Source organism: Ranitomeya imitator, chromosome 8 (assembly GCF_032444005.1).
Source record: "Ranitomeya imitator isolate aRanImi1 chromosome 8, aRanImi1.pri, whole genome shotgun sequence".
Classification (NCBI taxonomy): domain Eukaryota; kingdom Metazoa; phylum Chordata; class Amphibia; order Anura; family Dendrobatidae; genus Ranitomeya; species Ranitomeya imitator.
Window position 1 is genome coordinate 137,071,414 of NC_091289.1, and position 58,032 is coordinate 137,129,445.

Genomic DNA, 58,032 nt, shown 5'->3' on the forward strand with positions numbered 1-58,032 from the left:
GGTTGGCACCCTATAAACCTGCGCAGTGGAGCCCCCGCTCAACGTAGGCTTGCCCTAACTGACCCTAATAGACCCTATTGTGCGAAAATAAACAACAATTAGCAGACCATACACTTCAGACAAACAATATATGTCACAGGAACATTATTTCAAGGTTTGTGCAAAAAGTGTGCTTATAGATATTACAACGATATTGCACACTAATGTTATATATTGCACATATCCCTTATTGGCCTATACTAAGATAAAACACAAACATAAGTTAGGGCCTGTGCAGAAGTGTGTTTATAGATATTATAGCAATATTGCACACTTATATTATATATTGCACATTCCCTTAAACCTATATTAAGGCAGTAAAGCCAATACCCCTGCACTGTACCTGGATGCGTACTACCTGCCTGCGGGGGTTGGCACCCTAAATTCCTGTGCAAATGGCGCCCCCGTTCCCGTCGTCTGACCGTGATGCACCCTAATATTAGACTAAGGTATAGACAAAAAAAGCTATTGGCAGAAAAAATAAAAAAAATGGATAAGGTATATGGTATATCATAAACGCATGTACAATACAGTGCAGAAAAAGCTCTCCAGTGACATTAAATACAATGATACCAAGTATGCTAGACTCGACGCGTTTCCCCTATGTCGGTTCATCAGGAGACATACTCATGTAAACATTCGATATTATAGTAAGAAAACTTATCTGAATATAAACAGGGGATGATTCACACTGAAGCGATGTGCCCTCTATCGCAGTGGGGAACAATGTCCATCCCAAAGGCTGATAATGATCGTCGAGTCTAGCATACTTGGTATCATTGTATTTAATGTCACTGGAGAGCTTTTTCTGCACTGCATTGTACATGCGTTTATGATATACCATATACCTTATCCATTTTTTTATTTTTTCTGCCAATAGCTTTTTTTTCGTCTGTACCTTAGTCTAATATTAGGGTGCATCAGGGTCAGACGACGGGAGCGGGGGCGCCATTTGCGCAGGAATTTAGGGTGCCAGCCCCCGCAGGCAGGTAGTACGCATCCAGGTACAGTGCAGGGGTATTGGCTTTACTGCCTTAATATAGGTTTAAGGGAATGTGCAATATATAAGTGTGCAATATCGCTATAATATCTATAAACACACTTCTGCACAGGCCCTAACTTATGTTTGTGTTCTATCTAAGTATAGGCCAATAAGGGAAATGTGCAATATATAACATTAGTGTGCAATATCGTTGTAATATCTATAAGCACACTTTTTGCACAAACCTTGAAATAATGTTCCTGCGACATATATTGTTTGTCTGAAGTGTATGGTCTGCTGATTGTTCTTTATTTTCGCACGATAGGGTCTATTAGGGTCAGTTACGGCAAGCCTACGTTGAGCGGGGGCGCCACTGCGCAGGTTTATAGGGTGCCAACCTCCGCGGCAAGGTAGAATACAGATAGTTGGCCCTTTAGGGATTGTGTGCACCCTGTATCTTTTTGCAGCCATACATGTTTTTAGGTCATGTATGTTTTATTGTTCTGTTTTATTAAGAATTCGTAAATGTTAAGTTTTATTGTGGTCATTTACTTTGTGTAATAGTGTCATTTGTCGGTGATTTACTTTATTTAAGGCACTTGTATTTGAAATTCTGTGAACTATTGATGCTGCATAGGCAGCATCAATAGTAAAAAGTTCATCACATAGGGTTAATAGCAGCGTTACCAGACTGTGTTACACCGCGGTGTAATGCAGTCGGTTTAACGGACTGCTACAACGCTATGTGGGCGGCGGGCGCTGACTGGGGGGTAGTATAGAGGGGGCACTGACTGCAGGGGAGTAGGGAGAGGGCAGACTGTGCCCGTCGCTCACAAGAGTGCATAGGCAGCATCAATAGTAAAAAGTTGGTCACACAGGGTTAATAGCAGCGTTAATGGAGTGCGTTAATGCTGCCATTAACCCTGTGTGCGTGCTGACTGGAGGGGAGTAAGGAGCGGCCATTTTGCCGCCAGACTGTGCCCGTCGCTGATTGGTTGTGGCTGTTTTGTCGCGATCAATCAGCGACTTGGGATTTCTGTTACAGACAGAAAGACAGACAGAAAGACGGAAGTGACCCTTAGACAATTATATAGTAGATATATCTATGTGCACATATATATAATTTATACTGCTCAAAAAAAATAAAAGGAACACTTAAACAACACAATGTAAATCCAAGTCAATCACACTTCTGTGCAATAAACCTGCCAGTTATGAAGCAACACTGATTGTAAATCAATGTCTCCGGTTGTTGTTCAAATGGAACAGAGAACAGCTAATGATAGGCAATTAGCAAGACAAGCCCTATAAAAGGAGTGGTTCTGCAGGGGGTGACCACAGACCATTTCTCTGTTCTCATCCTTTTTGACTGTTTTGTTCACTTTTGCATTTTGTCATTGCTCTCACCTCTAGAGGTACAGTTGCATTAGGCAGTGTCTACAGTACACCAGGGTTGTGGAGTCAGAGTCATGGAGTCGGAGCCCATTTTGGTGGAGTCAGAGTTAGAGTCGGAATAAAATGGACCGATTCAGACTCCTAAAACACACAAAAAAAAAAAATTGGGCACAGTAGTTCAATGCAGTTTGTGGGGAATATTTTTTTTCATAAAAATTTGGGAAAATTTTGAAATGTCCTATAAATGTCTGTCCTATTCCTGATCTAAGATCTAGACTTTTAGATAAGATTAATCTGTGCTACAGTTTATGTTCATGATAAGTAGTGAAGCTCCTCCTCTACAGATAAGGGGAAAAAATAAACACAGGGAAGGAAAGCCTATATTCATCTCAGAATTTCAGGAATAAACAGGAAAGCAGGATTAAAGAAGGTAAATACTTCCTAAAGCATATCTAAACTTTCAATAAACTGTGCATAAATTAATAGTCCAGTATATGTTGTCTCTGTATGCTTGATGTTTTAGTTTGTTTTTCCTCTTAGCTCATGTTTGGAGAAATTAGCTGCTCTGATGACGTATATACACTATACATAGAATATAAGGGGAAAAAAAATGTTTTTAACATGTCAAATTCAGAAATACAGTAACAGGATCAATGAGGACATATATTTGTGTGTGTATTCTTGAATGTGATTCAGCACAATCATGCTCCCTCCCTCCCCTTCATAGACTGTGAAGAAATATGATGTGAAGCATTTAGTGAGCTGTACCCTGCTGAGACAAGCCTTGACATTAAAAGTTCAGAGTAAGGCTATTTAACAACACAATTTACAAACTTTATACTTATCTGTCCTATTGATTTATGGAAAGATTGTTTTATTTCTATCCCAAATTATACAGTGTATGATTCCCTATTCTTGCAAGAATTACAATATACTTTATTTTTTTTGCAGCACAAAATTATTTTGAGAGCAAATTTACATAATTACAAAATGTCTAAGAAGCATCTTAGGAAGTCAGCTGTACTTGAGCATTTCACAGTGATGTAAGATAATAAACATTTTGTGTGTCAGTGTATAAGTGACCCAGATGAAAACAAATGCTGTGATGCCAAAATCAGTGCATACTCAGTCAGTGGTAAAAATGCTCCTTCAAGATCTTCCAATCTAAAAAGACATTTACACCCAGAAGTTTACAAAGCTGTGACTGAAAAAGATCACAGCAGCACAAAGAAACCAGAGACCAGCACTTCCTGTCAGGCAAAGGAGGTGTAAAGAGTTTCTCAAACATCAATTACAAGATATTTTGTAAGTGACAAAGTTACTGTAACAATGACAGCAGATAAAAGACAGCTCATCGAGCTTGTTGTGAAGGACTGTGTAACATTATTATTATTTGCCCAACCAGCTTTTACAGCTCTTAATGGAGAAATGGCTCGCAAACTTGGTATTTCTCTAGAAAGAGAAAGTATTAGAAAATTAGTGATTGAAGGAGCCCTTAACCAAAAGGAAGATTTTAAAAAGATTCTCAAGAGACACTTTGTATTTCTTAAAATGGATGCCTGCACATGTCACAGAATTAACTATTTTGCTATCAATGTTCGATATGTTTGTGACAACAAAAAAATTGTCACTAAGACACTGGCAGTGAAAGATACTAAAGCTCATCACAGCAGCCAGTTTCTCCAGACCTTAGTGGAAAAAGTTCTGCAAGATTATGAACTTAAAGAACAGGTTCTTGCTATTGTAACTGATAATGCTTCAAACATGATAAGTACAATTAAACTAATGAATGAGAATAATGAAAGTAAACAGCAGCTAGAAGAACATTTCACATTCAGTATGTTGGAGATGAAAGTCCACAGTCCTGTTCCCATAACGGAGGAACAAACAGATATTAATACAAAAGAACAGCAAATTGATTCTTTACAATTAGATGATCTTGTTGAAGCTGCTTCTCACCTCTTTCCTATTCATCACATATGCTGTGTTGTGCACATGCTGCAGCTTGCAATATGAGATAGTCTGCAAGAGGGACATGCTGGAACTCTGATTAGCAAAGTGAGGAAATTGGCTATTGCTGTCAGAACCCCTAAAATTGATTCCAAGCCACTTGGTGGGGCAGCACCTATTTAATGATTGAGTGATTACTTGAGCTGAAACCCTTCCTTAAAGATATGGCCAACCCTCAGTAACACTACATGAAGATCAATGCACACAGGTGGCTGAATTGAAGGAATTTCATCATCATCCATTCACAGTGACTAAAAAGTTAAAAGCTGAGGATTTAACTCCTGGCATTTTTATAAAGGAGTGGAAGAACTTGCTGTTTTGCCTGTCCCAAAGAGGAGTGTTAATCACAGATGGCATTGCTGCTTCAATGAAAAGGAGAGAGACACTGCTATTAGAAAATATAATTCTTCTGGCAGCTGTTTATGTGTACCTGAGTCATCGTATATTGCTGGATAATCAACAGCTTACTAAAGGAAAAGAAGATTTGATTGAGGTAGCAGTTAGGATGAGTGGGCTACAGGAGATCCAACAGCAAGAGGACTTGGGTCCTGTCAGTGCTGCTGCTGCCATTCCTTCATCCTCATCAGATGAGGAGTTTGATTTCAACAAGAATTTGGACGACATGGAGCAGGCAAAGTGTTGCTGCAGGGAAAAAAAGATTCCACTCCCATAGAAAACAGATTGACCATATTTCAGCAAACTTTTTCACTTACTCTCAAAGAAGTAGAAGAGTTCAATCATCCATCAAAACTGACTGTGCATAACGCAATTCCTTTATACCCTGAAATTGTTAGAGTTGTTGCCCATGTGGTTACTGCTTTGCCACCAACCCGTGTTAGTGTAGAGAGGTTGTTCTCTAGCCTTAAAATAATTAGGTCAGATTTGAGGTCACCTATAAAGGAGGATCTGATGGAGGCGATACTATTTCTCAGAACAAATTCATTGATTGCACAAATGCTATTCAGTACATTTTAGAACACCAAGATTGGCAGTTTTGACATTGGCCCCCTGTGCTCTTCACAGATGAAAGCAGGTCCACACTGAGCACATGTGAGAGTCTGGAGACACCGTGGAGAATGTTCTGCTGCCTGCAACATCCCTCAGCATGACCGGTTTGGCAGTGGGTTAGTAAAGGTGCTGGGAGGTATTTCTTTGGAGGGCCGCACAGCCCTCCATGTGCTCGCCAGAGGTAGCCTGACTGCCATTTGGATGAGATCCTCAGGCCCATTGTGAGACAATATGCAGGTGCAGTGGGCCCTGGGTTCCTTCTGATGCATGAGAATGCCAGACCTCATGTGGCTGAAGTGTGTCAGCAGTTTCTGCATAATGAAAGCATTAATGCTATGGACTGGCCCGCCCGTTCCCCAGACCTGGATATAATCGAGCCCATTTAGGACCTCATTTCTTATTCCATCCACCAACACTACGTTTTACCACAGACTGTCCAGGAGTAGAATAATGCTTTAGTCCAGGTCTGGGAGGAGATCCCTCAGGAGACCATCTGCTGCCTCATCAGGAGCATGCCCAGGCGCTGTAGGGAGTTCATACAGGCACATGGCAGCCACACACACTACTGAGCATCATTTCCTTGACTTGAGGCATTTCCACTGAAGTTAGATCAGCCTGAAATTTGATTTTCCACTTTGATTTTGAGTATCGTTCCAAATCCAGACCACCATGGGAGATTCAATTTTGATTTACATTGATAATTTTTTATGTTTTATTGTTCTCAACGCATTCCGCTATATAATGAATAGAAATTTGCAACTGGAATATTTCACTCAGTGATATCTAGGATGTGGTATTTTAGTGTTCCCTTTTTGAGCATTGTATACAATATGTGTGTGTGTGTGTGTGTGTGTGTGTGTGTGTGTGTACTTTCTATTACAACTTTATTATACACATTTTTATTGCAAATTAGGTTTCTTGTCATACTTGCAAATGTTCTGCTTGTTTTTAAATCAATCATAAAGGAACCATTTTTGTGACAAGTGGTTTCTTCAAATTTAAAGGGACACTGTCACCTGAATTTGGAGGGAACAATCTTCAGCCATGGAGGCGGGGTTTTTGGGTGTTTGATTCACCCTTTCCTTACCCGCTGGCTGCAATATTGGATTGAAGTTCATGCTCTGTCCTCCATAGTACACGCCAGCGCAAGGCAAGATGGCTATTGCAGATTCAGTCTTCCCAGCCTGGTGCAGGGCTACAATTTTGTTTCTGGTGTCCTTTGACAGCTCTTTGGTCTTCACCATAGTGGAGTTTGGAGTCAGACTGTTTGAGGGTGTGCACATGTGTCTTTTTATACTGATAACAAGTTTAAACAGGTGCCATTACTACAGGTAATGAGTGGACGAAAGAGGAGACTCTTAAAGAAGAAGTTACAGGTCTGTGAGAGCCAGAAATCGTGATTGTTTGTTTCTGACCAAATACTTATTTTCCACCATAATATGCAAATAAAATGATTAAAAAAAACAGACAGTGATTTTCTGGATTTTTTTTTTCTCAGTTTGTCTCCCATAGTTGAGGTCTACCTATGATGTAAATTACAGACGCCTCTCATCTTTTTAAGTGGTGGAACTTGCACTATTGCTGACTGACTAAATACTTTTTTGCCCCACTGTGTGTGTGTGTATATATTATATATATACATATATATATATATACACATACACACACACACACACACACATACACACCGTGGATTTAAAAAAAAATGGATTCAGTTATATATATGGACATATTGCATGCTTTACATTTACTATGTATCTCAAAACATACAGGAAAGAAATATATCTTGGTACCGTGTTAGCCAGTGGATAGAAAAATATTTAGAATTGAGAGTCCTCAGTGGTTGATACCTTTTGATTCTTCAGAATTTGTTTTAGTCCTTGCCTGATGAAGAGACCTGTGTAGTCTCGAAAGCTTGCAATTTGTTACCATCTTTTCAGTTAGCCATTAAAAGGTATCAACCACTGGGGACTCTCAATTCTAAATATTTCTCAAAACATAGGCAGACTTAAATGAGTTGTCCAGTGAAAACAAATTATCACCTATGCACTGGATAGGTCCCAATAACTTACTGATTGAGGGGAGTCCGACTGCTGGCACACACCTATCAGAAGAATGAAGAAATTTTATCTTTATTAAAATGGAGCAACAGTGCACACATTTGACCGCTGAAAAGCCTCAAATACCATGCTCCTGGCATGGCGTGGCATGGTCAATACAGGGTACTGTAGCTGGCAGACCTGGAGGTCATCATAACGATCATCATCTGGGGTACCGATCGTATGGGAGAGGCAGCCGACCTTTCCTAGCCCTCTAAATGCTGGAGGTTTATGGGGTTAAATGGCCTGAGGCAGTGCAGGTACCACTCCTGGCTGTGACAGATGGAGCTCGGCTATTACTTAAGCCTAGCTCCCAGCAGAGATCATGCAGGCACTGCTTCTGTTCCCGCATGATCGCCACGACAAATTGACGTTATTTTGCGGGAACCACTTTACGACCATGACATAATCTTACATCAAATGACGTGAAGGGATTAATCAGCGTTTGAAGATTTCTACTGAGATTTCAGGGCGGGACTGTGGATAGGGTCTTCTCCAACTGTGGCCCATCCAGCTGACTCCAGTGTTTCAATGACACGTCACTGAATTTTGAGTCACCTGCCTCGTGTCTGAAATTTCACAACACCGCAGTCATGGGCGTGCCAGCAAGTTTTCGATTCAGGTCCATTCACCTGTGGGTTTATCTTCCCCATATTTGGGTTGTGTTAGTTCCTGTCTTCATATATAATTTTTGGGGGAGGTTTCTCTCCCACTGCTTTTGGCACTTATTCAAGCTGCGGAGTGTCTGAAAAGCACATATAGCACACTAGGCAAGGTTGTTTTTTTTCTACCTTGTATCGAGCTTCCTAGTGGCAATGCGTATACCCATGGTCTTGTGTTCCCAGTTTTCACCCTAGACCATCCATAATCTATTACAATAGAGATCTGAAGCTTTAGGTTCTCCACTGATCAACCCACCATAAGAAAATGATTCAAGTATGGAATAATTATAATTTCTTCCTTGCGTAATCACATTTGTTAAAATTCTTTTAATTTAACCTATGCCAAATGGAAAAGATTTATAGTAAATTTCTGGAACAATCGGTGCAGATTGACTATTTGAAATTTTTAAGTCAGGTGTCATTATATTTTATTTTATTTAAGCTTAAGTCTGTTACTATAAATATTCTTGGAGGGGAAGGAAGGATGGTGCTTTTAACTCAAGAGCTTGCTGTAATCTTATCACAAGTTTTGAAAACAACCCTAAACCTAAACTCTGGAGTCACTCCCCCCCCCCCCCTTCCCCAAAAAAAACATACAAACCAAAACTCGAACCAATAGGGGAAACGGTTGTACATCGATCTAGCTATAGAAGTAATAGCGATAGAGGGTTTGAAGAACAGTGTAGATGCCTCCCAATTTTTTTTAAAATAAGTGCTCATGCAAGTCTGTCCGTGATTAAACCGCAATGCATGGACTGGCACTGGTCTCCTGAACTGAGGAGGACAACCTCATAAAAAATACATGAAGATGTCAATGTCGGTTTGTGAGGACCATGGCCAGTCAGTGCATAGTGGTCCATTCTCAAAATGATTAGCATGGAGATCTGAATGAGTCCTTAATATCAGCACTCCGATTCATAGGCTAATTAAAGAACCCAAATCATCAAACAGCTGATCTCTTGGAGGTTTTAGCTACAGCAGAATCAATTTTAGGGATTCTTTCCCAATATTCTTCCTTTGTTCTGATATTTTCCATTAATTTGTAATGAAACCTTATTTTCATTTACATGGAAAAACCTTTAGTTTTCTAGGCTGAAGGCCCTCAAACATGTAGTTCTGGAGAGACTTAGATCTTTTTCCTTTTACATTTGTATTTTTTATTAAAGGATCAATATTTTCAGCAATTTAAATCTCCCTAATCTTCCACTGAATACGACCCCCAACACTATTCCACCATATGCATTATTTCATTATTACAGAAGCACTATCCCTAAAGAATCAGATAACCCTAAATACTAGATAGACCACTTTCCTGAGAAGCACTGGGAAGGGCACTTTTAAATTTCTCAAAAGAAACACAAACTTCAGCCTTAAACTCCTTAATATTGTGAAACAGAGATAGAAATTCTTCTGCAGACACAGCCGACACAAAGGTTTTGTGTAGGAGATCAGTAGCTTATTATACATCCTAAGTTTAGGCTTGTGATGGGTTTTTCTAGAGATGTGAGGAGCTGCCACGGACTAAAAACTATTGGAGCAATGAACGTAGAGCGGAGTCTACCGCTCTAAGGGATACTGACTTTTTTGCTGTGTTTTATTAGAGATATGCTTGCTTGTCAGTTTAAGGTGCACAAATCTCTCCAGGAAAGTGTTCAGCCTCACGAATCAATGTTCCCATTCAGTGACAGTAAGTAAAGACATGCAGACTGGATCTCATGTATACATGAGGCCTACATTAGTATTTCTGTCCTGAATCTGGTGGGGCCATGTGTGTCTTTATTCCTCTGTGGAGGGGGCATCCCTAATACACAACCCTGCAACACAGGCTGGAGCCTGAGACGGATTACAGGAGAGGGAGAATAATAAGCCACATGTTTAGTTAGGAAGTTGGTGCAGTGTCTTCAAAGTGCAAGGATTTGTTGCCAAGGTCCTGGTACCCATGTATGGATGGCCTATGAATATTAGAGATCAGTTGCTGGCTGGAGCTATGGTTGTGGCATCTGTTGTCTGGATTTGAGGAACTATGCTAAGGACTGTTGTTGTCGGCTGGAGCTGGATACACATGCTACGGTCATGGAATCCATCATCTGGAGGAGCATGGACTGTGACTACAGACTATACGAGCAGGAGATACAAAAGATGTGAACCTCAGGTTGGGATCTTGTGAAGTGGGAAGCATTGCATTTTAGACATCTACCCGGAATTGCTGAAAGACCATGGTAGTAAGGAAAAAAAATAGTTACATGGTTAACCTGCCTAGGTGATTATTACAACCCAAAACCTCAGATCTTCACAAGGGGTATCCCTATGACCTTATAACAAAAAATAATATACATAAAAATAGGGAGAAATAAAGGACCTCTCCTCTTGCCCCACCAGACTACAGAGTGGCCATCAACTTACCTGGATTTTCAGAGTCCTGAGAACTTTCTCTGCCATTCTGCATGGTTACATGAGAGCAGTACTTCATTCCACAGCTGCATGCTGACTGGTTTCTCTTTGAATAAGGTGTTTCTTGTACCTCCAGTCTGAGAGTCCAAGGGAATGACAGCACACTGTCTAATAGGAACCCTCACTGCATATGAAAGACACCCTCCTCCCATAATCACCCTCCACCACTGTCCACAAGCAATACTAATAACCCCATGCCAGGATAGCGTTCCACACACAGGAGAGAAAGAGGTGAACCTATCCACCATAGCTTATAGGACACATGCAAGGCATGAGACCACTAGAGCCAGACAAGAGTCTTGCACAAGAAAGGGACATCACAATCACCCAGGGAAGACTACAAATAGAATTAGTCTTAACGGTAATTTGGTTCCTAGGAACCTTCCACGACAGCAGTATCGGAGGATGTCTCCCCGCCCTAATAGGGGACAGGAAACAAAAAGGTTAAATACCCCTCTCCTTCCTGCAACCACCAGTGTTTTTTTCTGGACACAGTAGCATGTATAGTTACCACTTAAGTGCAGGAATCATCCAATAACAATATCAGATAGGGAGGGAAATTAGTGCGGTCATGGAAGGTTCCTAGAAACCGAATTACCGGTAAGACTAATTCTATTTTCTCCAGTCACCTTCCACGACAGCAGTATCGGAGTAATGCCAACAACTAATGTCTTAGGGAGGGACAACTGCCTGCAAAACGCGTCTGCCAAACGATAGGTCCCTATTGAAATTTAGTCTGTAGTGCCTGGTGAATGTATGGATTGACGACCAGGTGGCGGCTCTGCATATCTGCTCAGACGATGCGTTCCCTCTCTCTACCCAGGAAGTCGAGACTGAACGGGTGGAGTGAGCCTTCAGCGATGCCGGGGGTGCAAGCTTCTGAGATGAATATGCTAGACAAATGGCTTGTTTGAGCCAGTTAGCAATTGTACTTTTAGCTGCCTTTTTGCCTTTATTCCGTCCTGTCAACTGGACGAATAGGTTTTGGTCTATTCTCCAATTTTCAGTCTGTTGGAGGTAGAAAAGAATCACCCTTCGGACATCCAGGGTGTGAAAGGCTTCTTCCTTCGGATTAGAGGGATTTGGACAGAATGAGGGTAGAATGATATCCTGACTTCTGTGGAAGTCCGAGACCACCTTAGGCATAAAGGAAGGGTACAGCTTAAGGATTATGCTATCCATGGTTATGGTTAAGTATGGCTCCTGTACTGTCAAAGCCTGTAGCTCTCCTATACGCCTAGCGGTAGTGATTGCTACTAGGAAGACAGTCTTAAGGGTCAGGTTTTTTTGCTGATGGCTGATAAGGGTTCAAAGGGGTCCCCGGTCAGACTATTTAGAACAAGGTTCAAATCCCGAGGAGGGGTCTGGACATGGAGTCTAGGGCGAATCTTAGCTGCAGATGTCATGAAACATTTAACCCAGTGGTGGCTTGCTAAATCTGGATCAAAGAAGGAACTAAGTGCTGACACCTGAACCTTCAGGGTACTAGGTGAGAGTCCTAGATCCAGTCCCTCTGGAGCAAATCTAAGATTTGTGCAATATTGGGATGGAATGGATAGGGGTTGTTTGGGAAACACCAGGATGGAAATTTTTCCCAAACCTTGCTATAGATAGCGTTGGTTATTGGTTTCCTACTTTTTTTTGTAAGGTCTGTATTACGTCATCTGAGAGACCTCTGGCTCTCAGAATTTCGGCCTCAGTAACCAGGCCACCAGTTTCAACCTGTGTAAGTCCGGGTGTAGCAGGGATCCCTGCTGAAGGTCGACTATCTGGGGCAGAAGTATCGGGCCCTCAAGAGACATGTTTGTCAATGCGCCGTACCAGCTTCTTCCTGGCCACATCGGTGCCACCAGAATCGTTTTGACTCGGTCTGCCCAAATCTTTTGTAGTGTTCTTGGCAACTTAGGAATTGTCGGGAAGGCGTATGCCAGAGCAACTTCCAAGGATGGGAGAAGGCATCCAGTCCTTGCGCTTCGCTTGAGGGGTTGAGGGAGAAGAAAGTGCTCGACTTCGTGTTCTGACTGTTGGCAAACAGATCCACGTTGGGACTTCCCCACCTCCGGACCAGGGATCGGATCGGAGCCACAACCCCTGAAAATGGGAACCTTCTACTACGGCGCCCCAGCCTCTCTGGCTTGCATCCATTGTGAGCACCTTCAGAGGAAGTTGATCCCAGCTGACTCCCTGTTGAAGGTTTTGTGAGTTCAGCCACCATGAAAGGGAGGATTTCACGTGAATGGGGAGCGGAATCTTCCTGGTTAATGCAGTCTGGCATCCTTTCGAATGCAGCAAGATGTGAAATTGAAGGATTCTTGTGTGGGCCTGGGCCCAGGAGACTGCTTGGCTGCATGACATCAAAGAGCCCAGGATTGACATCGAGTCTCTTAAGGTTGGGGTCCTCTGATTCCTGAATCTGGAAATCCTCTGGACGAGGTCGAGTTGACGGTCTCTGGGTAAGAAGGACATTCTTTCCCCGAGTCCAGAACAACTCCCAAGAATTTTTTCCTCGAAGATGGATGCAGATCCGACTTTTCCAAGTTCGGAATCCACCCCAGGGATCTCAGGATATCCAGGACCTTCATCACATCCAGATTCAGACGAGGAATGGATGGAGCGACAATAAGAAAATTGTCCAGATACGGGAAGATACAGATCCCGTTAGCGGGTGAAGATCACTGCTTCTGACATGATCTTGGTAAAAATCCGTGGAGCTGAAGAGACTCCGAAGGGAAGGACATTGAATTGATAATGGCTGACCAGATGGTCTTGGCAACTGCAAATCTGAGGAACTCCCTGTGGTCAGGATGTATCGACACATGTTAATATGCGTCCCTCAGATCTACCGTAGCCATTACCAAATCCTGACCAATAAGCGGGATTGCTGATCTGATTGATTCCATTTTGAATCTTCAATATTTGATCACCTGATTTAGGGGTTTCAGGTTTATGATAATCCGGTGTTTCCCAGAGGGCTTTTTTTTAACCAAAAATAGGTGAGAATAGTGACCCTCTCCCATTTCCTGATATGGTACCCGGGAAATCACCCCTGCCTGAAGCAGAAGCTTCCAGTGTGCGCGCACGGCCTCCGGCAACAGCGAGGAGAAAGCTGAGGAGCTACAGGAGGACCCCGGTGCACTTCACCGCCCTGCTTTACCCCACGAGGCGCAGGAAGGGCGGGATAGAGGGTCCCAAGTCATGCGGCAAATGCGGAGATGGGAGCAATCACAGGAGGAGAGCGGAGCCCCCAACCTCGACTGCCCGGCATAAAGGTAACAGCGCTCCCGATCGCCGGCCACGGCAGCACTATCAGAAACCTCTCCATGCCCCCTAGGGGACAGGAAAAACACTGGTGGTTGCAGGAAGGGGAGGGGTATTTAACCTCTTTGTTTCCTGTCCCCTATTAGGGCGGGGAGACGTCCTCCAATACTGCTGTCGTGGAAGGTGACTGGAGAAAGAAAAGATGCATTCAGACTACTAGTAAATCAGAGAAGACTTATGCCAACGCAGGTACATCAATCAGTAATACATTTGGGGGAATAGATAATTTATAGCTCCAAGAGAGAACCACCAAGTTTATCTACCTTTGTAGAAGGACAGGAACAGACGTGGCAAGGGTGCCCTTTAAAGAGATCCTAGAGGAATTCAGTTCTAATCTCCTGTCTGTACAAGGAAGACTCTCACTGGTTTGGTCATGGGCATAAGGGAAATAATCACTTTCTAAGTCACTTACTTTGCCAATTTGGATTCTAAAAGTCAATGCAGAACTGTTGCATTTTGTGCTACCGATAACTTGGCAATCACAGAGTGTTATGCTCTTGGTCAAAGGTTCCTCCCACATCCATCATGTAAGCGAGCACTATAGACTGACTGCAAAGCTCAATACAGAAGGGGCGAGGGACCCTCATCAGTTGTACTTGCAAGGGCTATATAAGGTTTGAATATGGAAAGGAGATGAACTGGTATTAGATGGACTTGTCGCCTGACTTCCATGGCAATAGAGGGGACATGTCCCTAAACCGTTCCAGAGCATTTAGACAGGCTCCCCTGACCCCGACTTCTGACCAAATGCATTGGAACTGTTTTGGGTCACTTTCTGGGCAATGCCCTCATCTCTCACCACGGAAGCCAGGACACCTCTTGGAAGAATATAAAATAAAATAAAGCTGCTCGTAAGAGATGAAATCTAAAACTGGAATAATGGTGCGCATTTCATACTGAAAGTGTATTAGTAAGATCAACTAAAAAGGTATGTAAAGCTTTTGCAAATGGAATTTATTTCCCTGGCCAACCCTTAACTCGCACAGCCCTGAACATGGTCATTAATATACTATTACACGGTGTTCCAAATTATTATGCAAATTGGATTTAAGTGTCAAAGATTTAATTGTTTTGTTTTCAAAATAAAATTGTGGATGGTATTGTGTCTCAGGGCTCAATAGATAACTGAAATCAATCTTAAACACGTGATAATTAGTTTTCCAGGTGATTCTAATTAAAGGAAAACTAGAATGCTATACTTTCTATAGGTCAGAGAGAATTCAAGTATAAACAAATAATCTATAATCCTCAAATATATATAAAACAATACCTTTATTAAATATTAATAAAAACCATAAACACAACCACAAACATAACACGACAGACAACCGTGCTCTCTAGATATACCCTACCAGGGGACCCTAGATGCCTACTGCCTATCAGTGGAGGTTGGCACCCTATACACAATCGAGAATGGCGCCCCCACTCAACATCTGCTTGCCCTAATTCTCCTGTTGCTGCCCTACATGTGTGTCACATTTGGGCTCACAAATACTCCACAGGAAATAGTTGGGCAAAAATATCTATAGCCGATATTGCCCATTATCATATCAGGCACAAAAATTTTTTTTTTATAGGGTGAGAGACACAGACATACAAAGTGCAAAACAGTGCAAAATGAAGTGCTAACGTGAACAAAAAAATCCTTGCTACACTGCTCCTTATATTCAATTCCTGCCTTGCTGTGGGGGTTGGCACCCTACTGTACAGCGGAAATGGCGCCCCCACTCCACGTTGGCTATCCCTTGGATTCCCTATGGGTAGCTAAACAAATGGCAGGAAAAATATGCCTTGTTGTCGACTCAATATGTCATGATATACAAGATATGCACAGACAATCGGTATGATAAACCAACAGCAACCTCACAATGTACACTAAAGGTATATCAGCAGACAAAAGAATATGCAAATCTTTTAGAGAACGTCATGATATACCTCAATGATCAAAAAATGCTTCAATTTTGCATAAAGATGAAGGCCCCATTCATGATTATTATCATAGATACCATAACAATTACCGTATATACTCGAGTATAAGCCGAGATTTTCAGCCCAAATTTTTGGGCTGAAAGTGCCCCTCTCGGCTTATACTCGAGTCACGGTGGGTGGCAGGGTCGACGGGTGAGGGGGAGAGGGCGCTGAGGCATACTGGTGTTCCCCCTGCCCGTCCCACGGTCTCCGGGTGCTGCAGCTCTTCCCCTCTTCAGCGGTCACGTGGGACCGCTCATTAAACTTATGAATATGGACTCCACTCCCATAGGGGTGGAGCCACATATTCATTCCTCTGAGCGGTGCCAGTGACCACTGACAGGAAGAGCTGCAGCACCCGGAGACAGTGTGACAGGCAGGGGCAGCGTCAGGAGCGCCGGGACTAGGTATTATATTCACCTGTCCGCCTTCCACACGCCGGGCGTCGCTCCATCTTCCCGGCGTCTCTGCGCTCTGACTGTGCAGGTCAGAGGGCACGATGACGCATATATTGTGCGCGGCGCCCTCTGCCTGATCAGTCAGTGCGGAGAGACGCCGGGACCAGACGCCGGGAGCTGCAAGCAAGAAAGGAGAGTATGGCTTTTTTTTTTTTTTTTATTATTATTGCAGCAGCAGCAATGACAGATCTTTATGTGGAGCATCTATGGGGCAAAAATGAACGGTGCAGAGCACTATATGGCACAGCTATGGGGCAAGAAAGAACGGTGCAGAGCACTATATGGCACAGCTATGGGGAAATAATGAACGGTGCAGAGCACTATATGGCACAGCTATGGGGAAATAATGAACGGTGCAGAGCACTATATGGCACAGCTATGGGGCAAGAAAGAACGGTGCAGAGCACTATCTGGCACAGCTATGGGGCAATAATGAACGGTATGGAGCATCTATTTTTATTTTTGAAATTCACCGGTAGCTGCTGCATTTTCCACCCTAGGCTTATACTCGAGTCAATAAGTTTTCCCAGTTTTTTGTGGCAAAATTAGGGGGTCGGCTTATACTCGAGTATATACGGTAATCTATATGGCCTAAACAACTTCAACCTCATTAGTCTGTCAGTGTACATAGGTATTGATAAGGTAAAGCAGAGAGCAAGGAATAATACTCATCATTCAGAAGATGTCATAATACACCTCAACGCATTTCACCTTCACGGATCATCAGGAGGCCATGATGTATGGATGTGTCATGGAGTCATCCACTAACTCTCACTTATATAGATTTCAATGCTGGTAGATAATTGCCGCCACTAGAGAGATATCTAAATCAGTCCCAGAATTGTCTGCTATACCGGTCCAAGTGAAGACAGGACATCCACCTCTTGGATGTCTGACTACTGCTTATATGGCACTGAAGTGCTGGGCTGCACATAGAATCTAAATGTGCTCACCGCCATGTTGTTGTAGCGCTACCAACCTGTAAATTAAGTGCCCTAAGCACATATGGCATTGCCTCTGGTGTGCCGCTTCACCGGAATTATCCCCAGCGTGCATTGGTAGCGCTACAACATGGCGGTGAGCACATTTAGCTTCTATGCCTATGTTAACATGTTAACTTTGCCTGTTAGGATGTTTTGGAGTTAAATAGCTTTTTTGTTCAGTGAATGTGACCTCCTAATGCTGCAAATTCCACAGATGAGCATTTTCAGTTCTTTAAAACATATCAAATGTTTAGAAATTCTACTGTGCCTAATAAATTGGAGCAGTGCATTTTGAGTTTTTATTCATTTTGGAGATTATACTGTTATCATTGGGAGGTTTCTTCAATAAAATTCGATGTATAATCTAACGGGTGATGACTTTTATTAGACTGACTGTCATTTGCACCGACCATTTAAGAAAAACCGAGAAAAATATAATTTGCATAATAATTTGGAACACAGTGTAGACTTCATTTAAACATTAGAACTTATTGTGACCAGTGTGCAATATAAGCAAATGGAAGATACTACGTTCACAGCCATGTGTGCCTCAATTGGAAAGGAAAAACTCCACACGCTCAGATGTAAAAGTTAGATCCAGCACTTTATTTCATTATGAAGCCAAAGACATACAGTCGATCTCACTCCATAAACTATTGTATTGTAGAGGGCTCTGTATTGGCCTTGGATTTTAGCTTTGTGATAAAATACCTAATACTTTCAGATTGATCTGTTGATGGCGAGATGTGTATGGTTAGCTACCAGATTCCTGCCGGCATCAGCTCTTAGGTGACCATTAGATTGCCATGTGGATGTTTAGATGCAAATTCATATTCTCCCACCAAATAATGCATTAAATGCGCCTGCCGCTGTTCCCTTTCCTCCTGTATAATGATGATTATGTTTTCTATGTGTGTGTACATGCTGCCAGTGATTGGGGTGGCCATTGGGCACACTTGTAGGGGAAACATATTTAACCTGACAACAACTAGGGCCTATAAAGATATTAGTTGGTTATTCTGATGTCAGTCTTCATGAATATTCAGCGTTTTAAAGCAGCGTTTCTCAGCTCCAGTCTTAAATATAAATAACAAGTCAAGATTTCTTTTGCATTGTAAAACTAGGGGCCAGATGTTGGCATTGGTGTTCTCTAAATGGCGCATATCTTGCGGCCCTTGATGTTATTCTGTGCAGCCGACAGCCCCAAATTTACGATTCCTCACAGTTCAGTACTTTAGAGAAGTAGATGGTTGAACATGGCCTTCTCAACACATCTTCTCTGAAGTACACAATAGAGTAAATAAGTGGAAGTTCAAATATTTCTGACATACTAGAAACATGGCTCAGATGGAAGTACCCCTTTAAGTTATGATGCGTCCTTAGTCGTGATGAGCGAACGTGCTCGGACAACGTGCTATCAGAGCATGCTCGGGTGTTATTCAAGTATCTTGGGCATGCTCGGAAATTATGTTGGAGTCCCTGCGGCTGTATGATTCACCGCTGTTAGACATTTGCAACAAATGTGGGGATTTCTTAACAGCTGCGAGACATGCAACCAAAGGGACTTAACCCCTTCACGACATACATGTACTGCGCATGTTGTGTCCCTCAGCGATGGAGCACACATCTTTCCCGGCACATGTCAGCTGTTTTGAACATCTCACATGTGCCTCTAACAGCCGTGGGTGGAATCGCGATCCACACACGGCTGTTAATCCATTAAAAGCCACTATTAATCTCTAAACAGTGGCATTTAATGTGATCTTGCTGAAAGAGCATCATTAAACCCAGCCATCGGCGCCCATGTCACATGACCGTGGGTTGCCATGACAACATGGGTCTGCAGCAGACTCCTGTGGTTGTCATTGCCGGATTGCTATGAGTGCCGGCCAGCGCTCATAGCAAGTGAGCATTTTGGCTACACGCAGGCGATCAGATCATTGAATGTAGCAGAGGCGGTCGGATTATCGCAGCTTCTAATCTCCCATGGAGACTGTTGAAGCAAGTGAAAAAGTAAAAAAAAATAAAAAAATTTAAGTATTAAAAAATAAAAATATAAAAGTTTAAATCACCCCCATTTCCCCAATCAAAATAAAACAATTTAAAAAAACAAAAAACACAGATTTGGTATCGCCGGGTTCAGTATCGCCCGATCTATCAATATATAAAAATAATTAATCCAATGGGTAAACAACGTAGCAAAAAAAAGTCAAAATGCCAGAATTACCTTTTTTTGGTCGCCACAACATTGCATTTAAATGCAATATAATGGGCAATCTAAAGATTGTATCCACACCAAAATGGTATCATTAAAACAGTCAACCTGGCTCACAAAAAATAAGCTGTCAACCAGTCCAAGGTCACGAAAAATGGAGACACTACGAGTCTCGGAAAATGATGCAATTCTTAACAAATTTTGGATTTTTTTCACCATTTAAATAAAAAAAAACAAAAAAAAAACTTATACATGTTAGGTATCTACGAACTCGTAATGACCTGGAGAATCATAATGGCATGTAAGGTTTAGCATTTGGTGAAAATGGTAAATGAAAATCCAAAAAACAGTTGTGGAATTGCACTTTTTTTTGGTGTCCTTCAAAAGTACAAAAAACAAGCCTTCACATGGCCATATTGACGGGGAAAAAAAAAAAAGAAAAAAAAAAAGGTATGGCTCTGGGAAGGAAGGGGAGCGAAAAACAGGATTTTTGGTTGCTTACCGTAAAATCTGTTTCTCGGAGCCTTCATTGGGGGACACAGGAACCATGGGTGTATGCTGCTGCCACTAGGAGGCTGACACTATGCAAATAAAAAAAGTTAGCTCCTCCTCTGCAGTGTACACCCTACCGACAGGAAGTAGGATATTCAGTTAGTGAGAAAGCAGTAGGAGAAGCAACGTGTAAAAGCGAAAGAATAATAATATAATAATAATAAACTTTATCTACATAGCGCCAACAAATTCCACGGCGCTCCATAGATTAACAGTTTCAAACTCTCAAAGAGTGTTCAAAGAACTCAAAAGTATACAGTAAACAGAGCTGTTCAACTTGGGAGGGTGCTGTGTCCCCCAATGAAGGCTCCGAGAAACAGATTTTACGGTAAGCAACCAAAAATCCTGTTTTCTCTATCGCCTTTCATTGGGGGACACAGGAACCATGGGACGTCCCAAAGCAGTCCCTGGGGTGGGAAAAACATACTTCCATCAGGTCCAAGGACTCACCACTGCCGCCTGCAGGATCCTTCTGCCCAGGCTGGAGTCTGCCGTAGTTCGGCGAAAACATGTGGATGGAAGACCAGGTTGCCGCTTTGCAAAACTGTCGGCGAAAGCCCTGTGACGTACCGCACTGGAAGCGCCGACTGCCCGGGTAGAGTGAGCCTATATCTCAGGAGGGGGCACTCTGTTCTTGACCCGGTAAGCTCCCAAAATTGCCGTTCTAATCGAGCGAGCAATAGTCGCCTTGGAAGCCGGCAGGCCTCTACGCACGCCATCAAGGATGGCGAACAGAGAATCCATCTTTCGGAAAGCGGCCGTGCTAGCCAGGGAGAAACTCACTGCCCTGACGAGGTCCAGCCTGTTCCACTATCGCTCCAGAGGATGATTCGGAGCTGGACAAAGGAAGGTAGAACGATGTCCTCGTTGAGGTGGAACGATGAAAACCACCTCGTGAAATGAAGGAAGGCGGAGGCCTGGGACCACCTTGTCCTTGTGGAAAATCAAGAAAGGAGGTCGGCAAGAAATGGCCGCCAACTCAAAAACGCGGCGGATCGAAGCGATGGACCTGAGAAAAGCCACCTTCCGAGATAGAACTGACAGGGAAAAACTCCCTGAGAGGCTCAAAGGGGAAACCCCTAAGAACAACCAACACAACCTTTAAATACCATGAATCCACAGAGGCCCTGTAAGGAGGGACAGCGTGGGCTACTCCTTGAAGGAAGGTCTTAACCTGTGGCTGAGAAGATAATGTCTTCTTAAAGGGAAGAAGAGCGCAGGAACCTGGCCCTTTAGGGAGAGAGAGTGAAGCCCGAATCCAGTCCTGCCTGAAGGAAAACCAAATGGAAGGCAGGGAAAAGGACATAGGTGAAAAGCGGTTGGGCTCGCATGAACGAAAGTCTTCCGGGTACGATAGTAGAACCTGGAAGACAACGAAGGCTTCCTAGCCTGGATTGTAGTGTGACTCGACCGGGACGAAAGGCCAGACGCTCTTATAACTGTGGAGTCCACAGCCATGCCGTAAACTGAGCGACCGATAATTCGGGTGGCAGATCAGACCCTGGAGGCCAAAGCGTAGACGCCCACGCGGGAGGGTCGCGAGATCTGGAGACGAACCAAAGGAACCTTCCTGTTCCTTCGGGACGCAGAGAGGGCCACGTCCGGAGTCCCCCATCGAAGACAAATCTGATGGAAGACCTCCTGATGCAAGGACCATAACCCTGCCGCGAGACCCTCGCAGCTGCAGAAGTCGGCGGCCCAATTGTCCGTGCCGGGGATATGCACCGTGGATATCACCAGAACCATTGCCTCTGCCCAGAGGAGGATCTTGGATACCTCGGCCAAGGAGCTCCGAGTCCCCCCTTTATGACTGACATATGCCACCTCCATGGCATTGTAGACCCCTGAGAATCCTTCCCTAGTGACGAGGGAAGAGAAAGATGGCCCGAAGCTCGAGGATGTTGATCTGCGGAAGAGACTCCTGCGCCGACCAACGACCCCAAGCAGTCAGATGGCGAAACACAGCGCCCCAGCCAAGCAGGCTGGCGTCCGTCGTCACCACTTGCCAAAGAACTGGAAGGAAGGACATGCCCTGGGAGATGAGAGGTGACGTCAGCCACCAGCTGAGGGACCCTTGACTCGGGAAGAGAGTCGGATAGGACGATCCAGGGACAAGACAGCACTGTCCCACTGTGACAGAATGGCCTGCTAAAGAGGTTGAGAGTGAAATTGGGCAAAGGGGATTGCTTCGAACGTCACTACCATCCTGCCCAGAAACTTCATGGGCGATCAGAAGAAGGGAAGCCGAGGACCCTAAAGCAAGGGTACATCCCGACGAAGGATGGATCTCTTGTCCTCGGGAAGGAAGACTTTGGTCTGACGAGTGTCGAAGAGCATGCCCCGAAAAACGAGGCGCTGGGAAGCAACAAGACAGGATTTCTTCATGTTGACAAGCCACCCGAAGCGGACTAGGGTGTAGAGGACGATGGACAGGCTCTGGTGAGCCTGAGAAAAAGGGGGACGGAGCCTAGAAGAGGATGTCGCCGAGGTACAGAAAAAAATAATAAGCCTCTGACCATCAAGATGGCTATCAGCGCCGCCATGGTCTTCGTGCAAACCCTGGAAGCGGTTGCGAGAACGAACGGCAGGGTGAAGAACTGAAAATGGTCCTGGAGCACCACAAAGCACAGGAATCTGTGATGTCCCGGGAAAATCGAGACATGAAGGTAGGCGTCCTGAATTTCTATGGAACACAAAAGTTCTCGAACCTCCATGGAAGCAATTACTGAACGATGGGAATCCATCCTTAAGAGTCTCAGACAAACTCTCCAGTTCAGCAATTTGAGATCCAGAATGGGACGAAACTTGCCCTTTTTTTTTTTTTTTTTTTTTTTTTTTTCTTATTCTTTTCTTCTTTCAGTACCACAAAAGATTGGAATAGCAACCAGTGAACCGTTCTTTTTCTGGGACGGGAACTATTACTCCGGCTTTGAGGAGAGAAGCGGTGGCTGCGAAGAAGACCCGGAACTAGAACGGGGACTCTTGGGGTCGGGATCCGAAGAAACGATCCCTGAGTTGTGAAACGAACTCTATTTTGTATCCCGAGGATACAACTTCCCTGACCCATGCGTCCTCTGCTGAGGGGATCCAGACATCCCTGAAGAAGGGAAAACCGCCCATCCTGGGAAGTGGGCTGGCGTCTTGCTGTGAGTCATGCCGAGGTGGATCCTCCAGTCCTGCCCTGGAGGATCTACCCTGGGAGGAGCGGGAGCGCCAGGAAGGCGTGTGGTCTAAAGAAAACAGTCTTCTACTCTTGACGTGCCTGTGGCATCTGTTGCTGCGGGGAAAAGGAGTTTGACGCCACGAAGCGACGTAAAGGCAGAAAGGACCGAAATTGCCATCTAGGAGGGGGGCGACGAGGTGTAGACTTGTGCCTCCTGGTAGCGTCCTAATGATTTGGCCCAACTTAGAACCAAAGCGACGTGAACACTGAAAAAGGCAGGCTGGTAAGGGACTTTTTGAAGACAAATCCGCCTGTCAGGCCTTGAGCCAAACGGACTGACGGATGGCAACGGCATTGCTGGACACCTGAGCCGCAAAAGACGCGGCATCCAGGGAAGCGGAGACCAAGTATTCACCCGCATGAGAAAACTGGTTGGCAAGCTCCGCCAGCTGTCCAGGAGGGCCCCGTCCAGAATGCTCCGACGGAGTTGTGTGACCTTTGGATATGGATAATGAAACCCAAGTATAAGCAATGGCCGGGCAAAAATAGACGCAGCCGATTCGAAAGCTGAGCTCGCAAAGGATTCTATGACTCTATAGTTAGAATCTTTCAGAGATGCTCCGCCAGATAGCGGGAGGACCGTGTTGGAGGACAGAGTCCAATAAGCGGTGAGCTCCAGAGAAAAGGGATATAAAAAACGCCAAGGCGCTTTCCTCTCTGAAAGCGGCTGGTCGGATTCTCTTTTTCTCTCGTCAGGGCCTTCTTGAATTCAGGGTGAGAAGCGAAGACCTTGGAAGGTGGCTTCGACCGTCTAAACGAAACCGCCTGATCCGCGCGTTCCGTAGAGGGATCTTTGATGCCACGGGTCTGGTTGATTGCTCCAATGAGGCTCTGAACCATATCCCTATTAGCGATTTGGTCAGAATGCAGCTCCAAAACGTCCCTCTGAAGGTGCGTCCGAAAACGCCTCGCCTGACTCGGGAGAGGATCGGGAAGAAGCTGACCGCTGAAATGGGCCGTGAGGCGAGATGGAACGGGAAGAGGAGTCGCAATGGCGCTCCGGTCTGGACCTCTTTAAGGCCTATCCTGGTAGGCTCAGACGGGGCTACTTGTGACCCGCTGGCTACTGCGGAGGTCTGCCAGGACAATCTATCCAGAACGGACACCGGGGTCTGGGATACCCTGGTGAGATCCGCCACAGATTGAGACAGAGCGGAAGCCCACACTGGGATAGGGTCCTCACTCTCTCGGGGCAGAGGGGGGGGGGAGCCCAGAACGATGTGGGATCGCTGCAGTCCTGACAGGTGGGAGAGGACTGACCTAAGGGGAAACTGCCCTTACAGGAGAGCACAAAAGGTGCCTGACTAAAGCAGAGGAAGGATATTGGTCTGCAGTGCAGAGCTACTCACGGAAGATGTCCTGTGGATAGCTTCGGCTGTAGGAGGAGGTCGGCAGGGAAGGCAGGTCCTGTAAGAAATCACCGCTGGGTCCACACGCCGGGAGTGGTGTAAGGCCCCGCACTCTGAAGTCCGCAGCATGAGCCAAGAAGCGCCGAAAGCAGCCGGCGCTGAAGCTGCATGATTGAGAGTACAAAGATGGCGCCGGCCGCAGTCTGTGCTGAGGCCAAGAGGAGTGGGCGGGGCTAAGCGCCGGAGAGGAGAGAGGGGAAGACGCGGGAGAAAAGCCCGCCGGAAAGAGGACGGGGGCGGAGCCATAACGCCGCGCTAGGCCCCGACCGAAGCCGGGGCCTAAATTAGCTCCCGGTGGCCGTCGGGAATGGAAGCCGCGGCGTGGAGGCCCCGCAAGGCTAGCCCACCCGACGGAGAGAGCGGGGGCTAGAGTCACTGCGGCGCGGTCTGTGCCTAGGCCAGGGAGTGGCTGGGGCAAAGCGCCGGAGAGAAGGGGGAAAACGCGGGAGAAAGACCCGCCGGAAAGAGGATGGGGGCGGGGCCGAAACGCCGCACTAGGCCCCGACAGAAGCCGGGGCCTAAATTAGCCCCCGGTGGCCGGCAGAAAAGGTCCAGGCCCCGACCGAAGCCGGGCCTGGATTAGAGCCTGGTGACCGCTGTGGGGGAGAGACGCCGTGGAAACCTTACAAGGCCCCGGCGCTACCGCCGCAATGAACCCCTTCTCTGGTGGACCCATGTGCCGCACAAGGGAAGCTGAAGAGAGATCCAGGGTGAGGTAAGAGCCCTGGACCCCAAACTGTGGGACACAGTGACTTCCCCATAAAACAACCCCTGAGCCCCACTCTTAGATTGCTAGACAGGGGAGAAAATACTCACCTTTCTTCATCTGTATACTTACCCTTGAATGATCTGGGATGGTATGGGGAAAATACTCACCTCAAACCTCCCACGCCAGTACTAACCTGAAGAGGAATGAGACGTCCAGGAGCTGATGGACGTCCTCGTCTCCGCAACCGACAGGCTCTGGTGGGCGAGTGGGTGGGGGACGGAGCCAGGACCGGACTTCTGAGCACGCTTGTGTGCTAGGATCTTGGTCCTGGAGAGGGATCTATGAGGATACGGGGTGGCAGTACACGCCGTACTCATAGTCCGTATTGTGGGACTACAGGTGTGACTGTTCACCCTGTATCCCTCGGGAAAACCTGAAAAGAAAATGACGTACATTGAGGTAGATAAGGGTCTAATGAAAGACCCGTGTCCACCTCCTACTGACACTAAGCTAAACTGAATATCCTACTTCCTGTCGGTAGGGTGTACACTGCAGAGGAGGAGCTAACTTTTTTTATTTGCATAGTGTCAGCCTCCTAGTGGCAGCAGCATACACCCATGGTTCCTGTGTCCCCCAATGAAAGGCGATAGAGAAAACAGAAATGCAAAAACGAAAAAGGGTTGCAGCGTGAAGGGGTTAAACATTTTCCGAGCACACCCAAGATACTCGGATAATACTAGAGCATCTTCCGATAACTCGTTATCTGAGCACGATCGCTCATCACTAGTCCTTAGGAGTGGAATAATCTAAAAATATGCATTTCTGTTCTATGGGAGCCTTCGAATCATGACCTGCTGGGAATAAGAAGGACTGTACGTTTGGCTTTTTTGTAAAGACCAGTTTTAAAAGCTGACTATGACTGCAATTCTTCACCCTTTATTACAACCACAAGTCCTGTTCTGGTCACTAGTACTCTGCACCCATATCGCCATCACATCAAGTTAGACTTACAACCTTATACTTTCCTGCAGTATTTTTAGCTAAAGCTAAACTCCAATCAGAAAGGTTTTACTTCCTCTACATACAATGTTTTGTTTAGAAAAAAAAATAAATAAAAATAAGGGGAACATGCAAATAACATATGTTCCTGTAAAGCAAGCCCTTAGTATCGACAGATCAGAACGCTTCTCGAAGGCAAGTTTTCAGTCTACTACATATGGATTGCCGAGTCCTAAAATAAAAAAAGGAAAATATGGCACATTCAAGACCACCATTTTTTTTAATAAGTGGACTGGTGTTTTTCTCCAGCTCACAGTCTAACACAGAGCGCTGAAGCACCGCTAATGATAATGGAGCTTCAACCTGGTGTAAACCGTAGATTGACTACAGGTAAACGCTTATGTCTTGACTTATTAGGAAAGATCCATACGTCATCTTCAAAAATCCTTCAAAGTAAGAAAAAGGTTAAAAAGAATAACTCTGGTGGATGAAAGCAAAATGCATTTGCACCTATGCATTCAAGGTCCAGGACATGTTGTCTAGCCCTTGTGTCAAACGTATTCCTCCGTGGAGGTTGCTGGATGCTCTGGAATGAGAAGAATACAGTCATCCCATGTTCTGAACTTCATTGATTTTCACAATGTCCCATAAAAAGCATGTAGAAGAGTCTGTGCAAGATAAAGAGCTGGACGTGACGTACTGAACGATAGCAGCGCTGGAGGGTGGACGTTCAGTCATTTTGCATTATGTCGGTTTTTTCACAACCATGTTCCAAGTGAGATATGCAGAACAGTAAGTCACAGGCAAGGTGACATTAATGGCGCAGGTGGAGTGGTCTTCACCCCCTTGTGCTGTGGGAAGTTAGTTTCCCAACTTTATAGTTGGGGGAAGGCACTTGGGTAATAATTCTATCCAGTTTTCCATCTGGGAGGAGGGAAGCTATAACTATGTCGTCCAGGTTCTCCTTCCTCGCTGGCAGTAGCGCTAGTACAGCTATTTTAACACTGCTCACAAATTTCTACATGTAACCTAAGAAAAAGAAAAATCTTGTGTCTCATTTTGCAAGAATACAAAACGGTTGGGCTGCAAGTGATTCCAAGGCATCTCCTGCCAAGCCGTGGACTGCAGCCTCTGACTTTAGAAGGATGTCCAGACTAAAACCATTCATACCTGGACAGTAGGTGTTAAATAAATGCTAATGCTGCCCTTGGGGTCCACATGTGGTTTCACAGTACAGGTAAATCCAGAGTTGATATGCCTAAGGTGCTCGCACATTAGATGGTACGGCGGGTGAATGATGGGATGGTATTACAATGCAATGGAAGCCCAGAAAAGGCAACAGGTATCCTGGACAGTGACCCATCAAGATGCTAAAAGAAGGCAACGTCTGACATGCCGTCCATAATCTGTATAAAAGGTAGACTTGAATTTGAAGGAATTGTGGCACTAGTGGGAGACCCGTCTCCAAACATGATCATGAGGAGATGCTTGGCCCCAATGGGTGCATCCCCGCAGTGGCTTTTTATGTTTAGGTCCTAGTGTCAACGTTGGTGCTTTGGCCCGAGAGATGAGGTCAGACGTAGGTTTACATGGCCGCTGTATCTATCTGTACATACAGCTGCCTGACGCCAGCCTAAGAAAGAAAAAAAAAAAAAAAAAGAGAAGACAAAAAAAGATAAGCATGTTTTAGATTGGGTCTCTGATGGAAAAATCACAAAATTAAATATCATAGGAGCCAACAAAAAAAAAAGTCAGGAACTAGAAAGCCTAAAATGTAGTGTTGATAGAAACTCCAATTATTTTAGGAAGGGAGTCTAGGACCACCAGGCCACAGACACACACACAATGCAGGTCTTGACATTTAACGACTGCGGAATCCATATCAAGGACAATATGGGTACAGTCCCTGTGGAAAACTCCGCAATCACCAGCTAATGTCACTACTGTCTCATAATGTGGCCAAAACTTTCTAGAAGGTAAACTTCATGTTCTACACACCCCCTTTGGAGAGACTGGTTGGATGGTAGAATGAGAAGCTGCATTAGGCTGTGACATTTTCTCATATAGTGCTGTGAGCCTGAGATCATCTACTATATCATTGTCTAAGGGTCACTTCCGTCTGTCCTTCTGTCTGTCACGGATATTCATTGGTCGCGGCCTCTGTCTGTCATGGAAATCCAAGTCACTGATTGGTCTCGCCAGCTGCCTGTCATGGCTGTCGCGACCAATCAGCGACGGCCACAGTCCGATTAGTCCCTCCCCTACTCCCCTGCCGTCAGTGCCCGGCGCCTGCTCCATACTCCCCGCAGTCACCGCTCACACAGGGTTAATGCCAGCGGTAACGGACCGTGTTATGCCGAAGGTAACTCACTCAGTTACCGCCACTATTAACCCTGTGTGACCAAGTTTTTACTATTGATGCTGCCTATGCAGCATCAATAGTAAAAAGATCTAATGTTAAAAATAATTTAAAAAACCCCAAAAACCTGCTATTCTCACCTTTTGTAGTCCGACGATGCGCTCGCGCCTACCGCCAGCTTCCGTTCCCAGAGATGCATTGCGAAATTACCCAGAAGACTTAGCGGTCTCGCTAAATACTACGTGGGCTGTGTTAGATACCGCATGGCTGCTATATACTACCTGGGCTGTGTTATATACTACGTGGGCTGTGTTATATACTACGTGGGCTGTGTTATATACTACGTGGCCTATATTAATGCATTAGGTATTCTACAATATGTATGTATGTATATAGCAGCCACATGGTATATACCACAGAATACCCGATGCGTTAGAATCGGGCCACCATCTAGTAGCGTATAATACCCGCTGGGGAGTATGGACTGAAATTAGTGCTAATATGCAAAGCTACATGTCAAAGCCCCCGCACCTGTGTGAAAATATTATGAGTCTGGCTGAGAATCCAGCGGGCGTCTGCCTCAGGTCCCACCACAAGTTTCAGGGTCCCAATGTATACATCCGTGCAGAGAGTCCAGAAATGTGGGTCGTGTAGATGATAAACGCCCTGGAGCTGCTGCACCTGGAGAAAAAGAAAAAAAAATGAACACATGACCGTCCAAATGCACATCAGGTCCGAGTGGCAGACATGGTGATATCCAGCGAGTTGGCGAGCCTTCATGCACTATGCCCCCTGCTAATGCCATCTACAGTATATTATTACTTATTGTCATAGACATAACAGAAGTTTTCATGGACTGTAACAAATGGGCTGTAGTGCTGTGCGGAGACAGGACAGTCGGGGAAGTAACAATGTGCCAAAGATGAACACAATCTGACTGCACGCTGCTACCAGGTGACGGTGCTCTGCGGAGACAGGACAGTCGGGGAAGTAACAATGGGCCAAAGATGAACACAATCTGACTGCACGCTGCTACCAGGTGACGGTGCTCTGCGGAGACAGGACAGTCGGGGAAGTAACAATGGGCCAAAGATGAACACAATCTGACTGCACACGGCTACCAGGTGACGGTGGACGGTGCTCTGCGGAGACAGGACAGTCGGGGAAGTAACAATGGGCCAAAGATGAACACAATCTGACTGCACGCTGCTACCAGGTGACGGTGGACGGTGCTCTGCGGAGACGGGACACAGTCGGGGGAAGTAATAATGGGCCAAAATGAACACAATCTGACTGCACGCTGCTACCAGGTGACGGTGCTCTGTATAGCAAACGTGAAGGTCACTGTTCACAAATCTGAAGCAGATCTAGAGATGAATGCTCATAAAGCAGGATAAGATGGCGGCACAATGCTTTATATACATACACAATAATGTTAGCTGGAGAAGGAGTATACGAACCCGCTGGTAACATTCAGGGAGCAAATTATCCAAGGCTGGGGGAGTTCTCTGCATGAGGATCCCAATTGACTGCTTAAGTAAAGGAATAACACTGGAAGGAAAAAGCATTTTCTCAGATCAAAATTTGTAAGTCGTGTACAAACATTTGTCATATTCCCTGCACCCTCCATAAAGAACACAGTCTGCAGCAATGGATCCTATAGCAGCCACCGGCAGACGACCCCAGGAGTTTCCCCACTTTTACAATACGCCTGCACGATGGCATTTGTGGGTCTCCCTGCAGAGCTCTACACCTCGACATACTGCATACCTATACCTCCAACACAAAGCGAAAAATCGATTTGCGGACAAAGGTGTAGAACAGCAGTGTCAGATATTGTGGCTACATCTTGGGCAAACAGCAGGGGTGTAGCTCAGCCCTTCCCAATGCTGCGGGCACCTTACTCACAACGGTAATGTTAGGTATCAGAATGCACATGATGTGGTTATCAAAAGGCGAAATAGAACACTAAAAAAAATATACTTCACTTTATCCCCACGCCATAGTTCTACACTGAGCTTTCATCTTACAGTCGGTCAAATGCTCGGATCTGATCCTCACGTCTACACTAAACACAGAAAACCCCCAGCAAAATAAAACGTATCACAGCACTTCTATCTGCTTATTTATTGTCTCATTTTCAAATTAAAAGTAAGGAATATATAAATATATTATCAGATGAGCTCAGCTATTGGACGCACACCTCCTCCTCCTCGTCTTGTGTGTGGCCATCAGACTACTGTCTGCAGCACCACCGTCCTGCAGCAACCTGTCTACAGCAGGACAGAAGATCACTAAGGCACACCCCCTTGGCTAATGGGGCAGGACATCAGCGGATCATTGGCCACCGTCAGACTGAACGATATCGGTAGCGATCCGTGACGTTGCAGCGTCCTGGCTAGCGATATCGTCCAGTGTGACAGGCAGCAGCGATCAGGATCCTGCTGTGATGTCGTTGGTCGCTGCAGAAAGTCCAGCACTTTATTTCGTCGCTGGATCTCCCTGCAGACATCACTGAATCGGCGTGTGTGACGCCGATTCAGCGATGTCTTCACTGGTAACCAGGGTAAACATCGGGTTACTAAGCGCAGGGCCGCGCTTAGTAACCCGATGTTTACCCTGGTTACCAGCGTAAAAGTAAAAAAAACAAACACTACATACTTACCTACCGCTGTCTGTCCCCCGCTCTGCTTCTCTGCACTCCTCCTGCACTGGCTGTGAGCGCTGGTCAGCCGGAAAGCAGAGCGGTGACATCACCGCTCTGCTTTCCGGCCGCTGTACTCAGTCAGTGCAGGAGGAGTGCAGAGAAGCAGCGCGCCGGGGACAGACAGCGGTAAGGTAAGTACGTAGTGTTTTTTTTTTTATACTTTTACGCTGGTAACCAGGGTAAACATCGGGTTACTAAGCGCGGCCCTGCGCTTAGTAACCCGATGTTTACCCTGGTTACCGGGGACCTAGGGATCGTTGGTCGCTGGAGAGCGGTCTGTGTGACAGCTCTCCAGCGACCAAACAGCGACGCTGCAGCGATCGACATCGTTGTCGGTATCGCTTCAGCGTCGCTTAGTGTGACGGTACCTCAAGTATGGGACCGATCAGAGGGAGTGTATGCAGAATTTCTACAAGAAAGTTATAGGATTATTCAGAAAATGTCTAAAAGAAAACTGGCAGCGAGGACAAATATCTCCAGTCTTCATGGAACGTTCATTTCTGGGTTTAATATTCCTTAAGGGTACCGTCACACTATACGATTTACCTACGATCACGACCAGCGATACGACCTGGCCGTGATCGTAGGTAAGTCGTAGTGTGGTCGCTGGAGAGCTGTCACACAGACAGCTCTCCAGCAATGCCGAGGTCCCCGGGTAACCAGGGTAAACATCGGGTTACTAAGCGCAGGGCCGCGCTTAGTAACCCGATGTTTACCCTGGTTACCAGCGTAAAAAAACCAAACACTACATACTTACATTCCGGTGTCTGTCCCTTGCCGTCTGCTTCCCGCACGGAGTGACTGCCGGCCGTAAAGTGAAAGCACAGCACAGCGGTGACGTCACAGCTGTGCTCTGCTTTCACTTTACGGCCGGCAGTCAGTGAGTGCGGGAAGCAGACGGCAAGGGACCTGACGGACACCGGAATGTAAGTATGTACGGTTTTTTTTTTTTTTACATTTACGCTGGTAACCAGGGTAAACATCGGGTTACTAAGCGCGGTCCTGCGCTTAGTAACCCGATGTTTACCCTGGTTACAAGCGAACGCATCGCTAGATCAGTGTCACACACACCGATCTAGCGATGACAGCGGGAGATCCAGCGACGAAAGAAAGTTCCAAACGATCTGCTACGACGTACGATTCTCAGCAGGATCCCTGATCGCTGCTGCGTGTCAGACACAGCGATATCGTAACGATATCGCTGGAACGTCACGAATCGTGCCGTCGTAGCGATCGAAATGGCAGTGTGTGACGGTACCCTAAGAAGTTACAGACCGAGGAGGCGCTCTTCACCTTGGCAGATGGGGGACGGTATGGGCCTTTCAGCTCTACTTCCACATTTGATACATTGTTTCTCTTCCACATCTGTTCTAGGGAAGGATGTGAAAACTGCCTGCTGCTCCCCCGAGCATGTGTACAGGTCAGGTATCCCCGGCCCAGGGAATAACAAATGCCCCGTGCACCCGCCCGTTGAAGGGACCGTCCATGTACAGCTGGTGTCGCAGATCCCTCCGGTGTTTCCCCCTATGCAGTGGGTTCCAGTGCCGATCCTATGCAACGGGTTCCAGTGCCGATCCTATGCAGCGGGTTCCAGTGCCGATCCTATGCAGCGGGTCCCAGTGCCGAGCCTATGCAGCGGGTCCCAGTGCCGAGCCTATGCAGCGGGTCCCAGTGCCGAGCCTATGCAGCGGGTCCCAGTGCCGAGCCTATGCAGCGGGTCCCAGTGCCGAGCCTATGCAGCGGGTTCCAGTGCCGAGCCTATGCAGCGGGTTCCAGTGCCGAGCCTATGCAGCGGGTCCCAGTGCCGAGCCTATGCAGCGGGTTCCAGTGCCGAGCCTATGCAGCGGGTTCCAGTGCCGAGCCTATGCAGCGGGTTCCAGTGCCGAGCCTATGCAGCGGGTTCCAGTGCCGATCCTATGCAGCGGGTTCCAGTGCCGATCCTATGCAGCGGGTTCCAGTGCCGATCCTATGCAGCGGGTTCCAGTGCCGAGCCTATGCTGCACCTCTTATTCTCAGCATCCTGGGGATCGCAGGCAGAACATGGACCCTCATGGATGATAAGGTGATGCCATATTTTTGGGAATGGTCATCACCTGGAGAGATGGGAAAGACCAAGAAGGAGATTCCTGTCCACCATTGATGGATATAAGTACCCTTATAAGCTTCAAGAAGGTCTGCAGTATCTGAGGAGTGTATAATGAGGTGTTGCAGGAGCTAGGATGCACAGATCGTTACAAAGAATACGAGAGGACATCAGATGGGAGAAGGAGAAGAAAATTACACTCATCAGTCGGATTCTTCTGATTCAGGGTTGTGGTGCCTTCCCCTGTGCTGAGGCTCCTGGACATTCAGGACCTGCAGCCGGCCAGATTCACCAAAATGACCAGTTTCTGTTCTCCTGTGGATCGACTGGTGAAAGCTGCAGGGACTGTGAAGGGGCATGCTCGGCCCCAAGACCCTATGACTAGTGATGAGCAAATATACTCGTTGCTCGAAATTTCCCGGGCACACTCGGGGGTCCTCCAAGTATTTTTTAGTGCTCGGAGATTTCGTTTTCATCACCTCAGCTGAATGATTTACATCTGTTAGCCAGCATAAGTACATGTGGGGATTCCCTAGCAACCAGGCAACCCCCACATGTACTCAGCCTGGCTAATAGCAGTAAATAATGCAGCTGCAGCGATGAAAACTAAATCTCCGAACATAAATACTCAGAGGTCACCCGAGCGTTCTCAGGAAAACCCGAGCAACGGGTATATTCGCTCATCACTACCTATGACCTGTGTAATCAGGTAATGCAGGTACAGAGGGTCTACACAGGAGACATTATACATGGACGTTTAGCTACAATTTAAGGTGCATCTACCTTCCTTCAGCACAGAGAAGACATGCAGGTGTTGGTACAACTCTCCCCATTCATTTACCAGAACCGGCATTAGAAAGCACATTACATGCAAAGAAGAAGGAACTGAGACCCACACAAGTGTGACTGCACGCCGACAGGCAGCACTTTCTGTTTCTGAAGATCGAATTCTGCCAACGTCATATCTAATATATCATTGCCTAGAATACTACTTCCTGCAATTTGTGCCAACTTCCATGGCTTTGTCCGGAGCTAATGTCCGGAGCTAATGTCCGGAGCTAATGTCCGGAGATAAGTGACGTCAACAGTGTCCAGTGTCTGATTGGTTGCCGCCTGCTGCGAGCGACCAATCAGAAACGTGCCGTACTGTGACACACTCCGCCCGCCATTTTGGTGTGATTTTTGAATTTTTACCTCACAGCAAGTTTCTACTGCGTGGAGGCGGGCCCAGTGACGTTGCTCTTCAAGCTCCTGCCGAATTTCGTCAAAAAAATGATAATACCATTTACCAAAACTATATATATTTAGTTGTGAAGTGGTTCAGTGACATTTTCACACCAATTTTGAACTTTTGTTTGGGGTTTTCTCCATATACTGCCTATTATTTTTGTTCTTTCTTACGATTATTTATTAATTGTATTATTCTTACATTTGAATAAATAAAGTATATATGGATTCTAGACTCCCGATTCTTTAGAATCGGGCTGCCATCTAGTATATTATATATACACAATATATTATACATACTACATGTGTCAGGTTACTTATTTACAGATTGCAAAATCCATTTATTGCATAAATGAGAGCAAAAAGCTATTGTATGACAAAATCAAATAATTACAGTTATTGAACTTGAATTTAAAACCAGATCCCCGATTTTTCAGGTAGGCAAGGTCAGAAGAGCGAGCACAGATATCCCGAGTGTCTGGATTATCGCATGTACCCATTTGGTAGAAATAGCGCAGATAACACGTCTGCACCAGAGGGCGGTATAAAGACCGATATATACACTCTGCCACATCATGCTGGGATCATCAGGCAATAATAAGAGGCATATTATTCCGCACTCACCTGACAAAGATGAGCAAAGCGATAAGCATGGAGCATATAGGGTCTGCAATCATCCATCCATACCGCTGCATCAGGATAGTGGAGATGATCACACCGACACTCCCCAGCGCGTCCGCCACAATGTGCAAAAATACTCCTGTAAGGAAAGAATGATTTGGGGTCCTTCACAATGTAAATCAGAGGGTCTTCACCTCTATTCTTACAAATATCTACAATGTGAATACTCCATGAGCTGACATATGTGTGTATAAGAGATGCATTTTCAGGGACCATATTAATGAAGATGATGTAGGATGAACACATCAGGTCCGCATTTGTAAAACTTGGAGAGCTACAAGATGGAACAAGATTGTCATGAAACTCTCCAGCATCAAATGTCTACAGATGGCCTGAATTCTGAAGATGTCAAAAGTCGTAAAGTTTAGGTGTAACTTCGAGTTGCCCCTACATTTTGTGAGACTTTCAAAGCATTTACGACAGAATTCTGGAATGAGATAGTCAATGAGTTGAATCCATAGTGCACGGAGGGGGAACAGGGTGAGATGTGACAAAGTTGGGATAAATAATAAAAAAAAAGGTAAACACTACATTTTATGAGCATCTAAATAGCCATTTACGATAAAAAATAAATAAGTAGAAAGCTGCTGGCATTCACATGTCGGGGCTGGGTATCCCTTCTTTTTAGCGAAATTCAAGCAAGAAACCAAAGTAGCTTGTACACTAGTGCTCTGCTGCCCTCTGCTGGACATCTGCAGTTACACAACCGACTTCTCATTCCCGGCTTACATGACCACTTCCCTTTATGCAGCAGAAATTGGCGAAAAATCTTAGAGTAGCCTTATTACTGCCAGTAACCTTACAGGAGGAAACTGTGGTTATTTGAGCTAAATGTTTGAAATGGTAAACAATGATTCATAAATTTGATCTACTTTGATCTCTACTAGTGATGAACAAACAAGCTTGGATAAAATGTTATATGAGCATGCTCATGAGCTAATAGTGTCTTCAATGCGCTCAAATAATGTGTGAGTCCCTGCGGCCGCATGTTTCGCAGCTAGCTGTTCCTGCATGTGTTAACGGCTGTCTGACAGTCGTGGGGACTCGAACACATTATTCGACCACACTACAGACACTATTAGCACCTGAGCATGCTCAGATAACACCTTATATATACCAGCACATTCGCTCATCACTATTCTCTAACAAGCAGTAAATATAATGTACAGCATGCCTTCTATGAGGCGCTGAAGATTTCCCTCCAAAGTTTGAACATTTTTTTTCCTATTGAATAAATGTGGCTTAGAATACGTCTATTTGAAGACCAAAATCACTTTTCTTGAAGCTTTTAATTAGCAGTGGTAAGAGTCGAACATTAGGGAGAGCTCTGCGTGCATCACGTTTGTAACCTATCGGCAGAATGTAAGACAAAATGTGATGTGACTTCATTAGTAAGTGTGGGGTACGTGCGCAGCCTATGATCAAGGGTCTGGGAACAGCTTAGCAGATACAAAGTGGTTTAAGGGTATGTGCAGACTATCAGTGTGTACTTGTGAAGCGACAAACCCGCAGCAACAAGCTGTAACAGCAAGAAATCCCATCCACTATGTGTCCAGAGATGCTTGCGGCTTACCTGCGCAGACAGACATGTGGTGCGTCTCTCCAGACGGCAGCATGTCAATTTCTCTTGGTGGAGACGCAAGCCTCCACAAGAGAAACTTCACCTGTACAATGTATTGGACGTGGTGAATCCGACGGTTCAGAGAACACATGTGGATACATCCGTGATCAACAGATGGCAGTGCTTTGGACGCAGCAAACATGCTCCTTCCAAAGCGCTGCCACTTCCGGATCGTGGGCACCCGACCTTACAGATTTCATAGGGCTGGAAAAGCTCCTTCATTTTGACTCCATTGAGTGACACCATATGCAATAGCGAAGGTACCCAGGATTATTCTAATATGTTCACAGACAAAAATGGATCCCTCTGAATCAAATATTTTGACCACTATTCTACAAAAGCTGGGGGTGTGGGGAGGGAATAATCTCAGTGCCCACTGACCTACGGTGCGGGTTTCGAATCTGCAACATGTCCATTTCTCTTGTGGCTACCCTGAGTTTTAGGCCTCTTTCACTTGTCAGTGTGTCTGTCACGTGTGGCAACAGCTTTCACACGAAGTGGAGACACTTCCACACGTAGACCCATTCAAGTGAATGGCTCTGTGCACATGTCACTGTGTTTCCACAGACCGTGTGTCCGTGGGCAAAACACATCGACATGTCTATTCCTTAGCAGCAGCACAGGCTGCAAAACGTTCCACACTTGTCACCGTGAGAAATTTCTCATGGTGAACTCGCTGAGCTCAGCGCTGCACCGTGAGACTTTTTCCTCACTGTGCTAGTGGGGATCTCAGAAAAGTCACTGCAGTTCAGGGACCCTGCTGGGAACACAGCCTCAGTGACCGGCAGTAACCTCGATGATGTCACCGCTAGTCACTGAGGCTGCACTCGCAGCAGCTCATGCACACTCAGGTTCTCAGCCTGGACGATCGCATCTTGACACCGTCCAGGCCGAAAACTATTTATCCCAGATAAGGCTTACGGCGTGGGACAGAACGACGGACAGGTAAGGGATATTTTTTTTACATTTTATTTCAGGACACGAGGAATACAGAGAGTATAACTGTGTTTATTATTTTGAAACAAAAATGTAAAAACGTGTTTTCTTTATTTCAAACTAAACTGGGACTATCGGGCATTAGTGTGTTGCTATCAGAGCAATGACACTTTGCTGACTTCAGTTGCGACCTTTTTTCATTTACTTTTGCACTTCTCAGCGCTCTCCACATTGATTATTACTGACTATTCTAGAGATTTATTTCTGCTATACATCATGGCTCCATTTATATTTTGTTCTGGCTCACCCATAACTCAGGAGAAAACCGTATACACTACCAGAAATGGTGCCTTAGTAGGGTCCAAAGCCATATAGTAAAAGATCAACTTAGGCACTCAACTTTTGTGGAGATCTTTTTGCAGTTTATTGTAGTCATCAAATAACGAGTGCCTAAGTTTATCTTTTACTTTACTGTGGGTTGTACATATCCCTTTAACACAACGGATTCTTTTTCCCCATTTGCATTTCCTCCTCCTGCACATTTTCCTCCTTGTTGTTTTTGTGTATCGGGGCGCTCTACTCCACCAAGGGGCATTTTTATCGGTTTCTCCAGTTTTTAAGATACAGTCAGGAATCTCTTCTGGGGTATTATGCCCTCTTACCTTCTAAAATCTGCTTGCTGGACCCTCTCTGCTCCTCCGGTGGTTCATCTACAAGTAGAACACACGTCAGTCTTATATGTAATGTCCTAACGGGAATTTAGGTCGGCGGTGATTATAGCGTCCACTTATATAACATGAATGACATCAATTATATGGTTTATGAAGAATCTACTGATAGTAATTTTCAATTTTATAAGACGCTTTAAGATAAACATAAAAAACCCCAAAAACCGGAATCTTATAGAACCCAAAAAATTAAAAAGAGGTATTCCCTCCTCCAAGATCCTATCTCAATATGTAGAAGGTGTAGTAATAATATTAGCAAATACATCTGATTTGACACGAAGTATAGTTCTTCTGGTTTACTATGTCACTTACTCCATGTGCAGGGCATTGCAGCAGCTTAGGTATCCATGCTTACAACTAAAGGTACCGTCACATTTAGCGACGCTGCAGCGATCTAGACAACGATCCGGATCGCTGCAGCGTCGCTGTGTGGTCGCTGGAGAGCTGTTGGAGAACGGAGTGCTGACTTTCTTCAGATTTTCATAGTCAATTTTCATACTCATGAAAATACAGAAAAATCTTTAAATGAGAAGGTGTGTCCAAACTTTTTGATCTGTACTGTATATAAAAGTTTAAATCCCCTCCATTTCGCCCCATTCAAAATAACACAATTTAAAAAAAAAATAAAAAATCAAACATGCACATATTTGGTATCGCCACATTCAGAATAGCCCGATCAATAAAAAAAAAAAAAAAGGATTAACCTGATCACTAAACAACGTAGTGAGAAAAAAACGAAACGTCTGAATTACATTTTTTGGTTGCCGCAACATTGCATTAAAATGCAGTAACAGGTGATGAAAAGAACGTCTCTGCACCAAAGTGGTATCATTAAAAACGTCAGCTCGGAATGCAAAAAATAAGCCCTCACCCGACCCCAGATCACGAAAAATGGAGGTGCTTCGGGTATCGGAATATAGCGCAATTTTTTTTATTTTTTTATTTTTTAAGGAAAACTTTTTTTTTTTTTTCATTACTTAGATAAAACGTAATCTAGACATGTTTGGTGTCTATGAACTCGTAATGACCTGGAGAATCAAAATGGCTGGTCAGTTTTAGCATTTAGTGAACCTAGCAAAAAAGCCAAACAAAAAACAAATGTGGGATTGCAATTTTTTTGCAATTTCACCGCACCTTGTCTAGAACGCGACATGGTAAAACCAATGGTGTCGTTCAAAAGTACAACTAGTCCCGCAAAAAAAAAATAAAAAAACAAGCCCTCACAAGGCCATATTGACGGAAAAAAAGGCTCTGGGAAGGATGGGAGTGAAAGACGAAAAGGCAAAACCAAAAAAAGCTCCGGGGGTTAAGGGATTAAAGATTTAACCAGTGTGTGTTTGGGAGCGGGGGAGGTGTATTAGTGACTGATAAGAGGGAAGAGACATTTTTCTCTATTAAAGTTAAAGTTTATCATATTCACTTGAATGGCTGATTTATGGGGAAAAATATGAAAACTGTAGGAACGATTTTATTTCGAAACGTACAATGTTTATTGCAATTATAAAGTTCTGCGTTAGTAGAGAGGTGGCTTCTTCATTGTTAATCCCTGTATACCATCACTTACTATGGTAGAAAACCCCCTTTGACCCAGGAGAACATGACTATGGAAAATATAAAAGACCAAACAATGCATAACACAAATGTATTGTACCTGGACAAGAGGACCCATAACCATGTCCATGTTTATGGCTATGATCCCCTCCATGACTGTGCCCATGATCCCCTCCATGACTGTGACCATGATCTCCTCCGTGGCTGTGGCCATGCCCACCCGCATGGCTGTGCCCATGACCTCCACTATGGCTATGCCCTTGACTCAAGGAACCATTAAATAAAGAATGACTGTGCCCATGACCTAAAAAAGAAGAATGTTACACACATTTAAGAATCTTTCAACAGCCTGGACTGAAGAGTCATCAATTTGACATGTGCTGACACTTATAGTACTTTACCCAGTTATAAAACACTGTTCCCGATGGGGCTCACAATCTGGATTTCCTATCATTAGGTCTTTGGATTGTAGGAGGAAACCGGAGAACACGGAAGAAGGACAATCAAACACGGGTAGAACATACAAACTCCTTGAGATATTGTCCTTGGTGGGATTTGACCCCAGGACCCCAGCGCGGTAGCGCTACATAGCAGACTATTAGGACAGGATGTTAGACTTGCGCTGCTGCCTCACTAAGCAAAAGCAAATCTCTATCCGCAACAGAAATGGTATCGGCACAGAACTCGCCTATGAAGAATGGGATTATAAGTCACATAATATCAACACTTTTCAGGTAAAGTTAGAAAAACTAAAAATGGAATAACATACCGCCATCATGTGAGTGCCCATGACCCCCGCCATGCTGGAACACAAATATTCCAATAAGGTTTACAAGAAAACCAAGGACAGAGACTGGTAGTAACCGTTCATGATGGACCTCGGGAGTATCCAACGCTCGCTTAAAAAAAACAAAACACACATTAGACCTGCTAGACTGGAAAGACGCATCAACACTTGTGTATTATCACACATTAGTTTTTTTTTCATAATAAATTGTAAAAGACAAGTAGGACAATGGATAAACTAGTTGGCCCGTGTGAAATTTTCGCACATTGGTTGTCGGGGGCGCAGGCAATTTCAGGAAAATCAAGCTGGTCAAATGTTAATGTATTTAATGAGACGATGAGCACAGAGAGGTATTTATATATGTAGACTGGTAATATCAAACCAATTTATTGTAAGTAGAGGATAAAAAAAATGTCTTTAGGTTGTGGCGCCGCTTGCAGGTTATTGTTTTTTTCTGCAGTTTCTGAAAATGTTTAAACTGTATTTTGTGATCACATCGTGGATGTGTGGTTTGTTTGTGTCTTTTCTTGCTGAAGGGGGCAAGTTTACCTTTCAAATGGTGTATTATTTGTGTGTGTGGGTGCAGCATGAACGGAGATACAAAGTAATCACCGAAAAAAAAGTGGTTAGAAATAACATACAAGGATCTGTCGGCTCCTCATCCTGCTGCTGACTGACAGCTTCACACCTAGGCACAGTAATAGGGGAAGTCAGTGGCAGAGGATGGGTGATGGCAGCAGCTCAGGAATAAGCTGCTCTCTGATGCCCCCTGCATACGTGAGCCTGGAAGATGGATGTAGTGTGCGCTGGACGTTGGGCGCTCAATCAGATATTAAATGGGCATTGTGCTTCGGAAAACACCTGTTCCATGGCCTAAGCATTTTTTTTCTTAAAGAAAAAAATAAAAATTAAAACCCACTCTTCCCCAGGTCCTGTGCAGAGCGTCTGCTGCTTTTTCCAGTCTTTGTTATTGTCTGCAGTGCTGAATTTACATTGACAGCACCACAGCCAATCAGTCAATTCCGTGGCTGGAGTCATCAATACTAACTGCAGCTTTTCTATAGAGAGAACAAAGGATTGGGCATGTTGAGATCCAACATGCCTGATCCTTCCCTTCCCCTGACATCTTCTGGGAGGAAAAGATCTGGGCACTCCTAGATTGCTGGCAGCTCCTGCTGAAATCAGTGCATTCAGACATCTAATATACTTTGTCACCTTGCATGGACCTGTCACCACATACAAGAGGCCAGATTTTTGCCCTTATTTTCTTCCTTCTCCTTTCCTAAGTATTCAGATTTTATGTTTTTCTAATGTCTGCATTATGGTGGTAGACTTGTGTTTGCTTCTGATCGTTATCAAAGGGGGCGTGGCTCAGTATTCTATGGGGGTGTGTCCTTAGGCTGCTCTGCATAATTATTTTGTGAGCCACGCCCTCTTAGTAAAGGCCGTGAAAATTGGCACTGGAAAGTAAAGGGCCGTATCTCCCGAACCGTATGGCGGATTACAAAAGAGAAAAAAAGCAGAACAATCGGGGAAACAGCAAGAATGAAAGAGCAGCAAAACCTGGACAATTATGATTTGGTGATATGTCCTCTAAATGGGAGGACAATTACCTATACAAATCGATTTCCCCAGGTAATCGTCATCTAAACTGTAAGAAGATCAGCCACTGTGTGAACTGTGCTATAATGAGATTATACAGAAGGCAGTGTATGGATAAACCGCCTACATGCACACACACAATCAGAAGGCTGGGTATGGATAAACCGCCTACATGCACACACACAATCAGAAGGCAGTGTATGGATAAACCGCCTACATGCACACACACAATCAGAAGGCAGGGTATGGATAAACCACCTACATGCACACACACACAATCAGAAGGCAGTGTATGGATAAACCGCCTACATGCACACACACACAATCAGAAGGCAGTGTATGGATAAACCGCCTACATGCACACACACAATCAGAAGGCTGGGTATGGATAAACCGCCTACATGCACACACACAATCAGAAGGCAGTGTATGGATAAACCGCCTACATGCACACACACAATCAGAAGGCAGGGTATGGATAAACCGCCTACATGCACACACACACACAATCAGAAGGCTAGGTATGGATAAACCGCCTACATGCACACACAATCAGAAGGCTGCGTATGGATAAACCGCCTACATGCACACACACAATCAGAAGGCAGTGTATGGATAAACCGCCTACATGCACACACACAATCAGAAGGCTAGGTATGGATAAACCGCCTACATGCACACACAATCAGAAGGCTGCGTATGGATAAACCGCCTACATGCACACACACAATCAGAAGGCAGTGTATGGATAAACCGCCTACATGCACACACAATCAGAAGGCTGGGTATGGATAAACCGCCTACATGCACACACACAATCAGAAGGCTGCGTATGGATAAACCGCCTACATGCACACACAATCAGAAGGCTGCGTATGGATAAACCGCCTACATGCACACACACAATCAGAAGGCAGTGTATGGATAAACCGCCTACATGCACACACAATCAGAAGGCTGGGTATGGATAAACCGCCTACATGCACACACACAATCAGAAGGCTGCGTATGGATAAACCGCCTACATGCACACAGACTCAGGAGACTGATGTCTGGGTATATGAGAGCAGCGGGCAGGTCACTAGACAAACAGGTCCGCCGTGTCCGCTCTCGCACATCCTATTTGAGCAGGATATTTCCATTTCTTCAGCTACAATAACAAACGCCAAGATAAGAGTGAAGGCAGCATTCACAGAAACCTGTATGGGCTGAAATACATCATACAGCTTGTGTTCCTTTATCAAAGCGTCTGAGACAGCAAGGATAATGAGACTTCAAGGCCCCAGAAAACACCATAGAAAGTGCTGTGTATAATGGAATATAAACACGGCGACAGCTGATCTCATGTATCACAGGGAACAGTTCACACAGGACTTGGGGTAACGCACCTTAAAGGGAATCTGTCCGTAGGATTACCCCCCATATGCTGTCTATGCGGGCATGCAGGTCATAAGCCGCTGAGTAACAGGATTCCTTGATATCAGATCTTTTATTCCACAGAAATCCACATTTTTCTTAATATGTAAATGACCCATTAAGATCTATAGACCGGATATGGATCACCCTGAGAATCTGCCTCCAGGGATTAATATTATAAATAAAAGATCAGGAGAGCAGAATGTCAGTCATTACATGTCTCCCACTAGTATCAACCCCATTCAATTACAACTAGGTCTGGAGGCAGATTCTCGGGGAGATCTATGTCCACCAGCCCATAGATCTTAATGGCTCATTTGCATATTAAGAAAAACATGGATTTCTCTGGAAAAAAAACAAAACATCAGATCGCAGATAAGAAGCTATCAGCTTATTCAGCTTCCTATGACCTACATGCCCGTATAGACGGCTTAGGAGGGCTGATCCTACTGACAGATTATCTTGAAATTCTTTGAAGTCAGAGTTAGGCTAGGTTCACATTGCGTTAGTGCAGTCCGTTTAGCGTATACGCTAACGGACTGCGTTAACACAATGTCCAAAAAGGGATCGCGTTTAGCAATCGCGCTAGCGCAGATGCCCGATCTGCGCTAGCGAGAACGGACCCAAAAACGCTGAAGACAGCGTTCGAGGTCCGTCACAAAATAATGGAGCATCGCTAACGCATGCTAATAATGGCATGCGTTACATACATTGCGGTCAATGGGTGCGCTAACGGATCCATTACATTGCGTTAGTGGCGCTATGTAACGGATTCCGTTAGCGGATACCCACTAACGCAATGTGAAACTAGCCTTATTCTAATAAAGCAGCCCCAATAACCAACACAGTTCTGCTACATATGAAATGGTATAATCAGTAAATAGAGGAAGATAGAAATGAATTAGTAAACTCTGCATTTACATCTTTAGGCTGCCGTCACACTAGCAGTATTTGGTCAGTATTTTACATCAGTATTTGTAAGCCAAAACCAGGAGTGGAACAATCAGAGGAAAAGCATAATAGAAACATATGCACCACTTCTGCATTTATCACCCACTCCTGGTTTTGGCTTACACATACTGATGTGAATTACTGACCGAATACTTAACGTGTGACCATAGCCTTACATCTATGCACAGACATAGGCAGATGAGTGGCGCTGATTACGTCCCTTGGACACGTTCCTACCAGGAGGTTTGCTAATGGATAGGACAGGCCCCAATACCTGCAGGCCAAATACGTGTGGTGGGACATCATCAGTGCCACTCATCCGCCCATATGAGAGTGAGCGGGGATGGCGCGTCTCGCACATCTTCCAAAATCCTTACCTCCACTCCCTCTGAGAAGATGAAAAATGCTGTGAAGATCAGGAAGAGACCATTCACAAAACCTGCCAGGACTTCTGCCCGTACGAACCTGGAGAAGGACAGAACAAGGAAATCAATGAACACAGGAACACACTACAGCCCAGGAACATTTACTGCCAGTCCTACTTTGTCAGCTTGTTTCTGACACCCCCAGGTTATCACCCCCACTGGCCTATCACATCATGTACGGTCCTACCCTCATGTGACACCTTAACATGAGTTCCATCCTTCCCATATCACCACATTACAAACAAGAACACAAAAGTGGAGGTTTTTCATACATCAAGACTTGAGGGGTTAACAGAGCCTAACCATAAAGTGTATACATGTCCACATCCACATCTCCAAGCAAACATATGTAAGGATGAAGAGCGACATGACCCATCCACTGTGCTAGTGCACAAAGGGGTGTGTACAAGCATCTTACAGAATGTCTTAATTTATTCCTCATCCAATCAGCAGATTTACTGGTTTTTTTGCCCATCAATTTCATTGAGCAGATATAGGGTTAATCTGCAGTTAAATAGCGTTATAAAGGGTATGTCAGCATAGAATGACTGCTGAAACCAAGTCCAGGCGCTCGGTGCTTCGGAGCACCTGGACTTGGTTTCAGCAGTCATTTTGTGCTGACAGAGTCCCTTTATATCTAGTTTAGCAGTCAGCGCTCACCATCACTGCACACACATGCAAGGGAGTCATTACAGCATATACATTGTATAGTGAGGACTCACAGGCCCCTGCACCGCCCCAATGGCTGAAAGCCAGCAGCTGCAGGGAGAACAGAACTTCATTTTCTCCCTGTAGATGCTCTTCCATGCAGCCAGGCATGACTTACTCGCCATTTACTTGCATATTACCACTATATCTACAATACATAGCAATTTGTAGGTGACAGATTCCCTTTTATTGCCCACTGGCAGAGATTTTTGTCAAGTCCCAGTGATCTCCGCTGCAATCATGTCAATTGTCCAGTCTGATGACTCCCATTAAGAACATGGTCAGGGGGGAAGAAGTGGCCATGTGGGATTCAAACTCTGTTCTTTGGCAGATCAGAAGTACCAGAGTAGACAGGCAGCTGCTTTAGGACTGTTCACATACGGCTTATGGGGTCATTTCAGCATCTACGGCCAACATGTTATGTGAGCTGGACATTCAATGTATCTATACACTGTAGTTGAACAACCAGGTCTGAACAGGGAATACCGTATATACTCGAGTATAAGCCGAGATTTTCAGCCCTTTTTTTGGACTGAAAGTCCCCCTCTCAGCTTATACTCGAGTCATACCCAGGGGTCGGCAGGGGAGGGGGAGCGGGGGCTGTGTAATTATACTTACCTGCTCCTGGCGCAGTCCCTACAGGTCCCTGGCTCCCCAGATTCTTCCTGTACTGAGCGGTCACATGGTACCACTCATTACAGTAATGAATATGCGGCTCCACCTCTATGGGAGGTGGAGCTGAATATTCATTACTGTAATGAGCGGTAACGGTGACCGCTCAGTACAGGATGAAGCTGCGTCGTCGGGAAAGCAGGGACAGCACTGCGCCAGGAGCAGGTGAGTATAACGGGGAGGGGAGCGCTGTACAATATTCACCTGCTCCTCGTTCCGGCGCCGCTCCGTCTTCAGCGTCTTCTGCAGTGACGCTCAGGTCAGAGGGCGCGGTGACATGGTTAGTGCACGCCCTCTGCCTGAACGTCAGTGCTGAAGACGCTGAAGATGGAGCGGTGCCGGAACGAAGTCAGGTGAATATTGAAAGTCCTGGGGGCCTGAGCGACGGAGAGGCGAGTATGTGATTTTTATTTTTTTAATCGCAGCAACAGCAAATGGGGCAAGTGTCTGTATGGAGCATCTATGGGGCCATAACGTTTGTGCAGCATTATATGGGGCAAGTGTCTGTATGGGGCAATAACGTTTGTGCAGCACTATATGGGGCAAGTGTCAGTATGGGGCCATAACGTTTGTGGAGCACTATATAGGGCAAGTGTCTGTATGGGGCCATAACGTTTGTGGAGCACTATATGGGGCAAGTGTCTGTATGGGGCCATAAATAACGTTTGTGGAGCATTACGGTATATGGAGCAAGTGTCTGTATGAAGCATCTTATGGGGTCATAATCAAGGTTTGCGCAGCATTATATGGGGCAAATATCTTTATGGAGCATCTTATGGGGCCATAATCAGCATTGGTGCAGCATTATATTGGGCAAATGTGTCTATGGAGCATCTTATGGGGCCATCAAAAACTTTATGGACCATTATATGGGGCTCCTGATTCAATATGGATATTCAAAAACACTTAACCTACTGATGTCTCAATTAATTTTACTTATATTGGTATCTATTTTTACTTTTGACATTTACCGGTAGCTGCTGCGTTTCCCACCCTAGGCTTATACTCGAGTCATTAAGTTTTCCCAGTTTTTTGTGGCAAAATTAGGGGGGGGGGGGGGGGTCAGCTTATAGTCGAGTATATACGGTAAGTATACATGTGTGGCTAATACGAGTTACACTATCCTGTGTTTGTTCTGCAAACAGACCGCTCTGACGATTAAACTCTAATTTACAAATGAAAGTAAATAAAGAATTGTGAGCAAACATTAATACAACTGTGCAAATGGGAACTAATACTGTACTATGTAAAGATGGAAAACCCGCAACAGGTACAGAATTTACAGTGCAAACAGCTGTGGGATTCATGTGGTGACCGCGGCTCTGCTCACATCTGTATAGGAGGCACAGTTAGTGCTGGAGAGGAGCACAGATTCACACTACCCTGGTCCAGCGTCCACTTCAGTACTCTGTAGCAGCTGGACATGGGCAACGTGAACTTCCTAGGCTGGTACTTGATTGCTGGCACCCTGGGCGCCTCTTGCGATTACTAGACCCCTATGTATTACAGAAATATTACATTGTAGGATAGTATCTAGGTAGCAATATACCGCCACATGCACACACCTTACCCGTATGAGAATGCTTCATTCGTCTTCCACCGGGAAATCACAGAAGCTGCCAGGCCGGCTAACAACGCTGTGCAATCGAAAAACATGTGGAAGGAATCAGAGATCAAGCCCAAGCTGTAAGAAAAGAGAGAAATCTTACTATTTTTTTATTCTAATGAAGCGTCATAAAAAATGAACTTTTTAAAAACCAAAACACTTTTACTGCAGCCGACACCCCAATCAGATCTGGCTGCATAATTACATGCGGATAGAAAGCCGTACATCCTGTAAGTGGCTGCCTGGACGCATGGCTGGATCGTGAGAGTTTCTTGGTATTTCTAAAATTATTATTATTATTATGGTTTTGGATTTGTGGTTAAATAAAACCTAAATGTCAAATTTGGAGGCTGAATAAAAGATGTTATATGAAAAGGTCACTAATCAGTGATAATCTGCCTGGCAGCCTCAGAAGGGAACAGGCAGACAAAGCAGGAGCCCAAATCCTGGGGAGGGGGGAGATATTTTGCTACCATATAATTTTAACATAATCAAAATGGTTGTATGACCTTAAAGGGAACTTGTCACGTGTAAAAACACATTCTACCTGCAGACACAATGGTAATCTGCAGGCAAATAGCATTTACAATCATAGAATGTTAAGTTTGAAGGGACCTCCAGGATCATCGTGTCCAACCAACTGCTCAATGCAGGACTCACTAAACCATCTCAGGCATATCTCTGTCCGGCCTCTGTTTGAAGACTTCCATTGAAGGAGAACTCACCATCTCGTGGCAGCCATTGTCAAAAAGTTGTTTCTAATATCTAATCTGTATCTTCTCCCTTTTAGTTTCATTCCATTGCTTCTCGTGTTTCCACGTGCAGATGAGAATAATGATGATCCCTCTACACTGACAGCCCTTCAGATATTTGTAGGCAGCTATTAAGTCTCCTCTTAGCCTTTTCTTTTGCAAGCTCAACATTCCCTGATCTTTTTACCGTTCCCCGTAGGACATACTTTGAAGCCGCTCACCATCCTGGTAGCTCTTCTCTGAACTTGCTCCAGTTTTTCAATGTATTTTTTAAAATGTGGTGCCCAGAACTGGACTCAAGTGTTCCAGATGAGGTCTGACCAAGGAGTACAGGAAAATAATTACTTCACGTGATCTAGACTCAATGTTTTTCTTAATACATCCTAGAACGGTGTTTGCCTTTTTTCTGCAGCATCACACTGTTGACTAGTGCAGTATGTGATCTATTAGTGTACCCAGGTCTTTTTCACATGTGCTGTTGCTTAGTTCTATTCTTCCCATTTTGTGGATGTAATTTTCGATTTCTTGCCCAGATGTAGAATCTTGAATTTCTCCCTGTTAAAGCATGTCTGGCTGCCTTATTGGACCAGAGGCTACAGGGAGAAAATGTTGTTATGTCCTCCGTGCAGCCACTCGCTTTCAGTCATGGGGAGGTGCAAATAGGTGTAGTGGTCACTCCTCATTGTACAGTGAGCGTGACTTATCAAGCACTCTACACATTGATTACCTTCCTGCACTGAATACACATACAATACACACTCGCTGCAGAGGCTGACAACCATGTAGGGGAGTGAAAACAGCACATTGTGTAGTGATATTGACAAACAACCCCTTGCACCATTCCGATGACGGAAGCAGGCATCTGCAGGGAGGGAGGCTCTAACATAATTTTCTCCTTGCAGCCACTGCTTCAGTAAACCAGCCTGTCAACACTCACTTAAATGCCATTTTCCTTTTCAATTATATCTGCATATTAATCCATTTCTGGAGGTGACAGGTTCCCTTTAAACATTGATGTCATACCCCTAGGATGTGATCCTAAGAATGAAGGGGCCGTCGCACATCCGTGCTAATCCCCCTAATCAGGGATCTGTGTATTGGTCCTACTGAAGTGAACGGGGCTGGCAGCAGCACTCTTAAAAGAATTTAAAGGAAATGCAGAGCTACACTGCGCTCCTCATATTTGGGATCGGAAAGTATAAAAAGTGTGACTCATAGTATACAAAAAAGCCCCTTACCTTGCCCGACAAAAAAAATAAAAAAGTACAGACAATAGGATTGCACTAATAATTGTGGAGTTAATGGAGCCTCATACAAATAAAAAAAAGAAAAGAAAAAAAATCGTCTCCTGGGCATTGTGCCGACTCTGGTGAAGACCACGGATTCTGGGATATGGGGGCACCATGCACCCAAAGTGAGGGGACCTGCTGTCTTTTCTAATGACTTGGTGACTTTCATTATCGGTAAGCTGGGTCACAGTAAAATCTTTCCCTGTGACATTCTGAAGCGTGTCATGGAAGAGGGCCGGGAGGGATCCTGCTCTTCATGGTCATTTGCGCATCCTGGAACCATTACATCTGCATCATGCAAATCTATATAATTATAGACATGACACATTACATTAAATACCGGAAACAAAACCGTAATATAAGTACAATTAGTAACCATGATGTCCTGTATTACCTGTTGCTCCATATCCCGTAAAAAAGCTCCACAAATGCAAAAGAGAGGTTCAAGCAGAGGAAGCAGAACAGATTCCTAGATGTGGAGTCTGAGAAGATTGACCTGATGGAGAAAGCAGAAGAGAACATATGAATGACCCTGATAAACCAGCCACCACCTCCCAGACATTAGATACAGTCGCTGTACACCGCCCAGGGTCCACAGTCATCGTAACGATGGGATCACGGGTTCTATAAAAATGAAGGTTTCTAGCATGTACCGCGGGATCACTAGTGGTATCACTGGCAGTAAGACAATGTAACTGTAATATTACAAATATTTAATGTGACCTCAGGATTGGGGCAATGGTGGCCTCTCCATGTAGCAGACACGGTACATCACTAAGACGGCCTTTCTTTCCAGGTAAAAATGATTTACACAATTCCTGATATTCTCACAAAGATGAGAAAATGATTGAACATCTGCTGTTAAATAAGAAAAAAAAAGGGAAACCCACCAGAGGCTGACAGCATGGAAGAGCGAGGGGGTCTGCAAGGAAACGCGTCCACGTCTGCACACTGGAGCTGAACTCATTTATTCAAGTGGAAATTAATTCTACAAAAATCTGTATTCTCCACAAAAGGGATTGTTTTTTGTAATTCGCTCCATGAAAATTCAGCAACCTGCCGCTTGCACTGCCGAGGACACCGCGCCCGTCGGAGGGTGAGAACAACGGGTTTTTATTATTATTTGTAACATTAGATCTCTTTACTATTGATGCTGCATACGCATCACCAATTGTAAAAAGTTGGTCACACGGGGTTAATAGCGGCGGTAACGGAGCGAATTACCCGCGCTCTGGTAATGCTGCCATTAACCCTGTGTGAGCGCTGACTGGAGGGGAGTATGGAGCTGTGGCCGTCGCGTTTGGATTCCATGACAGACAGAGGCCGCGACCAATCAATATCCGGGACAGACAGACAGAAGGACAGACGGAAGTGACCCTTAGACAATTATATAGTAGAGATATATATATTACCCGGTTATACACACACACACACACACATATATATATTACCCGGTTACACACATATAGCATATATATATTACCCGATTCTGGTGCACCCACATATAGGAGATATATATATATATATATCTATATATATAATTGCCTAAGGGTTTTTCCGTCTGTCTGTCTGTCTGTCTGTCTGTCTGTCTTGGAAATCCCGGCTCTCTGATTGGTCGAGGCCGCCAGGCCTCGACCAATCAGAGACCGGCACAGCATCGACGTAGAAATCCCGCGTCTCTGATTGGTCGAGGCCGCCAGGCCTCGACCAATCAGCAACGGGCACAGCGACGATGATGTCATAAAGGATGTAGAAATCCCGCGTCTGATTGGTCGAGGCCGGCAGGCCTCGACCAATCAGCAACGGGCACAGCGACGATGATGTCATAAAAGGGTTTTTCCGTCTGTCTGTCTGTCTGTCCTGGAAATCCCGGCTCTCTGATTATATACAGTAGTAGACAGTATATCTATATATATAATTGTCTAAGGGTTTTTCCGTCTGTCTGTCTTTCTGTCTGTTTGTCTGTCCAGGAAATCCCGCGTCTCTGATTGGTCGAGGCCGCCAGGCCTCGACCAATCAGCGACGAGCACAGTATCGACGTAGACATCCTGCGTCTCTGATTGGTCGAGGCCACCAGGCCTCGACCAATCGGCAACGGGCACAGCGACGATGATGTCATAAAGGACATAGAAATCCCACGTTTCTGATTCAGCGACGGGCACAGTATCGACGTAGATGTCATAATGGTTGCCATGGCGACGATGATGTCATAAAGGTTGCCTCGACCAATCAGTGACGGGCACAGTCTGCCGCGAATTCTGGAATCATCATTGTCCATATACTATGGGGACATGCATATTCTAGAATACCCGATGCGTTTGAATCGGGCCACAATCTAATATATATATATATATATATATATATATATATATATATATATATATATATATATATATATATATATATATATATATATATATATATATATATATATATATATATATATATATATTGTCTAAGGGTTTTTCCGTCTGTCTGTCTGTCCTGGAAATCCCGGCTCTCTGATTGGTCGAGGCCGCCAGGCCTCGACCAATAAGAGACCGGCACAGCATCGACGTAGAAATCCCGCGTCTCTGATTGGTCGAGGCCGCAAGGCCTCGACCAATCAGCAACGGGCACAGCGACGATGATGTCATAAAGGACGTAGAAATCCCGCGTCTCTGATTGGTCGAGGATTGATCAGTCCTCCTGACACTTCTATATTGATCAGTCCTCCTGACACTTCTATATTGATCAGTCCTCCTGACACCTCTATATTGATCAGTCCTCCTGACACCTCTATATTGATCAGTCCTCCTGACACCTCTATATTGATCAGTCCTCCTGACACCTCTATATTGATCAGTCTTCCTGATACCTCTATATTGATCAGTCCTCCTGACACTTCTATATTGATCAGTCCGCCAGGCCTCGACAAATCAGCAACGGGCACAGCGACGATGATGTCATAAAGGACGTAGAAATCCCGCGTCTCTGATTGGTCGAGGATTGATCAGTCCTCCTGACACTTCTATATTGATCAGTCCTCCTGACACTTCTATATTGATCAGTCCTCCTGACACCTCTATATTGATCAGTCCTCCTGACACCTCTATATTGATCAGTCCTCCTGACACTTCTGTATTGATCAGTCCTCCTGACACTTCTGTATTGATCAGTCCTCCTGACACTTCTATATTGATCAGTCCTCCTGACACCTCTATATTGATCAGTCCTCCTGACACCTCTATATTGATCAGTCCTCCTGACACCTCTATATTGATCAGTCCTCCTGACACCTCTATATTGATCAGTCCTCCTGACACTTCTATATTGATCAGTCCTCCTGACACTTCTATATTGATCAGTCCTCCTGACACTTCTATATTGATCAGTCCTCCTGACACTTCTATATTGATCAGTCCTCCTGACACTTCTCATCATCCTCCTGTACACAGTGCCAGGTACACCCACAGAGCTGAGGGCTCTAGATCATATATACACAGTGCCAGGTACACCCACAGAGCTGAGGGCTCTATCTATATATATAATTGTCTAAGGGTTTTTCCGTCTGTCTGTCCTGGAAATCCCGCATCTCTGATTGGTCGAGGCTGCCAGGCCTCAAACAAATCAGCAACGGGCACAGCGACGATGATGTCATAAAGGACGTAAAAATCCCACATTTCTGATTCAGCGACGGGCACAGTATTGACGTAGATGTCATAATGGTTGCCATGGCGACGATGTTGTCATAAAGGTTGCCTCGACCAATCAGCGACGGGCACAGTCTGCCGCGAATTCTGGAATAATCATTGTCCATATACTATGGGGACATGCATATTCTAGAATACCCGATGCGTTAGATTGTGGCCCGATTCAAACGCATCGGGTATTCTAGAATATGCATGTCCCCATAGTATATGGACAATGATGATTCCAGAATTCGCGGCAGACTGTGCCCGTCACTGATTGGTCGAGGCAACCTTTATGACATCATCGTCGCCATGGCAACCATTATGACATCTACGTCGATACTGTGCCCGTCACTGAATCAGAAACGTGGGATTTCTATGTCCTTTATGACATCATCGTCGCTGTGCCCGTTGCCGATTGGTCGAGGCCTGGTGGCCTCGACCAATCAGAGACGCAGGATGTCTACGTCCTTTATGACATCATCATCGCTGTGCTCGTCGCTGATTGGTCGAGGCCTGGCGGCCTCGACCAATCAGAGACGCGGGATTTCCTGGACAGACAGACAGACAGACAGACGGGAAAACCCTTAGACAATTATATATATATAGATATACTGTCTACTACTGTATATAATCAGAGAGCCGGGATTTCCAGGACAGACAGACAGACAGACAGAAAGACAGACAGACGGAAAAACCCTTTTATGACATCATCGTCGCTGTGCCCGTTGCTGATTGGTCGAGGCCTGGCGGCCTCGACCAATCAGAGACGCGGGATTTCTACGTCGATGCTGTGCCGGTCTCTGATTGGTCGAGGCCTGGCGGCCTCGACCAATCAGAGAGCCGGGATTTCCAGGACAGACAGACAGACGGAAAAACCCTTAGGCAATTATATATATATATATATATATATATATATATATATATATATATATATATATATATACACACACACACACATATACATACACACATTACCCGGTTACACACACACACACACACACACATACATACATATAGCATATATAATATATATTATATATATCCCGGTTACACACATATATTGCCCGGTTCCGCTGCACACGTACCTGATCCATCCGGACACTTTCCGCAGCAGGTTGTATTTGGGCGGCTTGTACTCGTCGTCTTTTATAGATAGCGGCAGCATCCTGACAGCCGGACCCGGCACCTCGGCTCACCCCGGCGGTCACGTCCCGGCCTCTCCCGTAAGCACAGAGGATCCTCTCCGCCCCCTCCTCCGCTGTACGGCCGTGCGAGCTCCCGGAGCCGCTTCCTTCTTCCGGGGGAGTTGCGGGCGGCTGACACACAGGCACTTAGTGACCAATCACATGAATGAGCGGAGCGCAGACTTCCTGGTGGGAGCATCACAGAGAGCAGCGCTGACGGAGCATTACTGGAGGCCGGGGCGCCAGGAACAAAGATGGCGGAGTTTACAGGGCGTGCTGACGTCACGGCGTAAGCGCTGCGATTATATGGCAGTGTCTGTGCGGCGCTGGCGAGTTCCTGCACACACTGTCCTGCCATACACCCGTGCACCCGGCGCCGGCCGCTCCGAATGCCTCTACCTCATCCCACAAGCGCTGTTTGGCCGTCACATGACTGCTGAATCCTGTGATTGGCTGAGGCAATCAGGTGACAGCACAGCCTCATGTTTTTCTGATGACATCATCTAGTCACCTGACAGTTGCGTCCAATCAAAGACTTCGACAATCATGTGACCCCCAGATCGTCTGCAGGTCCTGTAATTACCTCTGGAGCTGCCCACACTGGGTCCTCAGGGGCCACAGAAGGGGAACATAGCGCTATTTATTCATTTTTAAAACGATCCAGTCCTAAGCAGACCTTCCCTCTATGTCACCGCGATTTCAGCAATACCAAACTTGTGTCATTTGTTTGTTTTTTTAATAAAAAAAAAAATCAGACCTTTGTAAAAAGAAAAAAATTGGTTTGTATCGCCTCTCACTGAGCGTCCTAACGTGTCTGCTCCTATATGACTGGCGGAGCTGTGTGGGGGCTTGTTGTTTTATTAGTACGGTTTGGGGGGCTACATGCTGCAATTTCATCACTTTTCACTTAAATTGTTTTTGAAAAATGTTTTCAGATTTTTTCTAGTCCTCTTGGGGCCTTGAGCCTGTGGTCATTTCTTGTACTATATACTGCTATACTATGGTATAGAAGAATGTATTAAAAAGGATGATCTATGACAATGAAATATAAGACTGACCGTCACGTGCAAAGAGGAAACTGGTGTGCACAGGTGCAAGCTAAGAGCAGCCATCAACATACATAACTAACAAAGTAGCACTCTGATGCCCAATATTATTATTATTTATTAGCATAGCACCATTAATTCCATGGTGCTGTACATGAGAAGGGGTTACATACAGAGTTACATACCTCCCAACTTTTGAAGAAGGGAAAGAGGGATAAAGTTTGCGGCGCGCAACGCGGCAAATTTTAGGCCACGCCTCTAACCACACCCATTTCACAACTAGTCACACCCATATCCACATCCCAACCACACCAATTTAGCACTGCTGATCACACTGTTTCATAAAGAATATAAACAAAAAAATATGGCCACACAGTGCTCCATACTGTATAATGGCCACGCATGATGCTCCATACTGTATAATGACCGCACATGATGCTCCATACTGTATAATGGCCACACATGGTGCTCCATACTGTATAATGGCCACACGTGATGCTCCATACTGTATAATGGCCACACGTGATGCTCCATACTGTATAATGGCCACACGTGATGCTCCATACTGTATAATGGCCACACATGGTGCTCCATACTGTATAATGACCGCACATGATGCTCCATACTGTATAATGGCCACACATGGTGCTCCATACTGTATAATGGCCACACGTGATGCTCCATACTGTATAATGGCCACACGTGATGCTCCATACTGTATAATGGCCACACATGGTGCTCCATACTGTATAATGGCCACACGTGGTGCTCCATACTGTATAATGACCGCACATGATGCTCCATACTGTATAATGGCCACACGTGATGCTCCATACTGTATAATGGCCACACGTGATGCTCCATACTGTATAATGGCCACACATGGTGCTCCATACTGTATAATGGCCACACATGATGCTCCATACTGTATAATGACTGCACATGATGCTCCATACTGTATAATGGCCACACATGGTGCTCCATACTGTATAATGGACACACATGATGCTCCATACTGTACAATGGCCCCACATGATGCTCCATACTGTATAATGACCGCACATGATGCTCCATACTGTATAATGGCCACACGTGATGCTCCATACTGTATAATGACTGCACATGATGCTCCATACTGTATAATGGCCCCACATGATGCTCCATACTGTATAATAGCCACACATGATGCTCCATACTGTACAATGACCCCACATGATGCTCCATACTGTATAATGGCCCCACATGATGCTCCATAGTGTATAATGACCGCACATGATGCCCCATACTGTATAATGGCCACACATGATGCTCCATGCTGTATAATGACCACACATGATGCTCCATACTGTATAATGGCCACACATGATGCTCCATACTGTATAAAGGCCCCACATGATGCTCCATACTGTATAATGACCGCACATGATGCTCCATACTGTATAATGACCGCACATGATGCTCCATACTGTATAATGGCCCCACATGATGCTCCATACTGTAAAATGGCCCCACATGATGCTCCATACTGAATAATGACCACACATGAT

General features: G+C 45.1%; 1 protein-coding gene across 1 annotated transcript; it reads right to left on the bottom strand.

The window, feature by feature from the left end:
* Positions 1–26,570: 26,570 nt before the first annotated feature.
* Positions 26,571–55,890, bottom strand: SLC30A7 (solute carrier family 30 member 7). The gene is made up of 11 exons (XM_069737399.1): positions 55,341–55,890; positions 50,976–51,077; positions 48,505–48,618; positions 45,507–45,594; positions 41,143–41,272; positions 40,474–40,677; positions 38,757–38,804; positions 35,481–35,616; positions 30,300–30,390; positions 29,371–29,520; positions 26,571–28,113 (listed from the first exon to the last, which is right to left on the bottom strand). Exons 1-11 carry the CDS (start codon positions 55,418–55,420, stop codon positions 28,066–28,068), a joined length of 1,191 nt encoding a protein of 396 aa, XP_069593500.1. The 5' UTR covers positions 55,421–55,890; the 3' UTR covers positions 26,571–28,065.
* Between the last annotated feature and the right edge of the window lie 2,142 nt (positions 55,891–58,032).

Coding starts and splice junctions, on each gene's coding strand:
- SLC30A7 (XM_069737399.1), bottom strand. CDS start 55,420: ATGCTGCCGCTATCTATAAAAGACGACGAGTACAAGCCGCCCAAATAC. Junction 45,595..48,504: donor AATGAAGCATTCTCATACGG/GTAAGGTGTGTG, acceptor GTCCTTCTCCAG/GTTCGTACGGGCAGAAGTCC. Junction 29,521..30,299: donor TCCCTGAATGTTACCAGCGG/GTTCGTATACTC, acceptor CTTTTTCTCCAG/GTGCAGCAGCTCCAGGGCGT.